Source organism: Ceratotherium simum, chromosome 21 (genome assembly GCF_057802395.1).
Source record: "Ceratotherium simum simum isolate JZ-2026a chromosome 21, ASM5780239v1, whole genome shotgun sequence".
Taxonomy (NCBI): Eukaryota; Metazoa; Chordata; class Mammalia; order Perissodactyla; family Rhinocerotidae; genus Ceratotherium; species Ceratotherium simum.
Genome location: NC_141920.1, coordinates 34,291,071 through 34,363,159, shown reverse-complemented (window position 1 = coordinate 34,363,159; position 72,089 = coordinate 34,291,071).

The following is a 72,089-nucleotide window of genomic DNA, read 5'->3' as shown; positions in this document are numbered from 1 at the left end:
ATTAGTGCCTCTTTTCAAAGCTCTTTTAGCCTTTTTCTCTACTATCATATTCCAAGTTTATAGGTAGATCATCCTTTTTCCTATCACAGCTTAATTTTCTCACCTCCCGCATCAATTCCTTCAGATCCTTGGACCTTCCCTATTAAGCTCTCGGCATTGGTGTTTTGTATAATCCTTCCATTCAACTTAGGAACAACATACTATCATTTCTTTACAAACATCTTTCCCTGACCCTGAATTTTCCCCCATAGTTGATTGTTGACATTTGTCTCAGTCAGAGATATTTTGATAGCAAGAAACAAATATGCCTCATACTATCTCAACAAAAGGAGATATTTAGAATCTCACAGAACCCAAATTCTAGAAGGTTATCAGGCAGTCTAGCTGGCTGACTGGGTGGCTCTCTCCTTTTTATTGTATGATCTCTCATCTCTACCCTCTGCTCATCTTTCCATTCTCTGCTATGCAAACCAGTTTGAGAGGTTTTTTGATTTTATTTCCTCCAGAACTTCAACTTGAACATACGTGGCTTTGGGTTGCTATAACCCAACAATTAACCTCAATCTACCTGACCTTACTGCTTCTGTCTCAATTTAGGTTTCCTCAGAAGTAGACTCTGAGAGAAGGATTCAAGTGCAAGTATTTTATTTGAGAGGTGTTCCCAGAATATATATTCATAAAGATGTGGGGAAGTTGGATAGGGAAGAGAAGATAACCAATAAAATGTATATTATCAAGCCAGTTACCACTGCAGGTAACCAGAACTTAATCTTGCTAGGAAACTCTAGGAATCAGTGTACAACATGCACCTCAAAACTGCCCCAGCCAAGGGGCAAAAAAAGCTGGGGTGTTTATACACCAGTTCCTGTAAGTCACTGGTCAAGAGTGCTTCCTGGGGGCATCAGTTTGATGCTTCCAACCTGCCGTGATCATGGTCCCATGGTTTTGGATAGCACATGACAGCATCTGATATTTACTGCTTTTAGTTTCTGTGTATCTTTGTTCAAATCTGAGCAAGAATATGATTGGCTCAGCTTAGATCATAGGTCCTTTTTGGTCCAATTAATGTTAGCCATTGAAGCAAGACCACCTGATATGAACATGTCCACACAGGCCTAGCCCTTCACCAGCGGCTTTGCGGCACCTCCAAAGAACACGACAAAGCCTGAGAAAACTTCCAAATGTGTCTAAGAATATAACACCCTCTGCCACCATAACTAGCCTGTGTTTTGCCACCACTTTATCTCTTTGGTTGCCAGGTTACCACAGTGAACATCCATTCCTGCCTTCAAAAACAAGGCAACAGTCTCATGAAATGATCTGTCTACACTCTGCACAGCCTGTGTAATTACCCACATGCATGGCTACATACTCTTTTGTAAAGCTCTCATAGTCTAAGTTCCCTTGGGCAGTATTTCTGTTCTCTACTATTTGCTGCAAAGATCATCTTAAAGAAAAACAGTACCTTCACATAAAGAACCCTATAAAAGAAAGAACAAAAACAGTTTGATGACTGGCTTTGAGCCAAACCCTGAGTCCATTCCTGTGCAATAGGCACATGGACCTTCCCCATACCCTTGGATATTTCATCATGTGTGTGCATAATTTCACTCTTTTCAGTAGTGATTTACACATTTGATGGAAAGAAAGATGGGAATTCTCACTAGTGCAGAAGATCAGATAAGCAAAGTGGTGATTGTTTCCATAGTTTACCTCTGTTATGGGTGCAAACACAAGCAAGTCTGGCTGACAACAGTGCCATGTTGTACAGCTCCTTGTTGGCAAATGAGGATGATGTTATGAGGGAAATACATGCCAAGATGCCTAAAGTTTGTACTGGAATAAAGGAATTCACCTGGGAGTGCTTGCAATTATTAAAAGTAGAATAACATCCTCCTTGATCCTGGGTTTCCATGATTCTCTTCCTGTTAAGAGCATCTTCTTAATATTATTGAGCTTTCCCTGGGCAATGATGTAAATCATTTAATTTCATTGATTCCATAAGGTTTTAAGCATCTCGAAATTTCTTCATATAGGTGGAAACAGATAGTATCTTATGTTGTAAGCCCCCAAACTGATAAGGATCTAACTCTAAAAGGAGCTCCACTTGTAAAGTACGTAAGTCCAAAGCTAACAACTCCACCACACCTTCCTAAGAGGGAAAAGTCATCTTTAAGATCTTCATCCAAAACTTGCTGTGGAGAAATAAGCTAGAGCTTTCTTTTGGAAATAATTTTGTGTTGCACCAAAAGTTCTAACGATCTTAGAATCCATAGGCTTCAAAGTGCCATTGTAGTTTTGGAAAAGTTAGCAATTCAATATCATCTGAACAAAATACTTTATTTCAAAATAATTTTCATTTTCTTGTCATACAGACAACTTAACACTTCTTCTTAAAATAAATTTTCTCCTACATCTATAGGTTACTCAATTAATTCTGAAATTATTTACAATCAACATTTTACCCAACTGAATTTCTCAGCTCTTCTATTTACCTGTTTTTATATTTCATTGTTCAAGAAATATATTGGAGGTAAAAATGCCAATACAAATGAAACAAACTAAGATTTAGTTTTCAATTCTCAGACCTTAAATACAAATCATATAAGACCCCGGCACCATCAAAGTTTTTCTGCCACACTACCTACAGTAGTAAACTTTAATAAAGCTCATTTTCAAAACAAACAACAAAAAGCACTGATGTTCGGGGGCCGGCCCGGCGGCGCAAGCGGTTGGGTGCACGCGCTCCGCTGCGGCGGCCCGGGGTTCGCTGGTTCGGATCCCGGGCGCGCACCGACGCACTGCTTGGCAAGCCATGCTGTGGTGGCGTCCCATATAAAGTGGAGGAAGATGGGCACAGATGTTAGCCCAGGGCCGTCTTCCTCAGCAAAAAAAGAGGAGGATTGGCGGATGTTAGCACAGGGCTAATCTCCTCACAAAAAAAAAAAAAAAAAAAAAAAAAAGCACTGATGTTCAATATAATACTAGAATTCTAGATTGTAAAGTCAAGACAAAATTTACATCTAACTTCTTTACCAATAAATATCAATAAGATTTTATTGAAAATCGTAAACTCCATATTCTTTCATAATTGTTATATTTTGGAGCCTAAGACTGAGAAAATTGAGATTGAGAAAGACTGTATAAATAACTTATGTTCCTTATACTTGTTTGCCTAATTTGGAGGCAGGGGGAGGGTAGTGACGCAAGCTTTCTCATGCATGCCTATCCAAATAGGTTTCCTTTCTCTGGAGGCTAGCCACATCATTTCATGTGGCACAAATACATTTTGTCCAATGTTTGTCCAACATTTCTTGAGTGTCTACTTTGTACCAGAGACTTGTCTAGTGAGTGGAGATATAGAACAAGACAGATAAGTTAGCTGTTCTCATGAAGTTTATATTTTCATGGAGAGAGAGAACAAATAAACGTACAAGCAGTATAATTTCAGATAAGTGCAACGAAAAAAGTAAATATAGATAGAAAGTAATTTGTAGTCAAGTGGGAGTGGCAACTTTAAGATCAGGAGTTAGAGAGGATCTGTATCAGTCAGGATAGGCTAACTTATACCGTGGAAACAAACAACCCCTAAAATTTCAATGGCTGAAATCAATAAACATTTATTTCTTACTTAAGCAGAGTCTCACAAGGGTCTGTGAGACTCTGCAGTGACTTGTCCGCTATGTGAGGACTCAGCATTGTTCCTCCATACCAGCACAGACTTCCAGTGTCCCAATGGCAGAAGAGAACATTGTACTGTTTCACACTGGAAAGTAAATGCTTCTGCCCGCAAGTCACATGTGTTAGTTCCACTTACACTACATTCTCCAAAGCAAGTCATCTAATGTTCTCTAACCTCAAAGGGCCAGCAAGTTGTGATCTCTCCCTTGTAATCAGAAGGAGGAAAACTGGAAATATTGACAAGTGGCTGCTGCATTTATTCTGACACCAGAGCGATGAGGAAGAGTTATTACTAAAGACGCTGAGGGAAAAGCCTTCTAGCCAGAGAAAGTAGCAAGGGTAAACACTCTAGACAGGTGAGAATGAGCATGGAGTGTTGAAGAATGGAGTTGAGAGGATAATGAGCATGGAGGAGAATAAGAGAAGGTGTCTGAGGAAGGCAGAGCACCACATCATAATGGCCTTGTAGCCATTCTAAAGGGTTTAGATTTTATTCTAGGAAATGCTAGGGAAGCACTCGGAGTACTTCAAGCAGAGGACTGACAGATTTGAATTGTACTTTTAAATCATACAGACCTGCCTATACAACTCCTTTTTATCTGTCAAGTCCCAGCTCAGAGGCCTCCTTCTCTTTGAAGCTTCCTCTCCCTCTCTTAGCTAGACTTGAGCAATCCACTCCCTATGTTCTCTCTCTTCTTGGCATAGACCTCCATTTACTCAATAGCCTTGTTGCAGCACAATGATGGATTTGCCTGTCTTTCTCTTCATTTGACTATAAAATCCTTGAGGGCAGGCATCATATCTTTTTGTTCCTTTATCCCTAGGGCCTAATGTGATACTCACAACGCTGGACTGTGTTTCTTCTGAGAATGAATAAACTCTGAACTCTGTTCTGGCACTCAGGACCTCCAAGGATGGCAGAGCCAGAAGTGGGTTTCAAGGCCATATAGTACACTAGCTTCCAAAAGAGGTTAAGTGCAGAAGCTGCTGTTCAGAGTCATACACCAAAACCCAAAATGGGAAAGAATTCTAAGTGAAGGGGGTTGTAGGGAGCAGACGCCTTCTCACTTGCCCTACTTGTCCGCCAAATCTGTAGGGGCCAGTAAGATCTTCTAAGGTTTCTAAGTACTGCAAGACCTCCAAGGCTCATAATTATAAAGCTACTGATTTGACCTATCATTTATATTTCTTCAAATGAAAAAACTGAGAGAAAGAAGGGTTAAAAGAGTTGCTCAAGTTGCAAAAATAATAGCATGACTGGGTCACGTCACTCTGCCTATGAAACTCAAAATAGTTGAGGTTCTGAACCACCCTTCTCTATTTTTGAGCAGATCTCTCAGGAGTAATACAAGGCTCTCCTTTTGGTCTTCAGAGTTAATCTTTAGAAGTGGGAGGCAGGATGTTCTCTGGGCAAGGCCATAACTTCAGAATTCCTCTCATTTCGTGTTCTGACAGATCACCTGCTTGCTGCCACTCAGGGCACTCGTCTATTCACTCAGGATTTTGCCACAGGGAGGTGCCTGACTCAGTTTTCTGGGCTTTTTATTGTTCCTGACCTGTGTGTTTGCTCAGTATCTTCACAAAGCAGTGAAGCAACCCTCCCATCCTAAAAATAGAAGAGAAGAAGGAGATTTACAAAAATATATCAAGATTTCCTTCCCCTTCATAGCCCAGGAAAAGTGGGCACGTAGTTTAAATCTAATTGTCTCCACCCTCAAATTAGAATCAAGACTCGTGCCTCCACGTGTCTGGAATCATCTCTCCCATGCAATTATTTTCAAATTGTACTTACCTGGTTTGAAAAGTGCCTTATAAACAGAATCATATTTGTGTATTAACTGTATTATAGATGTTTTCATGGCTGTCATCCACATTATCACTCATAAATTGTTATTTAGTAGAACAGAGACATGACAAATTCTGAGAAGTTATTTTCACTATTAATTTTTTTGAGTGGAAGTAGACTATACTACTGCCTCCAGCTACTTTACACTCATCCCTGGGTCCAATGTTACCTCAATTCAAAGTAAAAGTAAAAAAATCCTCTTTTCCATCCAAAGATTTTAACTATAAAACCCTGCATCCAGATATATGAATTCAAGCAGAATTTGAAACGTAATGTTTCTGCTTTCTCAGGAAGTTTTCCTGCTTAATTGTGATCATTTAGGCAGCCTGGATACCAACTGTTGGAACTCGCACAAAACCAAGGACAGTGCCGCCCTTTAAAAATCTATTTTTTCAAGTGGTTAGAAAAGTCTCGAAATCTAAACAACTCCAAAAGCTAAGGGTCAAAAGCGATTTCAAGAGATTACCAGATTCAGCCTCTGTTTTAGACAGGTCAGTTACAAAATTGCCAGGATAAGGAACTAGTCTGTTTTTGTTTTTTAACTGACCTTTAATTTAATTGAATACAACTATGCTCTCTCAGCCACAAGCTATCTAAGGATCTTTTCATACAGTAATGCACTAACACCTCACAATGAATCCATAGCTCAGGACAACTGTTTTCCCTTGTATATGACAGAAAAGTGACACCAGGTATCACAAGATCCTATACTCTTCACCATTGTACCAAGCTGCCCCCCTCAGTTGTCTTTTCTTACCAAATCTCTCTTCACCTAATCCAACCTCCTGCCTTAAAGCAGGACTGGAGCAATGATTTTATTTATCAGTGTAGCAGCATTTTCTAGAATTGAAGATATATAACCGCCATTAGTAAGCTGCCAACTCACCTTTATTGTCTAACCTAAACTTCCTATAATGTATTTTTTTTTAATAATTTTATTTATTCATTTTTTTTTCCCCCAAAGCCCCAGTAGATAGTTGTATGCCAGTTGCACATCCTTCTAGTTGCTGTATGTGGGACGCGGCCTCAGCATGGCCGGAGGAGCGGTGCGTCGGGGCGCGCCCCGGATCCGAACCCAGGCCGCCAGCAGTGGAGCGTGCGCACTTAACCGCTAAGCCACGGGGCCAGCCCAATGGCTTGAGTTTTGACACACGACCGACTCAGGTTGATGTCCTTTCTCTGGCTCTTACCAGAATTTGGGAATTTGGCCACATTACTTAATATCACTGAGCCTCATTTAGCATAGTACCTGAAACACAGGAGACACTTAAAAGAATGACAGCCATTATTATTTACGCATTCATCTTCTCCTTTAATTTTATACTGTGTGGTGTTTACAATATTTGCACACTGTGATACAAAAATTTCAAAATCAAATAAATTCTTATTGAATGCCTACATCCATTGATAGCTGTATGTAAATATCATATATGACTGAAATAATTCATTAGTCTGAAGGAGGGAGGTATATGATGTTCTACTTATTTCAAAACTAATTTCAACATTATTCATATTAGAAACAAGTCAGAGCTTGAATCTTTCAGGAATACACAGCTCTCAGTGCTAAAAAAACATCAGTTGTCATTCGTTACATTAACTTGCTTAAAATATTTTACATTGTTTATCACTACATTTATAGCCCTGTAGATTTAAAATTACATGATTTGATAATAAGTAGTCCTTATGTCCTTTGATTTAAATTCAGACTGTGGTAGATTAGATTGTTGTTCACCAAATATTCACGCCTTTCTCCCCTCCTCCATGAAAGTTGCCTTTCCCCATCCCTTTGATGTTGGATTTGACCAAATTACTTGTTTTGGCCAATGCAATGTTAGTGAACATGACATAAGCAAAGGCTTGAACTATGCTTGTGTGGTTGTTGTTTCCATCTGGCATTCCTGAGAGTCACCGTGAAAAGAGCAATACACCCCAAAGAGCCACTTGTCCAAAGAGGATATGAGATACATGGAATAGACTTGACCCAACTGGAAGCTTGGCACCAAGCCCAACAGAACCCAGCTTAGACTAACTCAATCCCAACTAATTCGCAAATACATAAGAAAGAAAGAAATGACTATTGTTGGATGCTTCTGAGTTTTTTAGTATTTTGTTATGCAGCATTATTGTGGCAATGGCTGACTGATACCAGGCTTTATAAAAGATGGTATATTATTCAGAGCACTTTCCCTTGCAAGTAACTAACTCAAATTGGCTTACATAAAAACAAATCAATTAACTACACATGTGGTTTTAGGTAAACCTGGACTTAGATCCCTGTTTAATAGGATTCAAATGGTGTTATCAGGAGTATACCTCTCACTGTCTCTCAACTCTGCTTTCCTCCATGTTGGCTTCATTCTCTGACAAGCTCCCTCCATGTGGTGACAAAGATGGTCTCCAGGAGTGCTAGGTTTGCATTCTACTAGTATATCTACCCTAGAAGAAGGACAGCATCCCTTTCCTATAATTTCTAGCAAAAGCCCTGGGATTAACTCTCTCTGATGGATGGTAGATCATGATTGACCTGATTAACAGTCTAATTGGTCAGGTATGGGCCATGTGACAATCACTGGAGCAAGTGGAGGTGGAGAGAAAGTGAATCAGTATCATCCAAACCTCAGGGACTGAAAGCGAGAAAGGAATGGGTCTCTAGGGAAAAATTAAAACACTGTTACCAAAATGATGCACAGAGGCAAAAATAACAGAAGAGCGTAAGAGACAGAGCTATATAGTATTTGAATTTTTTTCTGACTTAATGTAAACAGCCCTAGCTTTAGAGCCTCATATAAAAAGTGCCATCAGGCCTCTTAAGAAATCTCTCAGGCATGCCCTAGCATTGGTTTTATGCTCTATGCCTCAGCTTGGCTGTTCTAAATGGCACTCCTCATTTCACTTGCCCTGGTATTTTCCTAGTGTCTTGGCCTATTTGGGTTGTGGTTGTTTGGTCAGAACAGAAGGCTTTAGTTCTCTCCACACTAACCAGAGGGAAATGATCAAACCTAGACACTAAAAAAAGCTAGAAATCAACCTCTGCCAGTTTTGCATAAACTAACCTAAATGCATAGCCAAATCTTGAATTTAAAAGCAGCAAATCATAATTCAACACTCTTAGCTGTTCTGGCCAAGCACAAGAAACGAGGCTCCCTCAAAGCACAGTTTTCAAACCAAGCCTGGACACTGGCCACCAATTTGGTAAAGAGCTCTGCCTTTATGATTTCTCAAGTCATAAAGTCATAAACTTATTGCCAATAAGTTATCACTCTGAACTATTTTTAAAACAAGCACAACATCACTTTGAATCAGGAATCGTCAATGCAAACTAGCCTAGTACTATTAATAATAACCATCATGAAACTAGTACTGGGTAAATCATGCTGCAGGCATGGATACATCCGCCCTGCTGCCACTTCGGGCACCAGCACAGATACAGGTAAGTGAAAATCTCATGTTCCACAGCCAGTTGGCTTCTTCTCACTGGTTTCAGCAGGTACTGACAACCTTTTAGACAACGGTTGATCATTTTATTCCTAAAGGCAGAATCATATCTTAATTCTCTTTGTTTTCCTTCCAGGATCTTATTCAGTCAGTTTTGTACACAATAATATGGCAAAATGAATCTCCCTATGAGATTTCTACACCCACAATCAAACCAGATGAATGTCTTGGTCCAAGAGTAGACAACATATGCTTTTTATTGTTGAACTCTTTTAACAAATAAGAAGCAGCTTAATCTAAGCTGTAAATAATAATATGTAAAATATATTTATTGGTTTAAATAAGCACATTGGTAATTCGAGGCAAGACAGGCTTTATTTTCACATTAGTCCAGGTCAAAAGAGTACCACTGTAGGAGGCTGGAGACCATTATGGGGTTTTCAACCACTCTCTGAACTTTTTAAAAAGTCCTTACTAAGACATGAATAGATTTTAAAAAGGTGTTGTTTTATGAATGAGATTTAGATCACCAATTATTGGAAGAAGCAAGGGAGTATTTACAGGACTACCGAAAATTTCATCTGCCATAATCTCCATCAACCACTTTTTGTGTGTGTGTGTGTGTGAGGAAGATTAGCCCTGAGCTAACATCCACTGCCAATCCCCCTCCTTTTTGCTGAGGAAGACTGGCCCTGGGCTAACAACCATGCCTATCTTCCTCTACTTTATGTGGGACACCTGCCACAGCATGGCTTGATAAGTGGTGTGCAGGTCCGCACCTGGGATCTGAACCTGCGAACCCCCAGGGCCGCCGAAGTGGAGTGTGTGAACTTAATCACTATGCCACTGGGCCGGCCCCTCCATCAACCACTTTTTAACATCATTCTCCAATAATGGTTATTAAGAAGGCTGACCATGGGTCAAGTCCAGGGTATTCTCATCCCACAGAATAGCAAGATGAGATTCTAAATAATTCACAGACTTCCCTGGTTCCTTAGTGATCATCCAGGGCTAAAGCCTAGACATCTTATACCCTCTGGGAAACTTAACTTCTTCCTTGATAGTGGGCTAAAGGATTCCAGGCCGCAATTTCCCAATGACCAAATTATTTTTATTTTGAACAACAACAATAATAATAATAATAAAGCTTGGCTTTTAATAATGCTTGCTGTTTACAAGACTTTCATATGAATTATCTTATTTATCAGTTAAATGATTACCCCATTTAAAACATTAACTAGGCAGTCTACATAGAAAAAAAGCCCAGGTAGAGATATGTATCTATATATACATTTATCTTAGTGCTCACACCCTCATTACGAGAGTAGTGGAGTCACTAGCTTGACTTTGAGAAATACCATGACTTCACACACACACTAGTTAATCTAGCTTTTGAGATAGGTAGGTATTAACTATCATTAAGACCCTGATTTTTTAGTCAGAAAACTGAGACAAGCCAGTAATTCAATAAAGCAACCAAGATTATTAAGAGTAAAGGAAGGAAGCCAGGCTGCCGGCAGCCCAAGGTAGAGAGCACCCTCTTCCCAGTGGAACAGGATTGGCTGGTTGATCACAGAGACAAACCCAGCAGATGGGTCAAGATAGCAGCTGCTCATCTGCTTGTCTCTTCCTGCTGACATATTCACCTCCTCTCAGCACTACCCCTGCAGGAGCTATCCTCTATTAAGTTCTTATTACATGGTACCAGGCACTGTGCCAAACCTCTTTCACATCATATGTCATTGAATTCTCACAATAACTTTAAAAGTTGGTACTATTATTGTGTCTGTTTTATAGACGTAGGACTGAAGCTCAGAGAAGTTAAGCGACATGCCTAAGATCACACAGCCAGGCAAGCTGCAGAGCTGGGATTTGAACCTAGCTCTGTTTGACTGCAAAATCTGTTCCTGTCCCCCAGTCCCCATAAACTTCACTGCTCACATTTGCTGCCCACTTTCCTCCTTCCTTCCTTTCTCCTTCCTGCCACTTTGCAGAATCAGAATGTATCAAAGAACCAAAAAGAGCTTTTCCTGACAAGGCCTCTTCTTCTCTATCTTACTCTGATGAGAATATTTTAACAGAAACTCTGAGGGAACATTATGCCTCATTAGACTCATTTTATGTCAATTATTAACTCCCCAAGTTAATTTAGCACATACAATGGCTATCAACCTACATCCCTAGCCCCTGCTGATGTTGGTCTTGCAAATAAACCAACCTCCCCCCACAGATAATACTAACTCTAGTAGCAAGATGGCCTTCTGTTCCCACTGTAATATTATAAAGAGTCAGGCAGGACAGCTCATGTGTGTGCACAAGTTCAGGAAAAAGGTTCAGTCAACGGCATAGCAGCTTTGCCTACAAGTGCCTCTGCAAAGTGTCATCGAAGGGGTATCTTCTCGAATATAGAAATGCTTTAAAAAAGGGAGTTTGGGGATTGGCACCAGGAAAAATATGTACAAAAAGTGAGAAGAAATGATAAAGAAACTCTTTGTGCTATAGGACTTTCAGTGGGTTTTTTTTTTAAATAATTTTATTTATTCATTTATTTTTTCCCCCAAAGCCCCAGTAGATAGTCGTATGTCATAGCTGCACATCCTTCTAGTTGCTGTATGTGGGACGCGGCCTCAGCATGGCCAGAGAAGCGGTGCGTCAGTGCACGCCCGGGATCCGAACCCGGGCCGCCAGCAGCGGAGTGCGCGCACTTAACCGCTAAGCCACGGGGCCGGCCTCAGTGGGTTTTTTAAGTTTAGTTTTCCTTGTTTTTTTATTTCCCTAGATGCTACTGTCTAACATGGGCTTTTTTTTTTTCTGTCTACATTTTATGAGGGTTATTCGGATGTTTAGCTCTGGACACAGGACCAGCAGAAGCAAGCAGAAGCTCTGCTAAGCCCAAGACAAACTCCATGATCCCCTCTCTCCTCTTCTTCTACATCCTTCCCCTCCCCCCAAGTCAAGGACCACAAAATATCTAGTTGGAAGATTCAATTAATCTCCAAACCAAGATTCTTAACCTTTATTGTGCCATGGACTCATCTGACAATCCAGTGAGGCCCTCTGCTTCTCAGAATAACGATTTTAATTGCATTTAATAAAATGTATATGATTATTAAGGAAAACAATTACATTGGAATAGTTATAATATTTTTAATTGTCTTAAAGTAATATATGTGCTCTTTTATTAAAGCTTTAAATAGAAAGAGCTAGTGGTGGGTCTAATATTTACCACGATTTCAAAGTAGTGATGAGGATAAAGGACATTTTGAGATACCTACAACAACTGTAATGTGACATGTGAGAGAGTGCTGATATTACCATGGGTCTTTGTCCATATTTATAACTGATGGAAAAGCTACATTTCCACTAAAACATAAGAAACACAAAGAAGTAACTTTTTTCCTATCTAAGTTCATGTACACCCTTAGTACCTCCCAAGATAAGAATTCCTTTTGTAAAGATCTACACACTGGTTATAAATCTTCCTTACATTTTTTCACCCCATGAGCTCTGCACCCTCTCTGCCATGTGTCCTTGATCTGTACAGCAAGCTTCTGTAAGTGAGGAACTTATGTTTCACACCTTGATTTCTAGCACCTGTCAGTAAGATTGTTTAAGTCCTCTTGAATATGACTGAACCTCTAGGAAACCTGAAATGATAGAGATTTTTGTTAGTCTTCTCCAGCTATTAAATTTAGAGCTTTGGAAAAGAACTCAGCCTCCAAAGGGCTTGATGGTGAAAAAAGCCCATCCACAGGCAGCCAGAATAAACCAAACCAAGGCTTTGCCTACAAAAAGTAAGGTGTTAGTGCAATTTAAACTTTGAAAAGAAAGAAGATACAGAAAAAGTTTTTTTTAAGAAAAAGGAAAACGAAAAAGGCCAAGAAATGGTAAGGAAAAAGAGAGAGAAAGAAAAAGTAGAAATATAAAGACAGAGAGAGAAAACAAGATTTTAATAAGACTCTCAAAAGTGTGACAATCCAACAGAAATAACCAAATCTTCATGTCATTGTTACTTTAGCTTTAGTCAGTCAAACAGCTCTGAATATCAGCATTCAGTTTTCCAGAGTGACAGGGTTTGAGATCTGTCTCCTTAATACCAAGAGGACTGTGCAGAAAAGCAACCACCACTCAAGCGAAAATTACACTCCTTATCTCGGAGGAGTCCATGAAATTCCGGCAACTTCAAGTAAAGGGTCAGCTCTCAAACACAGTGTTTTTGAAAACAACTATGACTATCTTAAACATATATATAGCTATGCAAATTCCACGTTTCCTTTCATGTTATTTTCAGATTGTTTTTCAAATTAAACATTAGGCTCCGCAGCACACAGAGGATGTTAGATTAAAGGGCCAGTTGCGTTCCACAAGGTTTGGGTTTTCCGCATTTGCCTAGAAATAGCTTTGCTCTGGGTGGGCCAGGTGAAACTCAGCAAAGTTATTGTTACCTCACTTCCCTTGGCTTTTTGGGTGGAGAAGCTAGATGAAAGAGAAAAAGAGAAGAAAAATAAAGGAGGGGCCCAAGAGAAAGAACAAGGAGAAGGAGATGCTGTTTTGGACTCAATGAGGTCAGATGGATCTACCATCAGATTTTTGTTGTTTAAAGAACAAATAGAGAAGGGGTTAAAAAAGAAAAATCAGGCTTATAACAATGGTGAAAGCAGAAATGTTCACTTCTCACACTGGATGTCAGTGCTAGTTTGCTCAAGATGTGACAAGGCAAGTGCAAACAGACCCCACACATTCAGGTCACATTTGACTCTGTCCTGTCAACCAGATGGGGCTTTTGGCTGCATTTAATTCATTTACACAACAGCGATGAGCCTTGGCTGGGAGTTAAAAGAGAAATGTTCTGTTTGAGTGCTTGATATTATATGAAAAATGAATGCACCATCACACTCTTTAAAGGGCTCCTTCTACAGTTCCTTCATTAAATTATATAACCTGACACAACTAGTCACTTTTCTTTAATTTAGAGTGTACCAGCAGATTTTTTTCCCAGCCAGAGGAGTATGCTTCTAATTATGTCACCGGTTCAGTTACTGAAGTACACCATACTATTAGCAAGGTGATTGAAGAGCAGTTTTGACAAGCTCGTAGCCTGTCAGGGACATGAACTTAAGGCCTTAGGCCAACATCTGACTCTTTCCCACCTCTAGTATCTGAATAATTCACAGTTTTCATGTGGGGCGGGGGGGAGGGGGTGATGTTTACAATTTCATAGACCTTATTTTTAGCAAATTTAACAATTGCTGGAAAAGAAGCAAGGGCTTTGCACTTCTGCAGAAAAGCAGTGCTTCCAAAAAGCCTTTCCCTCTGTCTCCTGTTATAATTTATGTTATGACGAAGCTATAAATCAGTCATCATACCAGTTAATTTTTTTCAACAGCGATTATATCTGCTAGTTTTGCTTCAGGCCATGAAGTGTTATCAAGGAATGAATTCTGCAGAAGAACAGCTTTGCCATACTGTTTTCTCCAGGAAGATGGTGATGGAAAGTGATTCTCCATGCTCACACCATCTACTCGTCTCTTTCTCCTCCAGCAACAGCACTGAGCAAGTCAGCATTGGCCTCTTGAACGCTGAGCTCATGACTCTTTTTAACAGTCAGATGCAGATGCTCAAAATTAAATCTTTCAGGGACCTCAACCAAGGACATTTCCCTCCGCCTCTGGCAATCTCTCACTTCACTTGAGTTGTTGTTGCTTCTGAAGGATGTTTATCACCTCAGCCCCTCCCAGTGCCATAGCTTGCTTCTTTCCCTGTCGTAACCAGTGTGGATGGTCAATAAGGGGTTTGAAGTGCCTCTAAGTCAATGGGTTTCAAACTTGACTGTACTTTAGAATCACCTGGGAAGTAGTAAACAATACCGATGCCTGGTAACTCTGCCTGAGATTCTGATTTAATCTGAGCACTTCTCTCTGCTAAAAACTGGGCAGAATCGATCATTTCAAGACTTATTTTGGGAATAACTGTGCAAGATTCCTGTTAATGGGATTCCTGGGAAATCTGAATGGACACAAAGAGTGTGTGTGTACGTGGCTGGGAGGGAGAGGGAGGTCCCCTAACATCAACGTCCTCGCGATGCTTCAGTCACATTTCATCCTTTCAGGTCACATAACTGCACACCTTCTTTAGCTGTTCTCTGTACCTGAAAAGCTTTCTCTCCTCTCATATCCCCACCGGAGCCTTATATTTCACTTCCTCCAGAAAGCCTCTCTGGGTCCCCTGGTCAGGGCTGCACCCCTGTTATTCCACCTCATGGCACCCTGGGCTTCTGCTTTAGAATTCACGCCACATGTTACTTGATATCTATTTTCACCCCCAGATTATAAGCACCAGTAGTACAAGATCCACCTCTGTATTAGTAATGGTGTATCCCCACTGCCCAGCACTGTGCCTGGCACATAGTAAATGGTCGATAACTATTTGCTGAATGATTGAAAGTGGATCATTATTCACTCCTCCCAATATTTAGATTTAAAATGTCTCTGTTTCCAATGGCCATGTGACACCAGAGTCTATAGGATCCTGTATTCCAATGGTGGCAACATATTTGCTCTTTGTCTTCAAGGGCCCCACTTGCTGGCCTTTGCCTTCTCTGTGTAAAGCCCGTAGATGCATACGGAAATCATCTCTGAAAGTTTGGCCTCATTTTGGGCTGGAAAGAGTACTGACAAATCTAGAGACGGGGTTTGATTTATTCTATCTGGGGGGCTTGTGTGGAAGGTATTTGAGAAAGCCTATGAAAGTTCTACTTAAGCAGCAAAATGTTGAATAAGTCGTGTTAGTCATCATATTCAGCACAGTGGCCCTACTCTCAGGTCAGCACCTCAAGAACCTTCAGGCCCACTTACTGGGTGCCTCCTGGCCTGGGATATACAAGTACGTACCAAGTAAGGGTTGTCTGCACCCTGCAGGAACCACCAGTGTAGTCTCACTATTTATAGGCTTATAAAAGTTAGCTACCCCAAGAGTCCTGAAGTTATAAACATCCTGTCTCCCTCGGGATTATATCTCTTCAGGTACGTTTTACTTAGTGTCTACTCCATCTTACAACTGTGTCTTTTACTGACCAAGTCACCTCCTACCTTTGAAACACCTTCTTTCTGAATTAGATGCATCCATTGTTTACTCCTTTCTGTCTTAAGCCCATTCTTTAACTCCTTTTACTCCATCTGCCACCCGGGTCTGCACAGCCTGGGGTCAGGGTGGTAGTTGGCTTTGGAGGTAGTCATCAGAGTGCTGATCATTTTTATGTCCAAATTGAAAGAACTAATCTATAAGCAAAGTCAAAGAAGTTATGACATCCCTTGGGCTAGAATAAGGAGTCAAGCTACGCATGCAAATTTTGACCCCTGGGAATAACTGTAATTTTCCAGTTCTCCTCAAACTCCTCCCACCTCCGCAAAGGCTCTCACTGGAAACAGAACCCTTGGCTTCCAGTGCCCCCATCCTGTGTGTGAACCTGGCAGGAGCTCAGTTAGGAGCCCTGGGCTCCCTACTCAGAAAACACCATCAGTCCCAGCTCCTCCAATACCCTCCTGAGCAGCGTCTGGGAGGGCACTTCATTTCTGTGAGCTTCTGTTTCCTCATCTGCAAATCAGGAAGATGAACTCCCTCATCCACAAGGCCCCCTCCATTACTAACTCTAGTAACATATAATGACACCTTTACACCTATGGAGTAGATTGAATAGACATGGTTTTTCCTTTTCTTTTTTTTTTGACAATATATGAAATGATAAAAAGACTTTATTCTCTGCTCTAAAAGGGTGAGACAAACTTCTAATGTGTCTACTTAAAGGAAAAATGTTAGCTCCTAGGAGAATGTGTTATATACATATATACCTATACACACACACACACACACACACACACACACACTCCTTTAATCCATGCAAAAATATTCAATTATTCACTGAGTTCCTAGTAGGTGCCAGATACATGCTAAATATTACACAAGTGCAATTGCTGGATTACTTATATACATTCTTAATCAGCCTTATCACCCAATTCTTTTCTACCTTACCACCCAATCAGAGGAAGCAAATCATCCCTGATGGGTACTAGTGGTAGGATCTGGTGTAAACATAACTGAGCTGGGATTTAGGAGACCTGAGCACAGAGTAAAGTGCTTCTCTCTCTCTCTCTCTCTCTCTCTCTCTCTCTCTCTCACTCTCACTCACTGGGACTTGACTGCCATCCAAACAAATTAATTTGGGGTTCAACCATTGAAATGGGCCCCTCGAATCCTTTATAGCTCTTAAATTATACCATCTGCAAAAGAGTATTGCAAAAGATATTCAACTTTATTAGCCATTGAGGAAATGCAAATTAAAACCACAATGAGCTATCACTACACACCTATCACAATAGCTAAAATAAAAAATAGTGACAACACCAAATGCTGGAGAGAATGCAGATAAACTGGATCCTTTATACATTGTTGGTAGAATATAACATGGTACAGTCACTCTGGAAAACAGTTTGGCAGTTTCTTCTAAAACTAAACATGCATCTACAATACAACCCCACAATTGCACTGTTGAACATTTACTGCAGAGAAATGAAAACAGGTTCATATAAAAACCTACACGTGCCTATTCATAGCAGATTTATTCATATTAGCATAAAGTTGGACACAATCCAGATGTCCTTCAATGGGTGAATGGTTAAACAAATCATGATACATCCACACCATGGAATATTACTCAGCAATAAAAAGGAACAAACTATTGATACATACCACATTTTGGATGAACCTCCAGGGCATTACAACGAATGGAAAAAAACAATGACAAAAGGTTGTATACTGTATGATTCCATTTATATAACATTCTTAAAATAACAAAATTATAGAAATGGAAAACAGATTAGTGGTTGCCCGGGGTCAGGGATGGGGAAGGAGTGAAATGGGAAGGGGATGTGGTATAAAATGTCAACAAGAGAAATCCTTGTGGTGATGTAATTGTTCTGTATCTTGACTGTATCAATGTCAATATTTTGGATATTTAGTTTTTCAAGATGTTACCATTGGGGGAAACTGGGTAAAGTTTACAGGTTATGCAGTACACAGGGTTTCTTTATATTATTTCTTACGACTGCACGTGAGTTTATAATCACTTCAAATAAAAATTGTAATTAAAAAAAAAAGACTACTGCATATTCTGGTTGTGTTATGTTTCCAGGTTTCCACTTGAGGTCTAATGGAAATCTGGGGGAAGGCTGAAGAAAAATAGGCAAGGAGTTGACAAGATGACAGCAAGGCCCTTGCCTTTGAGCTCCCTTTGTGATGCCAAATGCAAGGAATGTGTGTCTGCCTTCAGCAGCTGTGTGGAAGCTCCAGGACTCAGCAGAGAGACCCTCTCAAGTTACAAGATGCAGGTGGCCTCTCGGGGGAGAAAGTGTCCCCTGGAGATAATGCAAAATAGCCCCAAGCTGAATAGAACTTTTACGGTCCTAACCACTTGAAAAGCTATTTGCAGGGCTGCGCTAATGAAGTTAAAGTGGTTTGCCTCTATTGTCAGAAGCAGCAAACCTGGTTCTAAGGGTTTTTCTTCTGAGAAATCCAGGTGCTCTGCATGCAGGACCCTCACACTAACAAATGCAGATTTATTGAAGCTAACACTACACTCCTTTCTGATGATAATATTGCAATAAGAGATGTGAAGGCTTCAAGGCCTGACCAAGAAAGCCACTCAAAGTCCGTGGAGGGAATAATAGAACTAACAAAAGTTAGCATTTATTGAACATTCACGGTGCACTTTTATGTATTATCTCATTTAATCCACAGAGGAATCTGAAGAATTAGGTGTAATTATCCTTATGGTTTACAGAGGTGGAAGCTAAATTTCAGAGAGGTTAAGTGACATGCCCAAGGTAATAAGGGACAAGGCCAGGATTTCACCTGAGGCACAGAGCTGACTTCTCTATCCCTATACTGAAGAGCAGACCTTCCTGACAGGTGTGCAGTAGAACACATGTATGGCAGAATGGGACAGGGTGTCCCGAGAGACACTGATCAGGTAGAGAAAAAAAGTAGAACCTATTTTTTACAGCCATTCAATAATTTACAACAGCTGTAGTTATAATGGCATAGAACTTGAATGGCTTCCTCTATCAATTTCCTGAATTTAGTAATTATTCTTTTGGGGTATACAGTTTTAATACATAATACCCACCTCCAAAGAGGGTCCTGGAGTGGCTGCACTGTGTAGTGCCCCACCTGCTCCAACCTTCACACTGGAATATTCCAGTTAGTTTGATTATGACTTTAGTTTCCATTTGGGTTAGCATCTGGGAAGTTCTTTATTTCACATGCACATGTAAAACCTATATCTTTGCTTTAGATGTAATTTGGTCTTATTTTCACATTTTTTCTTCTGTTAACAGAAGGTATATATGACTGTTATCCTTATTATTGCTATTATTATCATCTGTGAATAGTTGTTCTTCAATTCAAAAAAAATCATTTTATTAAATTTCTCAATTGTTGCTTAATGGTGATAAAGTTGACCATTGATATAATTATAATAAATGACAATTTGCTTTAGGAAATGAAATTAAAAGGTGTGTTTCTAAAAACAAGTTACACATTATTTAGTTAAATTAATTAGTTAATTAATGAGAACTATTGGTTTCTATGGCCTTAGAAAATGATTATTCAAAATAGTTATTGATCATAGAGGAATGTAAATATTTCATGACATTGTTTTCAATTTTAATTATTAAATACAATAAAATTAATATACCTTTTAGTAATTTCTTTGATGTTTACTACATGGTTAACTTTTCAAACTTTGATGTGACTTGTCTCAAATATTCTGAAGAAAGTGGACATTTAAATTTTTTAAATCGATTTTCTGAATCTCTTAAATCCTACAGTTCCTTTAAGTAATTTATATTTAAACAGTTTTAATTTGTACAAATATATATTGTGAACTTGTAAAATCAGGAGTTTTGCAGGATATACACAGCAATCTCTTTCTGCCAAAAAAAAAAAAAAAAATTTAACTCTCTAGCCAGGCAATCCAATGAAGAATATCTCAAATTTAGATCAGTGTAGCCTGGTAATCTTTCTCACCCTCAACCTAAATATCCTACTTGATAGGAAAGTTATCAGATTAAGCCATGTTGGCCAAGCAAACTACATCAGCAGCTACCACAAAGCATCCAGTTTACCCGGCGGGGGGAAATTGGAACATTTTAAAACATCTGTAAGCGTGAAATAAGAAAGCATCAGATCAAAGAGAGGAAGCTAGTTACAAGGTCAGTTGAGCAATTAATAGGCAAAGACAAGAAGTCTCATATAAGTCCAGAAGCGTTCATTTTCCCTTCCTGCATGGAAATTGTGAAATCCATGTTTGGGAACAAAAACAAAGGGAATAGAAAAGGTGCCACTTTTGAATACTACAGTTAGCAGACTGGTGTCATGCCAGCTAAATAAAGACAACTGATTCCAAAAATTATTCCTGAAGGATGGATGACTCTTTGGCAATCAGTAACCATGGTCAGTTAATGGCACTGGTGAGAGTCTCTGACAAGAAGTCTTGGAAGAACATTGTTCTACAAAATAATAATAATTAGAGTAATATTAGTAAGTTAATTGAAATTTTTTTAAAAAAACAAAAATGTATTCAGGTAGAACTACTCAAAGTAGTAAATGAATAATTCAAAACACATTTAAAATATTACAGAACAGCTGGAAAGTTTGCAGCTGCAATAACAAAAGTGTAAAGGTTTACATCAAGAGTTTGTTTTGAAAACTCCAAGATTCCAGTAATTTATTGTTTTATTCACAGAGCAACTCACTGTTTTGAGAATTGAGATCACATGCAAACGACAAGTTACCAAACTCATTTCCCCACCGATTTCCTGATCCAGATATTGAGTGATGGTTCAGCTCACTAACCCCAGGCAACAAGAGTGTACATTTAACTACCAATTAAGTAACTAAGGAATAAATGTATATTGATTGAGCACCTACTGCGTGCATATATAAGTCAAGCACCAAGAATGGAGTGATGAATAAGACTAACAGGTTCCTGCCCTCATGGAAGTTACTTTTTTTAGCAGCAAAGACACGTTAAGGACAATTCATTACAATTGTGATAAATGCTCGGCAGAGGAAGTACAGGGTGATATGAAAATGCATAATGGGGTCCAGATATGGCCTAGGATATCAGGAAAAGTATCCTTAAGGAAGTGACATTTGAGCTCAGGTCTGAATAAAACCTCAAGGAGATCACCAGGTATTGAGCAGGACAGGGTGGCTGGGAGGTGTAGTTGAGGAACATTCCAGACAGCATTAATTCTGGAGACATTGTAATGGCTCCATGATTGTAGGGAGCATGACACATTCATAAAACTTAAAAGAAGGTCTGTGTGACTATGGCCATGTAGAAACCTCTAGCAGAATGTCCAGGCAAAAGTTGACAGTAACTTGGAGCATGGTGGCAACAGTGGAGATGAGGGAGGTGAATGAATTTGAAAGCCATTTTCCAAGTTGAATCAATTAGACTTGGAGATGGCTTAGATGTAGGAAATAATGCAAGGAGATGAAGGTGTCAAGGATGGTTTTTGGATTTCTGGCTTGCCCGACTAGATTGGTGTAATTCAATGATGCAAAAAACACCTGGATTGTGAAAGGAGTCACACATTCAGTTTTGAACATGCTATATTTAAGAAAGTCTCAAAGAGAAGTGCACATTGGAGATATAAAGTTGGGAGTCACTGATATAGAGATTACTGAAGCTATAGGCATGGATAAGATAACCTAGAAACAGAACCTGGAGCTAAAAAAAGAGAATCTTTGACTCACTCCTGAAGACTTCCAACATTAAAAGACTTAGCTATATTTACCTAAGGCGAGATGAGAGACGTGGAAGGAAAAGCAAGAGTTTAACAGCATCACCAAAGTCAAGGGGAAACTTTGAATTAAGCCAAAGTCCCAGTGTACCTCACAATTTCAGTAAATTTCTCTTTATGGCTTTCTAGACATGGTTTAAACAGCAACTGTGACTATAAATAGCATTTTTGTTTATTTTTGTTTTTGTTTTCTCAAAAACTATAATTTGGATAAAATCTTCACAGAAAAAGATAGTCTAAATTCATAGTCCAATATGGTAGTCACTAACCAACGATAGTTATTTAAATTAAGTAAATTAAAATAAAATTAGATAAAAAATTCAATTTTTCAGTTGCACTAACCATATTTCACATGCTCAGTAGCACATGTGCCTAGTGACTACCATTTTGGACACTGTAAATGTAGAACATTTCCATCATTATAGAATAGTTCTATATTGGACACTAGTCTAAGAGAATCCTGTGTCGATGAGAAGCCATGATTAAGTGAACCAAAAGTGAAGCAATGTCCCAAGTATCAAAATACTGCCCACATTCCAAGTGAGGAAGTCAGGAGGGGGGAGACAGGATGAAAATGGTCAGAACGAAGACAGAATGTGGCATTTGCCTCCGTTATGGATGAGAGGACTGGGGCAAGTGATGAACGTGTTTCAGAATGTGTTCAAAGAAGAAAGAGCAGAAGTTGGATTGAGGAACTTTCCACTAGCAACCAAAGAATGCAAGGTCTTTCAGTCCAAGCTCTGACATGCGAGGAGAGGGTTTCTTCAAGCAGGCAGATAACTCCCACTAAGGTGTCCTTTTGGAAATCTTGCCTAAGAACAGCTAAGCTTCATATTTCTGGATAAGTTAGAAATTCTGCCAATACTACCTGTTGAAGGACACATTTGAATTTTAACCCTTATGCCACGAAATTCAGAAAAGAACATTAATAATGGTGGTGAAAGGAGTTTTTCTCACTCTCAGAAGACTCATGGAAGATCTGTTTGGATGAGGTTTTCTGATTTAAATTCCAGGCATTTTTATCTACCCACCTTGCTATAGTCAATGTGCTCTCATATTAAGGGGAAGAGATAACTGAATATCCCAGAAGCATAGCTTCAAATATTAAAATTCATGTTTCAGGAAAAAAATAGTTTTTAAATCTGATATCATTGCTCTTCGAATGCCATTCATGAGTGTACCAAATGTGAATACTTGAGTTAATTCAGTGAAACCATTTTACCAAACTTGGGTTAACATGTTTTTAAGTTACTCAGTAATGGAGTCCCTATTTTTTGCCCAAATAGTAATAAGTGCAATGGCCTCATCTCTGTCCTAGAAGAGATAATGAAAACAACAATAATAATTAACATGAAATGAGCCCTTATTATGGGTCAGGTTCTTTGTATTTATTAGCTCATTTAATCCTCATAATAATTTTATGAGGTAGGCACTATAATTATCCCTATTTTACAGAAGAAAATACCAAATTTGGGACATTTTAATAGGATCAGTATAATAGAGCAGTAGAGATAAATTTCTATGCCTAAACTGACCAACAGAATAGGAAAGTATTTCATCAAATATTTAATTGAGTGATTAAAACTAGAGATGACATAGGACATCACTGGAGGAAAAATTCTATGTGGGCCAGAGTGGTTGGGAAATGGAACTTTTAGGAGTATTTTAATAGAGAAATGTGCTCATTCATGTATTTAAAAATCATTTAGTGACTGTCTTTGTGTGTACTGGGCACCAGACTATAGGCTGGAAATAAAAAGCTGAATCAGATAAAATGTATACCCTACATGCATACAAAAGAAACAGACAGAAAAGGGAAAAAAAAGATTCCAGGTAAAGGTGGGTCACAAATGACTCTCAAAAGAGATACATGACTTATTGTCATTCTGTCTCTTTCATTCCCTCCCCTCCTCTTTTTTCCTCTCCTTCTCTCTGTTCCTCTCTGTCCGTGTCTCTTGCTTTGTCTCTCATTACTACATTCACATACTTCTAGAAAGATCTGAGATGGTCTCCATCTTTAATCAGATAATTAGTGCAGACATACATCTTCATATGCCTAAGACAGTCCCGGTTTATGCCTACTGCCCAGGTATAATTATAAATAGTGCCTCCTCCTATTCTCAAAAGTGGCTTGATTTGGTTGATAAATAATATGATCACCCTACAAATAATACTTGCCTTCACAGAAACTAAAACAAGGAACAGGAAGGCACACATTCTTGTCAACACATCTGGAGTTGATCATCTCCCAGAAAACCAAAAAATTTTAACTTTCTCTTACTGGAAGAAATTTAGGCAGGAAACTGCTTTCTACTAAGTGAGAGCAAGCAGTGCTTAGGGGTAGATGACAGAATCAGAATTAGGGGAGGAAGAAGGCCAACTTGGAAGACAGCAGCTTCCACAAATGTCCTGTTCAAAAGATCTAGGTTCACATTCCTTAAATTTTCTCTGGAAAACCTTATCCAAATCCTTGATAACTCCATGTAAGGTCCACCACCCCAATTCTCTCTCTCTTCTTTTTTTTTTTCTTTTGTGAGGAGATCAGCCCTGTGCTAACATCTGCCAATCCTCCTTTTTTTTTGGCTGAGGAAGACTGGCCCTGGGCTAACACCCGTGCCCATCTTCCTCTACTTTATATGGGACACCGCCACAGCGTGGCTTGCCAAGCAGCACATCGGTGCACGCCCGGGTTCCGAACCGGCGAACCCTGGGCCACCGCAGCTGAGCATGCACACTTAACCACTTGCGCCACCGGGCTGGCCCCCCAATTCTCTCTTTATGAATCCTATCTCTGCATTTCCAACTGCCTATGAGACATCTCTGTCCAGTGTCCCATGGGTATTTCAAAGTCATCATGTCCAAACTGAATTCACTATGTTTTTCCCCCAATTTGTTCTTCCTCCTGTCATCCCCATCTCAGAGCACTGCAGATCTTTCTATTAGCCACACAAGGCAGAAGGGAAAACTAACGTCATCTTTGAGACCTCCTGTTCTTTCATTTTCATGTTTGATGAATATCTAAGTTCTGTAGCCCTACCTCTTTCATAGTTTTTTTTCTTCTATGTTCTCACCTCTCCAGACCCAGTGAAACTCCCAGTCTTAGTTTGGGTTTCTCTCAAAGCAAACCTTGAGACCAGATTTAGGTGCAAGTGGTTTGAGAGGTGATCCCATGAAGATCCCATGGAGAAGAAGGACAGCAAGTTACCACTGTGGGCAGCTGGAGCTCACTCCCATTGGTGCCTCCGACAGGCTGTGCTGAACATACCTCAGAAGAGTCTGCCTGGGGCTGAGGGAGCTGGAGTATCTATCTACCAACTCCCATCCCTCATTACTGAGGGTTGCTCCTGTGACATTATCTTAGTGCCTTCAGAATCCCTACAGAGGCCAAGCATCCTCTTTCTGCCAGAGAACTCTTTTAGAAGAGGGTTATAGGAAGCCTTTGGTGTGTTCTGCAAGTTTATTCAGTGACTTACAAGTGGGCCAACCATGCTGGTCTGCTGCACCCTTACCTCAGGCCTTCATGACATCAGGCCTAGATTCTGGCAAGAGAGTCCTAATGTGTCTCCTTATCTCCCATCCTTGCACTTCCTCTCAACCCTCCACATAGCAGCCCAGGTGATGATTCTGAATAGATATGATATGTGGATGTGATCATGTCTTGCCCAGCATGGAGTCCTTTAACGGCTCTCCAGGGGACTTATGGAAATACTTCAAACTCACTCACCTGGCCCCTGCTCTCTCTGTACCTCTTGCCACCCCTCTATCCCGCGTGCTGCCTTTTCATTTCCCGGCACCTTACTTTCTCTGCTGAGAACCCTTCCCTCCTTTTCTTTGCTCTGCTCCTCCCTCCCTGGCCCTCTCTTGCCCCTACCCCACCCCTTCGCCCACCTGGTGGACACAAGCTTGTCTTCTAAAACTCAGTTTAGATAGCACCTCCTGTATGAAGTCTTTCCCCACCCCTCAGGTAGGTTAATCTGCCAAGCTTTGTGTCCCCAATGTGCCATGTGCATAATTCTGACTGTCTCCCCACATTAAAGAAAGCCTCTTGAAGGTAGATACAGTGTCTCCATTACCTTGCATAGGGGTTCTTAATGTTTTTTGGGCCATGAACCGATTTGGCAGTCTGGTGAAGCCTCATACTCCTTCTCTAAATAATGTTTTGAATACATAAAATAAAATGCATGGGATTACAAAGGAAACAAATTATGTTGAAATATAATTATTAAAATATTTCCCAAAAAGTGTAACATAGCAATATATATGCTTCTTCAAGCATCTATTGACCAAACTACCATTATTCAAGTAGTGATGAATATAAACAATATTAACAAATAATCATAATGTAATATAAGAATATATCCTAATATTACTCCTAATGTGTTTTGTTGTCTACTTTTATAATTGAAGGAAATGATGCTAAGTCTCTGGTAGAGGTTAGTGAAAATAAATGTGCAATTTTTCCTTCTCAGTCCATGGCACCATGAATTATATCCACAGAGCCCCTGAAGTTCAGTAGACACCAGGTAAAGAAGCACTGGCCACATGTGCTTGTCTTACAGAAGGTGTTCAAACATATTTCCTGAATGAGCTGCTTCTCCTGTGTGCTGAATGAATGAACTTCTGGCCTGGACTTCAGATTCTTCTTTCTCTAAATTTCCATGATTTTATGTTTAAATTATTCCCCACATTTCATAGCATGTGGGTACAAAAGTGTTACATTAATTGTAACATCCCATTTTACTGGCTAATTCCCATGCCCCAATGCAACCCAGTATATTGAAGACTCCATCTCAAGTTTTTCTCAGTCATTTCTGAGAGTCTCCAAATTTGTTTCATGTGAACTCAGAAATAGTCCTAACCTTTTCTTCCTTCCTGGCCCCTTATTGATAAACGTGGCTTGAGAAATCACTTGTGGGTCATGACTTGCTGTTTCTGCTGAAGCTGATGTTCATGCCAAGGGCAAAGCTTGTCAGTGTTCCCTACCTTGCCAACCCTCAGGGGCTGTGGCAAGGCTGCTGCTCTTTCATCCACTTTCAGGCCACATTCTTATTTGAAGTGGAGAGGATGCCCCCTCCCCAACTTTGGGTCATATTTTGGCATCTGACCATCAAATAAGCATTGCTTGGTGTCCTTGCCTCAGTGTCTCTAGAAACCAGCTCCCTCATTTCAGTGCTGTGCCAGAACCTTCTGCCTGCCCCACCAGACTCCTTCTCCACAGCCCACCCTGCTTTGTCCCCAAAGAGGCAGCATGTATGGACTGCATAAACTGACTCTCATGCCCTCTGGCTTGAATCAGGGCTCTGATTTCACTCATGGCTGCAGATTTATCAGCATATTAGACACAACAGGACACATGAGTCCCAGTGGAGATTCACTGGTACCCATCCCTGACATTCCTACAGAGAGATGGTTTCACTGAGTACATCTGACCACCCTCCTTTCTGTCTGCTTTGACATCTCATTCATTTATTCATTCATTCAACAAATGATCCACAATGGGATATGGAAGGGCAGGAGAAGAGATAAGTTGGAGTGTTTCTTCCCCTGCATCTCTTTCTGTCAGTCTGTGGTTTCAACACAGTCCTCTGCTAAAGGCTCCTGTCAGGAGAGGGCTCTCTCCTAACATGTCAGCTACCCATCATGGCAGCTGTTCCCCTACCTTGCCTCTTCCAGTCTTGCAGGTGCCAATGGCTCCCTGCTATTGTTGGACCTAAGGATTTTCACCATTCCTTGCTGGTCTCTTTTAAATCTGGCCACATTTTTGTAAACAGTCCCTTCTCTAGATGTTCCTCAAATATCCCCCATGTGAGTGTGCCTCCCACCCTCACTCTGATGGATACAAGTGTGTAGCTCCCTCCTAGGGCTCTGATTTCACTCATGGCTGCAGATTTATCAGCATATTAGACACAACAGGACACATGAGTCCCAGTGGAGATTCACTGGTACCCATCCCTGACATTCCTACAGAGAGATGGTTTCACTGAGTACATCTGACCACCCTCCTTTCTGTCTGCTTTGACATCTCATTCATTTATTCATTCATTCAACAAATGATCCACATTTTTTGTATACTTTAAACTGCCTGTGCTCTTTTTAACTATGAGGCAGCACACAGATTATGGAATTTGAAGAAAGGTAGACATTTTTTCCACTTACCAAGAGAGGAATCTTGGGCAATTGACTTAGCCTGTCTAACCTCAGTCTCCCCCACTGCTAAGAATGGTGGTTGTGGAAATTAAATCAGCTAAGGTGTGAAAAGTGCCAAGAGCCATGACCAGCACATAGCAGATGTCATAGGTCAGATTTCTGAGAAAATGTACTCTAAGATAGAGACCTGTGTAAAGAAGTTATTGCAGAGTGTTCTCAGTATTAACACACATGGGGGAGTAAGAGAAAGAAGACTGAGCAGAGGGATAAGTTGCAACAAAAGCCTCAGCCAACCCCAAGGGCAGCTCTGAAGCTGAAACAGCCCTTCTGAGTTGTTCCACTTGGAGGCAAAGGGGCTGTCCGTTACACACCGATATGCACCGATATCCAGTCATGGATGTGGGCTGCTCCAGGAAGGGGACATAACCTTGAGTGTGAGGACTCTCTCCAGCTGAGGCCAAAAGACCAGAGAGATACGCAGCTGAGAGATGGTGGCTGCAAACAGGCCCAGCACTTGGGGGAATGAATGCCTCAGTCCTGGAGAGGAATCTAGGCAGCACACAACATTATCCACTACACTAAGTATTTATTAAATAACTGTGGGCTGCCACTACCATCTCCTTTAATTTGTACCTCTTAGGGAGTGTGAGGGCACAACAACTTTGGAATGCACCAATATCAACAGAGATAACTGGATAAAATTATTTTTTGCATAGTGATTTCTCAAACTTGATTTGCCAGGCTAAAGTTAAAAGCCAAAAGGTAGTTGAAGAGAAGTTTTCAAACTATGCTTCTTAGGGTAGGGTAGGATGAGATAAGAAGAGAGACATGAAGGCAGTGTCAAAGCTCGAAAAGTTCCAAGCTCTAGCTCCATACTTGACTTTATTCTATGTATAATTTTTCTAAAGCTTTGTCTTCAAAAGAACACCCTTAGAGTGCACATATGTTACCTAGGAGGAGAGGAAAGCCCCTCATCTTTCTTCAGGCTGTAGCTATTGAGGGGGATGCTAAGAGACCTGGACAACCTGGGCTGTGTTATCAGCAGGCTCTCTGCCCCATTAGTTCATCAGCACACTACAGTGCAGTCAAGGCAGCAGGATGGTGGGGCTGGAAGAACTGGGCATGGCATATGAGCAAAGCTTGAACAGAAGAGATTACAATATTAATTGCTCACAGGGTGTTCTGCCTCAAATTCCCACTGCTCACAGAGAAAAAGTGAATTCACAGAGACTCAGGGCCCTCCCTGAAGCCTTGCACATAAGCAACAGCCATACTCAAAGGCTACAATGCAGGACTGAGCCCTCAAGGAGTATTTCACAATTTCTGGCATCCTGGATTCCTGTGGACAAGCCTTCCAGTCAGGATGGAAACAGACTCGTGGGAAGCAGCACCTGCCCAGGGAAGAGAAATGCTCGAGGAAGTTCCAAGCAGAGAACATAGGTTTACAGCTGGCTTTTTATACATACATGCTCTGTTCTTTTTCCAAACAAACAGCAGGATTGGGAACGACAATTCACCTCAAGGATTTTAAAAGAAAAGTGATGGAAATGAAGGGTAGTTAATTCACCTAAAACTCTAAGCACAATCAACATTATAAGTCCACATTGCTTTTAGGCTTTTTGCTTTTGTTCTTCCCCATCCAGGAACACCCTCCCTCCTCCTTTTTTTGCAAATTCTGCCCAACTTCTATGGTCTAGCTAAAAACTTCACCATTAAGTCCTTTCCAACTACCCTTGCCCACGCCTGCCTTTCTCGTCTAAAATCTTTCATTAGATTTGGGTCATAGAGTGATTGGAGTCATCATTACAAACATAGCTCACATTTATTAAGTGCTAATTATATGCCTGGACTGTGCTAAATGCCTTACATGGATTATTTCTTTTAATCCTCAAAACAAGTCTATGAAGGAGATCATTTTATTAACCCCATATTACATATAAGGAAACTGAATTATTGGCCCTAGATCTTTTCCCTCTCTGTATCCACACCCTTGGCCATATGAGTTCTTCCCATTAGCATGTGTTTCCCTGCCCATTGTCTTTAGGCTCAGCCATGTGACTTGCTTTGGCCAATGGGATGTTCATAGCTATAAGTGAGCAAAGTCTTGAAATGGATTTGCACAGGGAGCTTTTTCTGTTATGCTTCCACCGTTGCCATGAAAATAATATGCTCCAACCAGACTGCTAATCCAAGGGGGAGAACAGAAATGGAAAGCAGACCTGAGCCCACCTGCCAGCAAGTAACCCAGGCCAGTTAGATTTTCAACTTGAAGCACAGCTTCCCAGCCTATATCAACTGACTTTCATGTAGTCACATGAGCAAAAATAAATGATAGCTATTTTAAGTCACTGAGTTTTTTATTGGTTTGTTACTCAGTGATAGCTGACTGATACAGGCACTAAGAGGTTAAGTTACTTGCCCAAGTTCTCACAGGTAGTGTGGTGGTGAGAAGATTCAAGCACAGACTGGTTTCGATTCAAGTCCCACCTTTTGAACAACTATGGTTTGCATCACCACTACCACCAGTATCATCTTCCTTTTCTTCATCATCCACACCCAATTATATTTATTGAATGCTTACTACATGCCAGGCACTCTGAAAAGTACCATTCATGTATTACCTTATTGAACCCATCAACAACTCTCTGATATAAGTACTATTACTGACCACATTTTACAGGAGGCTCAGTGAAGTAAGCTGCTTGCCCAAGATCACACAGCTAATATGAGACAGAACCTGCATTCATCTCAGATCTGCCTCATCTCAGAGTGTTCCAAACTGCCATGCCGTATGTCAGTGAGCTGCTACCTTTTGAGGGAAATATAACTATCGTTAGAGAAAAATGTTAATGATTGGTTATTCCAAGAACCTCTTCTTGCCCAAAATTTTCCAAGAGGCTACCTTAAACCCTACAACAACAGCTTTTGAAAAGTTTTGTCTTGTTTTGAATAGTTTTATGAATATTAAACTTAGTTTTTAAGTATCTCGGAAATCTACTTTAAACTATTATTTTAGAAATGAATAATCTGGAACTTACAGAAATAAAGTGATTCAATTACATGAAGCAAATTAGCAGGATATTGAAGGCCATAATCCTGAATGTTCAACTTCAGCCTTCTGCTAGGGAAGGAGACGGACAGCAGCCCAACCATAGAGAAATGGAAATCTTGTATCTAGCTTCTCTATAAATAGATGTTTAGCCAAAATTTCTATTTTTAGCCTACTTTCACTCTCACATCCATAGGTACCTGAAGGCAGGGCCAGTTTCATGGGTGTGCAACCTGTGCAGACACATAAGGCCCCACAGTTAGGTCTCCATGCTTGGTTTAATTCTCTACTGTCACCGTCTTTAAACCCTTAATAATTTTTTAACAAGATTCCCTGCTCTTGCATTTTGCACTGAGCCCTGCAAACTATATAGCCAGTCTTATGGAGGTATCTAGTGTGTCCAAATCTTTAGCTTTTGGGGGCTTCTTCAATATGCAATGAGTCACTTCTCAGCTTTCCACTCTGCTGGCTATCACCTACAAGAGTCCACAAGCCCAAGAAGCAGAATATTAAGACAAGAATTGAAGCATGGTCACGCATCAAACAGATCCAATGGTATCTCCATGCAAATTCAGCCCCACTATCTCTGGGTTGAGGCTGAGGTTAAAAGCAGAGGAATTGGTAGAACTTCTAAGAAGCAATGAGCCTCCCTAGAGATCTCATTTCCCCCTCTCTTGAACTATGTCATGGCCTTAAAGAATAGAAGGGAGTGAACCTCAAAATGTTTGCAGTTGGGTTTCAGCCAACTGCTGAAAGTGACCCTTCTTAATTTGGATACACCCTTCCCCTATGCTCACATCATGCTCCACACAAGTCTTTCTTGCCATGAAGTCATTCCAAATTCTCACCATACGTGAATCATCTTACCTACATAAGATGTCATTTTGAATGAATAACACTATTTTGACCCAGAGGATAACACAAAATAACCATGCAGTTATTTTAATAAGAACAAATCATGATTAGCTTCTCCCTCCACTTTCTCTAACTTCATAAATAATAAAAGTTAATACAGGACCTTATAATAAAAAGTATCATATCTCACAGGGCAAGGTAAGATTTATAAAAAATATCAATCATAATATCACAGAGGTTTAAGCAAGCTTATTTCTCCCCCTGCTCCAACCTTGTTCTTATATGTAAAACACTAATAAATGGAGAAATTAAGTCAACAGAAATACATGTTGGTTATGAAAAGAAAAAAGTGACTTTTTTACCCCATGAGATAGGAAAGACTAAAACCTCTATAAAGGTGAACTAATAGGAAACTATAAATGAATTGTGTTGCCACATAGAGTCATCTGAAAAAGTTTTATTAAAAATGCCTCCAAAGTATATTACATTTTATATTATACCAGGTGGGGCTAGGATGAAGGAGGGAATTTATAGAGGAACTGTTGAACACAACTTTATTAGAATGGTTGTTCCCTTGATTATAATAAGGAGAGAAATAGGACTTATTGGTTTGGTTATTTGAAACACGTATACACACACTTTCTCACACAACTCCAGTCTGAGCAGGGTAAAAGTTTCTTTCTTCAGCTGAGACTGAGCCTTGAAAATGTTTTATTACTATTACAAAAAACCTGATTTAAGTATCGTCTTTTATGAAATGCTCCCATTGTTAAGAAGTATTCTTGGTTCCATTTTCTGTTATTATGATGGTAAATACTGATTAAACATAAGGGATTGTACATAACACAGAGAAAACGAATGTGCAACCCTCAAGTGATTTAAAATCAGAGGTAGATAAGACACTTTAGAATGTCAAGGTAATTTGCCAAATACAACATGGAGAGAGGGAGAAGAAAAAAGGCATATTCTTTTACGTTTCATTCCTTAAGGGGAACATCTAAAACACATATCAATTTAACATGGCTTGGAAATTAAAGTTATAATATCAATAACATATACCTAACCACATGTTAGGATGAAGAAAGATTGTATCTTGGAATACAGGAGTCTTCCTTGTGCAAATCCCATTAGGACCAATAGGGAGTTATTCATGCATCCAAATCCCTCCCGTCCTTTCCCTCTCCACCCCCAGACACAGACACCCTTGTTCTGAATGATCCATGTATTTATCTATTTCACATAAATCAAGAATTTAATAAAAAAAAATCCACCAACATGGCCATTTGAGACATGAATCATGAGTGCTGTATGTATAAATCATATAAACCTTAAAAGCATTTATGATATAGCCCCTTTCATGCAAACCGCCCAAATGTTTTAGAGAGCTAAATCATAAAGAAAAAAGAAAACGTAGTAAATAAAATGGAAAACCAATGGTTAACCAAACTAATGAATGAAATATCTAGATGCTTCTCATCTCTGAATAGATTCCTTAGAAATTTTAACTGGAACAGTATTTTTAAGGGGCCATTACATTCAGTAAGGCAATTGAATATATTTGTAGTCAATGATTTCTTTGAGAAATGCTTCTGAAAAAAGATTTAGAACTTCTAATAAGGAAAAAAAGACAATGGATTCAGAAGAATATATCGGAAATAAAAAGAGTCAGTGAAGAAGGGCAAAAATAGTCACCTGATGTTACTGATGTTATGCAGAAATCTCATTGTTTATAATCCCACTAACTTCAAATTTTCCTTCTTAAAAAAATGTTATTTTCTCTGAGTAATTATTTTTAATTCATTCCCTTTGCCGAGGAGGCAGCCAACTGCACTATAAAAATGTTTTCAGGGGCTGGCCCGCTGGCGTAGCGGTTAAGAGCACGCGTTCCACTTCGGTGGCCTGGGGTTCGCAGGTTCAGATCCCAGGCGCATACCAACGCACGGCTCGTCAAGCCATGCTGTGGCAGCGTCCCATATAAAGTAAAGGAAGATGGGCACGGATGTTAGCCCAGGGCCAATCTTCCTCAGCAAAAAAAAAAAAAGAGGAGGATTGGCATTGGATGTTAGCTCAGGGCTGATCTTCCTCACCAAAAAAAAAAAAGTTTTCAATTACTTACCATAAGTTTTAAGGAAGTTTATTAACTTTGTAACCTCCTACATTGCAGGTGATCTGCATATCTTGTTGGATTATCATGAAGAACTTTTATCTCACTGGATGAGAGCGAGAGTGTTTTCTCTTCAACTACGTATGTGCATATGTTTATTTTTTGGTTATTTCCTCTCTATCTGATTCTTTTATTTCCTGAAGCATTTAGCTATTTCTGAGATGATTTTTTTCTATTTTGTCTATTTATTTTGTGTTTCCCTCACCAGACTGAGAGCTTCCTAAGCACAGGGACTTAATTTTTCATCATTATAGCACCTAATATCATTTCCAACATCATTAGTGATATAGGTGCAATAGATAGGTAAGTAGATAGGTAGGTAGATAGATAGATACATAGATAGATAGATAGATAGATAGATAGACAGACAGACAGACAGATAGATACATAGATAGATAGATACATAGAATAATTGAGTAGAATGAATCAATAGTTAGGCAGCAGATACAACTGATCAAGGTTCATCTTTTTGGATGCATCTAGTTTAGCAAGCAGAAGATGAGGTTCTTAATGCATACTGTGCACAGCCTTCAGCCATCAGCCTCTTCAGGGGCTGGCTCAGAGGAAGCCCTTCCCAGCAGCCACGTCCAGTGACTGATCAGTGTGGAAGTACAAAGGCCCAGCCATCGTAACCAATTTGGGACAACTCCACAGGGCCATTTTAGCTCCAGAGTCCCCCTTAAGCTTGGCCAAAGCTGCTGACAGGTCTACATCACAGCTCAACTCTTCCACGTGCCCACTCCTACTCTGTAAACAACATCCTGCACACTAAACCAAATAGGTCAATCTGTAAAAAGCAGAAAAGCTAAAAAGCAGAAACTCAGGTACAAAAATGACTCAGGTTACTTATTTTGGCCATGAAGTCAAGCACCCTCACCTTCTGACTCTCATGACCACCAGCCAGCTACAAGGACAAAGCAAGCATCAGAAGGGGTATGACAGAGCTGTAGATTTCAGGAACGCGATAGTGGGTCTGGATTAGGAGTAGACAGGGTGTGCTATAAACCCAAGGCTGCCAGGTCTGAGGTCAGAGAATGTGGTCACTGAAGTAAATATTCCTCCTGCCCCATCCTGCCTGGTTTAGAGAACTTGCTGGAAGACCTCTGCTTGGAAAAAAACGCCTATATCTGGCCTCATCAGAGAAAGAGGGGCCTCCTATGAGGGTCTTTTCAAATGCTGCACCTGCCCTAGTATGTCCTCAGGCTCTCCCTCCAGTTGCTGGGGCCTCAGTTTACCCACCTGTACATATTTCCTACATTACTTCAAAGAGGTGCTGGGAGACTTAATTAATGTTTGTCAAGCACATCTTATATGAAAAGAATCATGTGCAGTAAGTTCAAAGTAGTCTTGGCCTTGTTATTTCTTTCATGTGTGCTTAGAAGATTTTTCAGCCTTGATAAGAAGTCGGAAAAAAATGCCACTTGCTCAAGTGCTTGGATTTGGATCCTCACATTGTGATGCTGCCACGATTTTCTTTGGATACCACAGAAAAATGAGTAAAAATCAGTAAAACAATTGCTTCCATGAGTCACACCACCATTCTCTAGGTAGTCAAGTTTTAAAAGCATGAGAATCATTCTAATGTCCCCCTACTTTGTCACTGCTACCCCTGCCACATACACACACACTCGTGTATCACCAAGGCTTATCAATTATTTCTACTGCTTCATTTTTTCCCTCTTTCCTCTCTATTAGGATTCCCTGGGGGTGACTTCTTCAGGTACTTATCACTTCCTCCATGGTCTTGAAACCTCCAGTCTGGCAAATTTCAGGTCAGGCAAACCCCCACAATGTTGAGAGACCATTTTTTCAAACATATATTTCTGTTTATGTCCATCTCATGCTCAAGTCCCTTACGAGATTCCTATTGTTTCAGTCCAAAATTTTAGGAAGACATTCAAGGTAATTCATAACGTGCTCTCTGTCCACATCTTCAATATCATCTCCACCACCACCCCGTCCAACACATACAGCTCTGCTTTTAGTTCTCCAACGTTCTCAGGGCATCACCTTCATGGCTCTAGACACAATGCTTTAGTGCTCCTTCATCATCTAAATCTTGGTTTTTGCTTTCTCATCAAGACTTATCATCTCCCTGGCCCAACGTATACCCCAACTTCCCTAACCTATGCACATCTCTACCATACCTGGATTGTAGAATAATCATTTTCTTATCCAACTTACCCACTGGTCTGTAAATTCCATAAGGAAGGAAAAGGATGGTATCTTTCTTCTCTGTATTTCCAGTGTTCCTAGCAAACTGGAGATGTTCAATACATATTTATTGAATAAATATAAATGAGTAAGTAGGGAGAGGGAGATGAGTTTGGCATTTATAAAACGCATGGATTTCAGAAGCATTCTCATTTCTAACCAATAATGAACAAGCAAACAAAGCAAGGGACTCTCTGTTTGTGAATGGACAATTCCAGCACAGTTGAGATAGAACAGGATAGAGAATCTTCCGATTATTTTAATTTAAAAGTGTCTAAGGCAAATTCTTGCAAAATATCACCAAGTTTCACTGGCAATATACAAGCATGGCAGGCAAGGGAATGAGCTAGTTTGCTCGAGGAAGGAATAACAACTGATTAATATCAATCTGCAACTAAATTCAGTATGGGGCCAATCATAGCAGGAGTGAGAGTATAGCTGTTCTCTAGGCCTTGGGTCCCCAAACCTGGCTGACCTTGAGAAGCAGTTGAAAAATACAGATCCCCGGACTCCATTTGTGACCTAATGAATCAGAATCTTCAGGGGAATAGCCTGGGGATTTGTATTATAAAAAGGGCTCCCAATTGATTCTGAAGATGAGCCAGACTTAGGAAACACTGAAGTATGATTCATTCATTCATTTATTCACTCGAAAATTTACTCATTCACTGTTTATCCATTTACTCATTTATTCAATGAAGACTGATAATGAAGAGAACGGAAAGAAAGAGTGTAGAAAGAGAGAAGAACAGCCCCCTCAACGTCCTTCCTGATGGACACTTTCATCTAGGTCTGTTCCTCAAACTGCTCCTGGTTTTTGTTAGGTTTTTTTTTAAACCCTTTCTCTATTTCTTAAGGCAGAGATGCTTCAAAACCACAAATCCTTTCTTTTTCCAAGATTATCTTTCCTAAAGAATGGTCTGAAGGTCAATGCACCTTTTCCAAGTGTCAAAATCCACCACAAAAAAATATTAACAAATCTATGAGCAATTATATTCCCCTGGATGCTTTCCTTCCCTTCCTTCCCTTGCCCCAGACTGGCATTGAGGTTCTGCAGGCAGAGTGGTCTGAGGGAGGAGGAGGGTTATTATTCCTGGCAGAGGAAGCTTTAAATTATGGTGAATAAATGAACACTTAGCAGGCTGGTCCTGAGAGGGTGCCAACCCTTGCTTTAATCATTTAGATAGAAAATGACTGGATGAGTTGTAAAATTCATGGGAGGTTCAATCTAAAAGGAAGGAAGCCGGAGCGAGGAGGAAAGGACTTTTCAAATAATTAAGGGAACCTAATAGGCTAGTGTTAACAAAATTTGTACCAGGTATGGTTTCCACTTGTGACTCTTCATGAAGGTTTCCTTCTTCCCACCAAGAAGCTAGGACTCCATCCATATGATATTCCAACACATGTTTATTATGTAGTTGAGTACCTAAACTCTTGTTCTCTAGTTTAAAATCTGTCAAAGAGAGTCGAGGGAAGCACCAGAAGTAGGAATTATGAAATCATGGACTTGTACTATGGAAGACACCCTAGTGAACAACCAGCCCACCTCCCACTCTGCTGTTGAGTTTCTGGCTTCCTCTTAAATGAGAGATATAGAACATAGTGATTATTTTTAAATGGGTAATAGTAATAATCTTTCTACATGAATGAGAATAATTTAACCTAATCTTAGGATTTCCCAAAGGAGGAAGTTTAGCATCTAATAAATGGAATCTACGCCATTTCCAGAGGGATAAGAGGTCCACAGAGGTTCAACAATTTGCCCAAATTCAAATGGTCAGTTGGAAACGGTCCTCAAACAAGCTTAAATATCAAGATGCCTAATTCAGTGGAGGGTGGTCCCTGCTGGCCTGCTATATGAGCCACTTGGGTAGCTGAAACTTGTTTCTAATTGGGTTTGGAGATTTCACTTGGCCTTAGGGTGTTAAGTGTTGGCTTGGCAACATGCGCCTTCTAAGTATGCAGTATCTAAGTCATTGAGCAGGCCTATAGAACTCATGTACAAGGGTTCTCAAGATTCTGTGGGCATCAAACGGCACACACAAAACAATGTTTTGCAAGGAAAGGAATCAGAACTATGTGGATTCAGTTTTCTTGGTATAGTACCTCCTCTCTGTCCCTACCACCCCCAATCCTGGGAGAGACTATTGGCAGAGAGAAAGATTGAAAAGGAGTTTCTGGGCATGGTGGACTTGGATCTTCTTTGAGCCCTAGATGTTTGTGAAAAAAATAAAAATATTAGATAATATCAAAACATGTTCAGGATGACTCTGCTTTAGACAAAAACATACATTTCTAAATTTAGCCACGTGTTTCCCCAAAGTACCTCTTTGTGATCACTAACCCAGTCGACTAACCCCAATGAAGTTAGCAACCAAATGATGAATTTACGCTTATGGTCTTAGCATCTAGATGTTTAGTGTTCAGCTTTGTAACTTAATAGATGTACGTGTGAACCTTAGAAATAAATGGAAATAAATGAATCCAAGAAAGAACTTGATCTATTTACTGCCTGTTGACTCAGCAATAGGGGCTTTCCCAAGAAATAAGATTCAATCTTGTAACCACCCCTTAAGTAACCTGGCTCAGTGGTCACACTATGGGCTTTGGAATTATTCTCTCCAGATTTGCTCCGAGATCTTCCACCCACAGCTGGATGACCTAATTTAACCTCTCTGTGCCTCAGTTTCCTGATCTGTAAAATGTGGATAATAATAAGACCTACTTCTTGGGATATAATGAGGAGTAAATATGTTAGTACAAGTGAAAATGCTCAGGATAATTGTTTGGCACAAAGTAAGGAGTTAATACTTATAAGTTAAGATCTTTATAGTCTTCTTATAGTTATGGAAACTGAAGCTCAGAGTTGGAAACTTAAGACTTTAGTAATTGGTAAATACCTTTGTAGGGCCAGGAATTGTTAGGGGGGGGGTGTCTCTCTTTTTCAATTCACAGATTCACTTATATTTCGATCTGTAAGAAATGATATAGCTACTCATATTATAGATAACACGAAAATACATGAGAAGTTATCCTATTGTAACCTTTGCTATTATTTGCATTGTTTGCTTTTCTTCTTTTCCCCATACATCATTTTGATGTAAACTCAGTAGGCAAATAATCTCATATTTAACATTTTATCTAACATTGTATCATGATCATTTTTACATTATATCCATAACCACCATTTCTCAAGGCGGCACATCATTCTGTCTGGGGACTATACCATGACAGGCATAATCATTTGGGGGGTTAGTACACTATTACCCCACCCCCACCCCCAGCACTCTCAATTTAAGAACAAGTTAACGGAAAGGAAAGTGAGATTTGCTTTGAATGACACGAACTATTGGGAGAAGTAGGATTGAAACCTTGATTCCTGACTCTTTTTGTAGTTCTCTTAGCTCGACTCTTAAAATGTGCAGTAGGATACGTCCTGCCCATCTCACCAGGTTGATGTAAATGCCTCATGAGATAATGCATGTGCTAAAACTTGAAAAGTGTCATTGGTGTCTACTTATTTTTTTGTTTTTTTCCTATGCTGGTGCCCTCAAGAGGCAAATAAAGATTTAAATAGTGGTTAGTGCTGCTTTGCTAAGAGGCAGACAATGCGGAAAGTGGCACTGCCCATTCAGAGTCCAGAACATCCCCTCATCGGCTACTTGGGTTGCCTTAGAACATTAGCTGAAGCTCTGTTCCCACATGGACCCTCAAAAAAAAAAAACTTCCAATAGCTGTCCTTCTTGGTGAATGTCAGTTCAAATGTCTATAAATGTCTTAGGCCTGCACGTGAACAAGTTTTTAGTAGAGTTTCAGAGAAGCCTTCTAAAGCCATCGGGGAGTGGCGGGCTCAACTCAAGGCAGCTGGATTTTACCAACAAACAGTTCTACATCTCTGTTAACCACTTAGCTCCATGCTTACTCCATGTCCCTCATTTTCGCACGAAAGCTACTCTTCTGATTGGAGCTATAGCCAGATTGTGCATCTCTGGGCCAGCCCTGGCTGTGGACTTCCCTGTGAGGATCAAGAAGGGCTTTGCACCTCCTTTGCCCCGTCATGAAACAGCACCCTGACTATACACTCAGCCAGGTCTGGCACGAGCACCTACTTCCAGTCTAGACTGCAGCCTAAGAGAGGGGCTAATGCTAGGTTTCACCAGACTGAGCCTCGCATTTGTCATGGCTCTGCCCACGGTGATTCCTTTGATCTTGATCCTAGCAAACCACAGTCATCGACAAAGGTAGAATGGATTTCTACCTCTGAAAAGCTTTGATGGAAATTCCCTTGACTTCCAATTCCCTCCCTAGCTCCTTTCTGCTCCTTTATATTTACCTCCAACATTTAGCCCTAAATCCAGCTGTAAATCCAGCATTAAAGAGGCTATCAAGTCAGTGTGAATCATATGCCGCCCTGTTGTGGATATCCGGGGCCATAGCTGACCCATTTGGGAAAGTACATGATCATCTTTACTTAGCCAGGCATCCTAATCATAGATTCCAGGCTCAGCATTCTTCGTTTAATTTTCCCTGAGAACTGGCTGGGCTGTGATCTGATCCTCAGAGAGGGGCAATCATTTCTAAAGGGCAGATTGTTAGAAAAGTTTGCAATTAAAAACAACAACAACAAATATATGCAGGCTCTTTGTGGTTATGGTGAAGGAATGTGCCCGGCGTGCATGCTGCTGTCATCTCAAGGCTCTCTTCTAAAAACAAGACCTATTCTCTGGACTCTTTGCAACACTGTGTTCTTTTTGTTTCCTGTGTGAAGAAAGAAACTAACTTGACCTAGGTCTACTTGGTTCATAGGCTTCAGCTTAGGGCCACTGGCTCCACAAAGTTTAAGTATGGCCAAATTCATGAAAATCATACCATTTTGGAGGTGATGTCTAACCCTTTCATTTTACAAATGATGGCACTGAAAGCCAGCAAAGGAAAAAGCTTGCTGGAGGCCTAAGTGAGTTAGCAACAGAGTCAATCTTGAACTTAGTTCTTTTGATTCCCAAGCCAGTGCCTATGTCCCAAGCTGGATTCCCAATGAATTGGGCAGTATTTCCTGAGGCAGGGCTGGACAGACCTGCTGATAAGTCCCTCCCTCTCAGACTTTTGAAACGCCCATTTCAATTCATGCCCAGAGTTTTGGGGTCCAGTTTTCAATGCCCTGTCACTGGGGTCAGCCTGGACCCAGAAATGGAAGATTCTACATAGTATTTACTAACATTTTAACTCAGGACTCAGGAAAGAAGAGGGCTAGTCCTTCTGGATGCAGATTTCAAATCCCTTCCCTCAGCACACCTCACACACACAATAAGACAGATATCATGTGTCTTCCCTCCTTTCGAAAGCAAAAAAATAGGCATGTTGTGTTTAATAGCCTCATTTAAGAAGAAAATAAAGACATCATCATTTTCCCTTTTGGGCATCTTTTTTCTACAAAAAAAAAAAAAGAGAGAGAAATAAACTTGCTTAGGGGTCAAAATATTTGCTGGAGAAGGAATTCAGGGGGATGCTAACAGCTGGCTTTCTGTGGAGGGAGAAGGTGGTGGTGTGAACTGCCATTCTCAGAGCAGGCATGCTGGGGAGTAGAGCACAAGGAAGTGAGCAATGCAGCATTTGACAGGTGTCTGGCTCTTGCTTCCACCAGCCAGGACAATCATCAGCTCTGCCCTGCTTGGCTCCCTTGGACAACAAGTTGGGAGCCAGCTGCTTTCTGCACTTGGCTCTGAAATCAGCAAGTCTCTCTGCTCTGTTCAGCTGAGGCAGGCAGCAAGTTGAGGTCCTAGCTAAAGCCTCCATGCCTCATACTAAGAGCTTCTTGAGGAAGCAATAATGCAGCTTCAACTGAGAAGGCCCCTTGAGTAGAAGAGAAAGAAAAGATGATCTTATCACTTAATGCTTAAAAAAAAAAATGATCTCTATGCCTGGCAAAGAGCAGCTTCTTAACGTTAGTGGTGCATGCACAGGGATCCCTTCTCTTCTACTGCCAGCATGCAGTTACTAAATCAACATGGGAAGTCTTGTCCACCAGACTCTAGTGTCAACATTGCCTCCATCAGACCACGAATTTTGCACTGATCAGTATCCATGATACTCTATCAGGCTATTTGCATTTGTTAGTTGTTTCTGTTTTCCGGGATGTTCTTCCTTTTCAATGTTTACACTCTTGAACTACTGATTACAGTTGCATTTCCCCAGTTCCTCCACTGTAATCAGATTCCTCTGGAGGTCAATGTTACTGCAGGGTAGGTGGAAGGGCAGTGGATCTGGTTCTTGACTTTCTCGCTCACACACTGAACACCCTTGGTCAACAGACTGTGACCCAAACTGGAGTGTCAGTGAGAGGGCTGGTCCCTCTCCTTTGGAGAGCCCAGCTCAGAGATTTCTAGTTCCAAAGTTACCTGCCAATCAGAATGGCCACATAGCAAATTTCATTTGTATTTTATACAGGATAGCCACTTCAGAACTTCACCCACTCAAGCGCTTGGAATTTTATCTTAAGAGTCACAGTAAATGAACTCATGAAAGTGCCACTAGTTTTCTTGACTTCTTGCAAGCTCAGTGAATAGTAAGCTTCTTTTTAGCCTCAGAAAACTTTCTTTAAACAAAAACTTACTCTCAAGAGATAAACCAGGGTTTGCTCTGGTTGAGGATGTAGTAAGGTACTCCATGCTTTTTACCTTATGTCCCACAACACATGGTTTAGGAAACTACTTTGTCCTAGTGTCTCCCTCTTTGGGGCACTTCTTCCTGTCATGCCTTTCTTTAGATTGTTTTGTTTATTTCAGAAAACTTTATGTTATTATGACTTTAAAAACTACATCAAACAATTTTACTTCCTCTCCAAGCTTTTTTAAAATAATCTGCCTGTTAATCAATACAAAATAAACTCTCCTCATCAAGTTCCTTATGCTTTCATTCAGTTTTCTCATTATTTACCAGCCTTTCCTGGATACCGTACTTTCTCTTCCCCACTTGACACTCTTCTCATCCAGCTGGGTCTCACTTCTAAATCACCCCTATTTGGCACTCTCATCCTACAGAAATGTTTAATTTAATATTTTGTGGTTGAAATGATCTACAGAGGGTCAGAGAAGTGAAATTACTTGCCCAAGGTCATACCACTAATTAGTGGCAGAGTAAAGACAGAACTCAAGCCTTTGGAAATCTGCTTGGCTCACTCCTTCTTCCCTCTTACTTCTCCACTGGCTCTCTAGACTTCACTCTGGTCCACATCTGTATAGGTTCAGTCACATAGCTCCTCTGGATATCCTGACTTCCTCTATAAAATAAGTGGGTCAGTCTACTAATTTCTAATGTCACCTTCCAGCTCCATCTTTCTCTAAGGGATGGTAGTAGTTAAGATCATTGACCCTGGCCAAACCATTCAGGTTTTATTCCATTAGAGGTAAACCTCTTTTGACAACTATCAAGAATCCAGGTAACCTTCTATTAAACTGTTTCACCTCACACATACTTCTGTCTCCAGCCCTGGCCAAACCCAGGCATGCTGAAGTGGCAAACCGCTTGGAGAAGGGCCTTCCAAAGATCCTGGAAGTTTCAAGAAAGACTTTTGTGGTATTTCTGGCCCAGCCAGAATCAGGAAGTACTGGATCACTCACAAGGAAACTCATTTTTGCACAATTTCCAACAACAACCCCCCAACTCCACCCCCAAGCCTTCCTCGTGCCACACATTCCCTCCCCTTCCTCAAACATGGTTTCTGCAGAGTCAAAACTTTTGATAGTTAGATAAGGTTCAAATGAGCTGCTGAACCCTTGAGGGCTGGAAGCGAACCTAACATTTTGTTCTTTGCTCATCCCCAGTAATGAGTATACCAGGCTGTCGCTGTCAAGGTGGTTTGGGTCACACAGTGAAAATCGACATAATTGAAAGCATTAATCAACAAACAATTACATGTAATGGTACAGAATGACTACTTATGAGACCTTACATGATTCTGACCAAGTCTGTCTGTGGTAATAACAGGACGCACACAATTCTATCACAGTTTTTTGAGAAATAAATGGTGTCTTATTTTTTTTTTTTTGATTTGTTAAAAAAAAAAAAAGGAGACTTTTGAAGGTGAGGATGAGGAGATCAAGATTAACGTTTAGGAAGCCAATGGACTTCAAATTATCCCCCAAATGAAAAGTGGATTCTAGTCATTTTTCTAGGTGGGCGATGCTTCTTAGATTATATTTTTAAATGGTTCCTTTAGAAGACAAGACTTCACTATCCTTTAGCTGCTTCCAACCATCAGAACTTTAAGGTTGATTTCAAAACACTTTTCTCATGAACTTGGGGAAATAGGGGAAGCAATTAGATCTTGTGATTTTTAAGGCTGCACTGAGGATAAGGTAAGAAAATATCATAAATTTTATTTCATGCTTTCCTGCCAATTGACAGAAATGTGCAGTCCATATGAATTCATATAACGAGGGTGGAATGTTGGAAAAACCAATAAAGATTTTGTGGTCTGACCTATAATAAATGTAGTTTGATTTAGAGTCTGTTTTTCACAACATGGCAAAATGAATCATAAAATAATGGGCCCTGAAACTCCTGCATTTTTTAACAATAGCCTGGGGACAGTTTACCGTGTAATGAATTGTAATTAACCCACCTTCAAAATCTTTTATGAGTATTTTGCCAATTAGCTCCGCATGCTTGCTAATGACTCATGGCTGGTGCATGTCTTTACAGAACTGGATTTTACAGTGCACATCACCCTGTTAACTCAGCACAAGTGTGCAGCATGGTAAGGATGACACAGGTAGATTGGAACATCCCCAACAGCATCCCCACTTTGCCAACCCAGTGGACTCAGCCATCACTCCTCCAAGCCATAATGGCTTGTGGTGTCAGAGGGCTTTGGTTTCTGATGGATTGCAAGGAATGCTTCACTCCCTGTAGACACATCTGTTGTTACTTAGCACTAACATATATAATGCTACTAATTGTGGAGCCATCTTTGTTTTCTTTACTTAGCACTCTGGTTAGCATTATTTTATCTTTGTGGTTCATGGCTTTCTGCCATTGACAACATTAAGTCCACTCTAGAGAAAATAAAACAACTACCAAGCTGTCTCCTTGCATTGCTTTGCTTTGAAATTAGAGGGACCACGTGCAGCTAAACTTACTTCCTAGGATCCTAGCTCTGACCCTGCTATGTCAAGAGTTGGCTTTTCCTTGCAAAAACTAGCGCTTCCACTGGTCCATGAGCTATCTGAGGGGACTGCAACAAGGTGCAGGAGTCTGGCTTTAAACTCCACGCACTGAGAAAGTTAACTGTAGGCGAGGTTAAACTTTCCCAACTCTTCATTCTTCAGAGGCCAAGCTAACAAATTCTAAAGCCAACCTAAGAAAGCTAACCAAAGGTGACAAAAGAGTTATTCCATAATTTCCTCAACTAAGTATAAAGAATGTTAAGAACCTATAATGTTACCAGTATTTTTCTGCCAGCAAGGTCATATAACAGAATGAAGACATAGAGGCTAATTTTCAGAACTGTAACACGATAATGTTGTAGGTGGAGGAATCTAAACAACATAGGAATGATTTCGTCATGATGCCAGCAAAAGTGAACAGTAGGTTTTAAGCTCACATTTTTGAGGCAAGTGGTTCTAGAACAGCAGAGAACTCTTGGAAATTGGAAAAGGCTTCTCTGAAGAAGGACAAGGACAAAGGAAGAAGTGTGAGCCCCTCTGAGAGATCCTTTTGAGGGAGCATTCCCTGAGCATGAAGGTGAATAGACCACCTCCCCCCCCAAAAAGGGGGCAAGGATAGAGTAAGAGGGCAAGAGATCACATTGTAATACTTGAATCCTTTGGAATCCCCAGGTCTGGACCCAGCAAGAAATTCCTTCTCTGACTGAGAGGTTTAAGAGCTATTCTTTCCACTTTCCAATCACCTTCCAGGCCCAGCTCCCTCACCCAAATGTAAAGAACAAAATAATGAGAACATGATTTCTCTCTTGCCAACACATAAAAGTGACTGTACTTGCAGGCAGTATAACATTTAATAAGCCCCCATCATACACAGAGAAGTGAACTGGAGCTTAGGTAGCTCCTTGCTCGGCTCTGGTCCTTAGACAGTTGATGAGAGCAACCCTCAAGTTGCAGAGAACTGAGGCATCAGGAGCTGACCGAAGTCTGCGAATGCTTTGTACAGGCCAATGGCCTGAGGATAAGGGGATGGCAGGTCTCTATCCTTAGCCTCGTCTATGGCTGTTCTTGTCTAGTCTATGTGTCTCTTGCCCTCTTTCATTTATGGATTGAGATTATACATCTTAACAAGACAAGTCACTGTCCATCCAGCAACTTACGAGTGATGAGCTGAATCAACTGGGGTTATGCCTCTTAAGAATTTTAATTAAGAAACACACAGACTGTTGTTAGCTAATGCAGGACCATGTGGAAATTTGAAAGCAGAGAAAATCAGCTGAAGGAAGTAAGAAAGAAAAAAGAGCTGGAGAGAGATACCTGATATGATGAAAGAGATTTTGGCTCCTAATGGCTTTCCAGCTCTCTATTTTAGTTCCCAATGAACCCCAGCTGGCATTCTGCCCTTGTGTGAGGTAGCGTACATTCCATTCCTTGAAAATAAAGCAACTTTTACTGGAAAACCAGTATGTAAGGAAAAGGCTCTGGAATCAGACGGCCTGGGTCTGAATCCCGTCTCTGCCATGTAACAGTTCTGCAGCCTTGGACAATCTATGACCCAGTTCCTGCCTCCACAAAATGCGATATCTACTGTTCCTCAGCCACAGGGCTGTGAGGATTAATGCACGTAAAGCACAGTGTTTGGAGCAACTAAATGTCAGATAAATGTTGTGCATTGTTAATACCCTGCGGCTGGTAACAGACTTCTTTTCCTCCCTCAAAACTATGCTTATTTTTCTCCCACTACAACTCATTAAATTGAGAAAGCAACCTCTCCAATTGAAAAGGAGCATTCTTTAGCCAATGGTACGTATTCTGTGTTCCCCACATGCACAGCCCCACTACCACCCCAGGGTATCAGCTGATACATAAAGATATTACTTAAACTATTAAATCTATATGAACCCTAGTGATCCATATCATAGACTTTAAGTTTCAAGAAAAAAAAACAGGAGTGGTGGATTTGCACACTCCACTGTTTCAAATTAACATTTGCAAAGACCAAGACTGGGAATTCATTTTGTGGTGTGAGAATAAGGTGAAATTAACTGCCACATTGTACATGGCTTATGCCCTAGACTTTGTCTAATTAATATCATTTCAGAGAGTATAAGGAATTAAGTTGAGCTTGATATTTTTTTCGTTTAGTGACAGAAGAACAGAGCTGCAAGAAACAGCATTTCCGCGATTACTTACTCCATTCCTTGACGCTAAGCATCAACTTTCCATGTTCAGAGTATTAACACTGTCCTTGCAACTGGACAGCTTGTCAGTTTCATTTGCATGTGAGCTATCTGTTCTACTAGGGAATCAATCCAGTTTAGCTCTCAGTGCAGTTTTTATAGAAATTAGTTGACTTGTTAAAAACCTACACTGATATAATCTGAAGTAAAAAATACGTCATCAAACATTCCCCATCCAACATCCAACAGAGTTGACAATTATCCAGCTTCTATTTAAATACTTTCCTCTGGTTTGGGTTTACACCTAACTGGTAGCACTGCAGAATTTAAAAGAATTCAACTCAAATTCAGAATGCTAACATCTCCTTTGGACTGCTTAAACCATTGTAGTTTCTCATTCATCTCAATATTCTGACAAATATAAGAAGTTTTTACTTAGTTGTAGTTTAACTCCTTTACATAATTTAATTTCATTTTGTTTCAATGCATTTTGCACTTAAGGGAATGGAAGAGAAGACAGCACACTTCATATTATAGCCTGCCTTTCTAAAATACACCGGAATAATTTAGGAGAGGTCCTTTGGGCAAAGGGAGAAGATTGTTGACTATTGCAAATCAACAATGTTGTTGCTATGTGAGTAAAAGTAAGAAGATTAAATCAATCTCAAAAAAATGCTATTTATTATTCTGAAGTATTTAAAAACTTTACTAAAAATACATAGATCTTTCCAATTTGAAATGGAAGACTAGTTTCAGGAATGAGATTTAAGAGTCAGCTAACTTTTTATAAGCAGGCAAAAATATTCATGTCTGAATATAATTTTTTTTTTGTTTTCAATAATAATGGTATAGATGTGTATATTACAGTATATAAAAAGAGTAAGAATTCATTTTTCCTTTCAAAATATTGAAGTGCATTTAAAGTCCCCTATTTTAGTACCCTCTGTATTTCTGTTCTTTTACATAAGGTTCAAATAAATGCAGGGTTTTTTTAAGGTGCATTCCTTGATATTATGTACTTCCACTTTATGTGACTTTGTTCAGAGCCACAGTATATAATCACACCATATAAATAATAAATAACCATATAATCATAAACCAATTTTTATGAAGAGAATTGGGCTTAATATCATGCTAGGTATATTATAACTCAAAGGATATAGACTTTGACACAGTCCTCCAAGAGTTTACAAAGAAAAAAACATTCAATGCATTAGATTTGCAAACAGGAGAGAAACTTAAAACCAGTTCAGCAAAGGTCAGCGATGTACTCCCATCATTTACAGGTCAAGAGGGGGTGTAATTAAAGGGAAGAGATAAGGCTGAGTATGTAATTTGGATGGAGATGAGAGAGTAGATAGGAGACTCTTATGTAGGTAGTGATTGTGTTGGAGCAAATTTTTCCATTCCAGTGGAATATTTTTATTTCTTTTATTTAATAGGTTTTTATTTAGTATACGTTGTATGCATGACACAAAAGGTGCTGAGGGATGAGGGCAAGGATCTATCACACTCACTTCCTATGTACTATGCACTTTTAATTTAACAGGAAAGATGAGGATAACATACCAAATAGTCATGTAAAGTTTTAGTGTTGAGAGCATTGTGAGAGATCATGTCTTGTCTATTTATTAACAGTACAAAGAAACATATAGTAAATATCCTACATTCAAAAATAACAAATACAGAAAATAAGAGCAATATGAGTTATTTCCTTATATGATTCGGTGAGATAAAGAAAGGGCCATTGAAGAGGTGGGACTTTCCAGATAAGGATGAATTGAATGCTAAAAGTCAAAGGAGGAGGAGTTTTCCAAATCAAAGAACAATACAGTCTCACCCCAGCAACATTTTAATAAAAGTTTTCAAGTGCAAACTACCTACTGGATATTTGTTTCAGAAAGGGGAGGCATGGCCTTGGTCATGGTGGTGTTTCCTACTTTTGAGAGAATGTGGATGAATCTGTAACCATGAACTTGTCTTCCTGTGAACCCAGTTCTCTCCCCCTGCCTTCTGTAGGTAGCAGCCAAGAGGTTTGGGAAGGACTGACTGCCATTACAGTCCCAGGGTAAATCTGGGTGATCCATCCCAGAAACGAAGAGTAATTCAGGAGTGGTAGAAGTGGAACACAGCTTAGGACATTTTTTCAAGGGTTTGACAGAACAACTCTTTCTTTCTGCATGACCTGTTCAGAGTTTAATACACAAATTTGCCAACATTCGAGAAGCAAGTCTGAGAACAAGGCTAAATATGGGTGAGGGAAAAGTGATGAGCACCCTGGTGCTAGAATGTAGAAGGAATTGTCACTAACTAGAATGTTGATGGCGTTGGCTAGATGAAAGGAATAAGTGATCTGCTTATCTGATAAAAAGGTAGGAATAAATTCTACCCTGCTTTACTATCTGTCTCTTATTTAGAGACACAGGAGCTTTACTAAAAAGAAAGTTGGACCACTCGGTGGATAAGGTGATAGTCTATCTAAGGCATATACCACAATGCCTAACAAATAGCAAGTGCTTAATGAATGTTGCTGCTGTTATTATTGTTGTTGTTGTTACATTGTCGCTGGTGCTTGAGGAGGCTAGACTAAGTTTAGCACAACCCTTATATTTCTGCATTTATTTCTGGTTTCCAAAAAACAAAACAGAAGTTGGTATAAAGGGGTGGACAGAAGGAAAAGGCAAAGAAGGAAGGCAGAAAGGTAGTTCACAAAAATAAGTTATTAGAAGTCCTGGAAGGACTCCATGCTGGGGTTACAATTTCTTCTTGGGTCATGGAAGAGACAGAGCAGTATAACAGAACCTAGACCATGGGAAGAGGAAGTAGAATAGCTTGGCCCAGACCATGTCATGTAAACCTGTTCTCTTTCTTTGGATCCGAGAATGGATAGCATCCAATAGGCAGCGGGTAAAGTCAAGGGAAACCCACATTCCTTGCCTTTGGTGAGAGCAAACATTAATTGCCTCTATCACAGATGAATAAAAGGAATAAACAGGGTCCAAGAAACTGACTACATAATATGTGTGCTGAATCTTATGGAAATTTGGATATTTGACCACTTTTGGTCTTAAAAATGATACGTTTGCATGATTCACATTGATAGAAAAGGAACATCAGGCTGGAATTTCAAAAGATATCATCCATGAAAATTATTTACTATAGAAACTAAAATAGAATTTAAATAAAACTGGTGGCATCTCAACTAATGGAAGAAAAGACTTAAAAGGTAAGCAGAAGGCAAAAAGAATTCGACAGACTGAAGTCAAAGACTATAGGATATGATGGAAAGGGGGGGCATTGAGGTAAGGAACAACAGGAGGAAAATATTTTTTAAAAAATAAGATAATTAAAACCCATATTGGAAGGCTGGAATGAGTAAAGCACTGATACGATGCTGTGAAAGACTAAGTGCTACGCAGTCAGGGTAACCAAAACGTCTTGGTTTGCCCAGGACTTTCCCAGTTTTAGCCCTGAAAGTTCCATATCTTGGGAAATGTGTCAATCCAGGTCAAACCAGGACAGTTGGTCACCCAAATGGAAGACAAATTTGTATATTTTTCCTGAGTATGGAGGGCAAGAAAAAAAGAAATGAAAAATGAAGGAATGATGACCGAACCAAGGACTTAAGTGTATCCTCAACAGGAAAATTGGTAAAACTAAAACATAAGTAATCACAAAAGCACTAAAAAAAGGGCAGGTTTAGGGGGAAAAAATAAGCAAGCAAGTTGAAACAGTTCACCAAGTTTAGTAAAGAGACACTAACTGATACATAGACATGTCCTGGCAAATTTTTGAATTGCAATATAAACAAAAAAGTCAAACAAATGCCTAGGCAGGAGGAAAAACTTGATGCATAAATTTTAGTCAGCTAGAAAGTAGAAAAAATTGTAGAACTGATTTCTTTTTAACTCTAAGAACTCTTAATAAATGTTAAATCTTGGAGAAATGAAAACAGATATAACTGAGGAGGAATATTTTTTTAAATTTAAAAGAGAATGCACACAACCATGTGTAAAATTTGAAAATATCCGTATGATAAATTATTTTTGAAGAGGTAAAAAATGTTGGCAAATGAAGGACTAATAATAAGAGTAAAATTGAGGAGTTATTAAAGTCTTGCTTCTAAAATGGGGTTCTCATGAGATATTTCACTGTTGAATTCTGTTAAACAATTATAGTAAAAGATAATTCCTACACTATATCATCTAGTCCAAAAATATGCAAAGCTAGCCAATTAATGTCATATTGCTAACATAATATGGATATCCAAATCTGACAAATATAGCCCAGAATAGGCCAATCTCACTTAAGAATACAGATTCAAAAACTCTGAAGAAGGTATTACCTGATACCTAGCAGAGCCAGGCAAAATGTGGCATGTGTGCCAAGCCCTTGAGCCACCTTTTTCTCAGAAATGGAATCCACAGGGGTTAAGTGCCAGTCTGCCACATTTGTACAAGCTGATCCTTCTCTTTGACCATAGTCAATTGGACCAGGGTGAAGACTTGAAACAAATTAGATTCTCTCGCTTGAAAATCAGACTGATGAGGCACAGTGACTTATAATTGAAGGCTGAAAGTTATTAGTAGCAGAGTTCTTTAAAGAAGATCCCTCGCTCTAAGGTCTTTGAACTTTGTTCAACTATTCCTTAGTGTGCTGGTCCTTGGCTTGTTTTCAGATTCATTCCTTGCTCTTTCTCTGCTCTGCTCTGAATTATGGTGGGTCTGACCTCTCTGAACTCTATTTCGTAGGCTTCCATATCAGCACTTTTCCTTCTGGGTTCAGCCAATGTGAGGCACTGGTGGAAGAATTGGGGGGAGGGAGGAATGTGATGGAGAAAGCAGGGTCTCTCTCCTGGACCATGTCCACTCCTCCTGTGTTAGGTGACATCTATGGCAATGCCTATATCTCCTTCACGACTCCAGCTCCTATCAGGCAAGCCCACCATGGTTCTAACTTCTACTGAGTGAACCTGGTCTCCGGGTTCTAGTAATATCACCTCCAATCGTTGCTCTTCCAGCCCTTGGGGTGGTAATGGCTTCCTGTTGTTGCTACTATCTAGGTTATCTCAACGTCCAATGTTCAGCTTCCTGGCTCTTCCATCACCTGTGCAACTAATTTTTTCAGTGATATGTTAACTGGATTCTGAAAACAATAGGCAATGACGGATGCAGGATTTTGTAAACTTCTAGAATAGTGATGTCTTCCAAATGCCATAGGTTTTGTGATATATGGACTCCTGAAGAATTAACTTATACATAATTCATCAGCCTGTCTTTCTTCTGCTTAAGCCTCAAATGGTTTTGATTTGGCATTCTTTGTCAATGTACATGTCAGTCAGCAAAGAGCTCCAAATGCAGGTAAGCATTCAGAACTAGCAGATAACACCCAGCTCACCTTAATGATATTAATAACATGTGTGCAATGTAATGCTTTGAATGAGATATTTATAAAATCCAAGAGTTGGAGTCGATATAACGAGAGGCAGAAAAAAGAAGAGATGAGTGAGAAAGAGAGAGATTCCTAATTTTCTGAGACATTTATATAAAATATTTGGCCCCAATGTTATTAAACATTTTTTACATTTCCAAGTATTTTTTCAAATCTCCTACTATCTTGTACTTTATTTATAAATTTCTCTTCTTGAATTTATGTTGTAAACCCTATGCATTAACTAGGTTATTATGTTGAAAATAATAGATTCCAACTTAAATTAACTTGAAGAAATATATTTGACACATCTGAGGCTTGCTCATGAAATAAAGTGATTCATCAGTATCAATTAGGAAAACAGAAACAACTTTAGTTATTTACAAGGGCAAAATTTAATCTCTAGAATGCCATTCTTTTTTGGCTGATGTATTTTCATAATTTCTTTATATTCCTTATGACTAAGCTAAAATATTAGCTGCTTTCAGTAAGTGCCTTTGACCCTCCTTTTGCTTGGGAAAATTAATTATTCCTACCACAATTACCAAAATACTTGAATACTACCTCTGCACTAGAATGACCACTACTACTACTTCTACTGCTACTACTACTACTGAGTTCTCGTTGAGAGCCTATTCTGACTAGGCAATAAGCCTCAACCCCTCTATGGTAAACATTACTATTATATTACAAATTAGGAAATTTATTCACAAGAAGATCTAAGGCTGTCTAACTCAAATCTATGATCTTTTCACTGTACCTTGCTCCTTCTCACACATATATCCATTCAGATATTTATCCTGTGCATTTATTTATTCATTTATTCATTCATTTATCACTTTATATTTATCACTGGCTGCTTCTCCTGCCTCGTTTCCTATCACTGTCTCCTTGTTCTGCTCTAGCCACAGGAGCTTATAAGCTTATCTTCAAATGTGTCAAGCATGTTTCCATTTCAGAGCCTTTGCACACAATCTTCTGGAATGCTCTCCCCCCAGATATCTGCACGGCTTGCTCCTATGCTTCATCAAGATCAAATGTTCCTCCTCAGAGATATTCCAGTATTCATACCTCCTTATATACACTGTCACCATTCACTGCTTTATTTTTCATCATGGCCACTTTACTGTTAGAGACAGTCATTCCCCTAGGAAACACTGAGCACATTCTATACCAGGAACTGTGCTAGATATCAGCAATGGAGGAAACACAGTAAAGTCCCTGCCCTCACTGAGCTTACATTCTTCATGGAAGACAATGCAGTGTGAGAAGTGTTTAGAGTAAGGCCACAGGCCATGTGGGAAGACAGGAGAGAGGCTCATTCCATAAATGTCAAGAAATGTCAGTAAAAGATTCAAGTGCAAATAGTTTATTTAGGAGATGATCCTAGGAAACATTAATATGGAAGTGGAGAAGTGAGATAGGGAAGAGAAGAAAGCCAATGAAGTATTATTATTGAGCAATTTATCACTGTGAGCAAATAGAGATTTATCCCCTGAAAAACACCAGGAGGTGGTAAATACATCTCAGAGTTATCCCAATAGTGAGAAGAGAGAACTGGAGTTGTTAAACACACTTTTGGTTAGTGATTTGTTGAGGGCAGCTTCCAGGGGTGGGTGGGGAGAAGGTTAACTCCTGGGTATTTCCAGACTGCTCCCCTTTTGAGCTAAGTGGGCTCTGGCAGTAAAAGAAAGCCTTCAGGCAAAGAGTTGCAGGTGTTTGCAGTTCAAAGCCCTTGGTCTGGTCATGCATGAAAATGGTGAGTGCCAGAGTATATGGGTGGGGCACCCACAACGTCTGCTACAGAGTCTAACAGTTGAAGACATATATTACTGGTGTGACTGTAAAATGGCACAACTGCTTTGGAAAACAGTTGGGCATTATCTAGTAGAGTTGAAGGCATGCATACATGTGATCCCACAGTTCTACTCCCTTTTATATAACCAAGATAAGCTAGTTTATGTGAACCAGAATAAACATTAGAACAACAGCCATAATAGCGTTATTGTAACAGCCTCAAACTAGAAGAAACTCAAAGGTCCATCAATAGTAGAGTGGAGAAACAAATTGTGTAATATTTATAGAACAGACTGAGAATAAATAAATCAAACCTAGAAGGAAAAGGATAACCAAGAAAGTAAAATAATTACCACTTTATAAAACATAGTGCAATAAAGGGAGAAAATCTTAAAGCTCTTGAACTTACAACCTAATTGTATCTCTAAGAGCAATATATCCATAAGACAAGAACCAGTAGTCATGAAAAGGTATCACTCTCAAGACAGTAGAAGGTTCTTCAGGATGAGAAATCGAACTGTCTAAACAAATGACTGGAAACAGTGAAGAGCAGGTTGGATACTGCAGAAAATCAATTAACTGAATTAGAAGATAATCATGAGATATTCTCTCACAACATAAAGGGAAGGATAAAGAAACGGAAATCCTAAAAAGAAAAATTGAAGGGAAAAAAATAAGTCATTCTGAATAGCATAGATAATGAACAATAACTACTTCTAAGTTATTTAGATGGTTTCTTTTCTGAAGTCAATAGGTTCTCTATTGGAACAAGATTTCTATAAAATATTAACACATCTTCAATCTAAAGAAAAGCAAGCAATGCAAAAGTAGAACTATGAAGTCATTCCAAAACATTTGAGTGACGACTATTTAAATTTTTAATGCCCACTCTTGCCTTTGTTAGGTTATTAAGTTTATCAATCCACTCAGAAGTTCACATATCTTTTTTTTGTGTGTGTGTGAGGAAGATCAGCCCTGAGCTAACATCCATGCCAATCCTCCTCTTTTTTGCTGAGGAAGACTGGCCCTGGGCTAACATCCATGCCCAACTTCCTCCACTTTATACGGGACGCCACCACAGCATGGCCTGACAAGCAGTGAGTCAATCCACACCTGGGATCAGAACCCGGGCCGCCAGCAGCGGAGCACACGCACTTAACCGCTACACCACGGGACCAGCCCCCTGAAGTTCACATATCTTTTTAATCCCAACTGTAAACTCAAATGATGTTCTGTGAAAGAAGACTTTCCTGAATGGGACATAAAAAGGTGTTTTTTGTTTTTTTCACAAATCCCCAAAAGAAATAATGGTAGACTAAAAAGATTTAAAATTGGTTTGTAATTACTACAGATTCTATGAAGTCACTACGCACATGTTTCTGCATTCGGTCACTAGCCAAACTGTGGTGGTAGGACACTTCATTTCCTAAAATCAAGAGAAATATTTTAAATGTCCATGAGAAACATCTGTCCTCCAGTAACAATACTTCATGTCTTTTGGTAGCTTTGCATACCGTGTTCATAGCAAATCCCTTAGCAGTTTACAAGATTTGCAGTCAAAAAGAGATATTGTGTTTTCCTTCCCTGTCCTATATTCTGCTCAAATTCCACTATAAAAATGATATTAGATAAGATTAAATATAGATTATATATCAGGTAACTTAATGAACTTTATTTCACATATCCCTCAAATGCTCTAGAAACATTTTTACAAATTTATTGAGGTATTATTGACAATGATAAACTACATAGATAATGTGTACAATCTGATGAATTGTGACATATCTATACATCTGTGAAGCCATCGCCACAATCAATCAAGATACCAAATGTTTCCACGATTTTCCAAAATTTCTTCAATTCCAGTTCAATCCATCTCTCTCTCCACCCTCATTACCAGGTAACCACTATCAGTTAGTTTGCACTTTATAGAATTTTATATGAATGGAACCATACAATATGTACCCTATTTTGTCTGGCTTCTTTCACTTAGCATAATGATGTTGAGATTCAACCAGGTTGTTGCATATATCACTGGTTTGTTCTTTTTACTGCTGAATAGTATACCATTCTATATAAATATCACAACAATACTGACTTAAAAAAAAATCATCTCATGAAACATGGGCTAATGAAAGCCTGTCCCTGAAAATTTAAATCTTCTGACCTTTAATGAAGAGTTATATATCCAGATATCCAAATAAAACTAAAATTTAAACATCACAGAAAGTGCCTGGTATGTAATAGGTACTCAATAAATATTTGTTAAATGAATAAAAACATTTTCTATCTAGACAACTTGCATACTGGAGTCACTAACATGGCATCCCTTTAGACCTTTCAGAAGCCTGAACAGCCCCTAGAATTTTATGTCCAAACCATTTATCACTTTTATTAGCAAGACCTAGCTTTAGTAGACAAAACCAATTTAACCAGTGTCCAGCTAACTTAATCACAATGAAATAAGGGCAATACCTTCCTCTACTGAAGTTAGTTTCTCTCAGTTTCACGAATAAATGGCAGGAATAGACAAATCCTTTGCCATTGTCTATTGAGTATGTCAGCTCAATTAAATTCCATTCAACCTTTGAAAGAAATGTAAGCAACTGGACTCTACTGAGGACCACTATGTCAGATACTTTACGTGCTTCATTTCATTTAATTCTTACAAAATCCTGTAAGGTAAATATTATCTCTCTATAAAGCAGCTACAACCCAGAATGGTCATGTGACTTTCTCAGAGGTACACAGTTAATAAGTACTGTAGATGGAATTCATTCCCAGCTTTGAATTCAATGCACCTTTCCCCAAAACTGTTGGAGTGAACTTTCTTGTACTGGTGGTCAGTGATGTGGGCACAATTTGAGAGTGAATAAATAATTGGCTTAGTTTATAAAATGCTGGTTTCTGAGAAATAACTCAGGAATATATGCCTTTGAAAGTGTATTATTATTATTAGCCAGTGTATTAGTTATCTATTGCTTTCTAAACATATTATCACAAACTCAGCAGCTTAAAACAACACATATTTATTATCTTAGTTTCTGTTGGTCAGAAATCCATGGCTCAACTGGGTCCTCCGCAAAGCTGCAATCAAGGCAGCAGCTAGGGCTGCATTCTCATCTGAGGTTCAACTGGGGAAGGATCTGCTTCTAAACTCACATGTTTTTGACAGAATTCAGTTCCTTGTGGACTATCAGACTGAGGACTTCAGTTTCTTGCTGGCTATTGGACAGTGGCTATCCTCAGTTTCTTGTATGTGGCCTTCTCCAATATGGCAGCTTACTTCATCAAGCCAGCAAGGAAAAGCATAAATGGAAAGAGTCTGCTAACAAGATGGAAGTTACAATCCAATGTAACGTAATCACATAAGGGACAAACTGTATCCTCTTTGCCCTATTCTATTGGTTAGGAGCAAATCACAGTTCCTATCTACCTTCAAGGGAAGGGAATTACATATGGGCATGAAGACCAGGAGGTGGAGATAACTGGGGGCCATTTTAGAATCTTATTGCCACACCCGGTTTATGATGGATAGTCACCAACCACCATATTTACCCTTCTAAAGATAGTATCTCACAGAACATAAAAAGAAGAAATGTGTTCAACACGGCCTGCCTTTATAAACCTTTCCAAAGTCAAAGTGTGCCACTGAAGGACCACCTTGAAAAAGATCAGGTCTTCACAGACAGTTCAACTGGATGGCAAAATTCATTCAGGGCTATAAGACTGACAACAACATCTCTCCTATTTCATGTTTTATATCTTGAAGTGCTTTGAGATACAGCGACATTTCATTGATTCCCACAATAACCATCATGCACAGTAAACAAGGTAGTTATTATTAATCCACAAAAAAGCAGAGAACCAGAGAGGATAAAGTAATTTGCTCATACAGCTTCCTGAGTCTCTGTCTAGCAATTGCTCTAGGCTGAAGAAAGCCTCCAGCCGAAGGTCTCAACCCCACCTCAGGGCAGCCTGCATCCAATGTCTGGTCCATGCAAGGGGTATGAAGCTCTACGTCTGTAAAATACATTATTAGAAGTGCAATTACTAAATAATAAAGCATAAGAACTCTTTTCAGCTAGTCAAACATATGACTGGCAAAGTATTTATATTTTCCCATTTGGAGAAATTATCCACAGCAATGATCCTGAGCTTTCTTACTTGCTGAGACTTGCTATCATCTTTATGATGTTGTAAAAGTAAAATGGGTGCAGGAAGTATAAATCAGCTAAGAATATTTTCAAATTGGCGTATTTCTGAAAACCCAGATGATAATACACACAAAATTCTCCTCATCTCATGAGTGAGTTGTGCTGGGCTGTTTTTATTATTTTATTCATTCATTCATTCAGTCAGTCAGTTCCTTTCATAATTTCTAACCGCTCTCAAGTCAGCACTACCCCCAACATATAATATGTTGTGGCCTTGGGCAAATGACTATACTTCCTAGAGCCTCGCTTTTCTCATCCATAAAATAAAAATAATGATACTTATCTAACAGAGTTACTATAATGAGTTAACAGATACTAAGTACACAGCAGTTTCTAAACATTATAGCAAGAAAAAAATTCTACTTTGATTTTCCCTTTTTCTTTTCAAAAATCAATCACTGAATAAGTTTTTATTTACTGCCCAGTTACTCCTTAATAATTCAGCCCAATTTGTGTGAGATAATCCCAGTTTATGCTGTCCTGAATAATTATTAGTAGCTCTTCCTTTCACTCTAAAAAATGCCCTGGTTTTAACGATAAATTATAGAGTCACTCCACTAATGGCCCACCCAGTGATAGGCACAAAGCCAGAGGACTTTCTGCAAATGTGTTCCACACATAGATTATTTTGGATCTTCAGGATGGAGCAGCTTTCAGGAAATCAAGACTCAAGCAATGGAAAGGCATACTATCTGTTAAGTCAGCAGCCACTGGGAATTTCTCTTTAGCTTCTGGGAAAGAATGATCCATAGTGCAGAGTCAGATGGGAAAAATAAAGAAACTGTGAAAAGGACATCTGTTGAGGAAAGAAATATAAACTCTTTTAAAATATTTTCTTCTTACACAAATAATGTATCTCTTCTTCTGCACGTAAATGGTCTCTTCTTGAACTATCATTATTAATGACTGGTTATCTCAGACCTACTGATGTTTTGACACCATCTTGATGAGAAGTTTCTAGCTTTATGCTGTAGAAGGGAAAGCAAATAAGGATTAATAGACTCTTATTCTGAACTCCTTTGGCATATACTTCAAGTATTCTTGGAGCTAACATCCAATAAATTTGACGAAATATCCAGAGGCTATTGACATAAGATAGAAACAATTATACACACCTGGATTTACAGACAACAAACTTCAAACTAGAGTCAAGAAACGGAGCCATGATCCATACAAGAAGCAAAACCACATTTTAGGTCAAAATTTAAAAGTTCACACCTCCAAAAAAGGACTAGGAGACCATTCATTTGCTTTTGCACTAAGTGAAACAATACAAGTCCCATGACATAGAAACCTGAGAATTTATTCGGCCTGTTGCCCGATAGAGAGGCACCTTAATCAAAACTCGTATGTCTTAGAGAAAGACTGGAGAATAGGGCCTGAGTAAATAGATGGGTTTCCTTAAAATCTGAGGGCTTAGTTTTTCTGTTCTCTTTTCTTTTTTCTTTCCTTTCCTTTCCTTTCTATCTTATATAAGCTTCAAGTTAAGGAATGGCTCAGTCTCCATCAGGACCATAAAGAGGAGCAGGGAAAGCAGTACACTTATTGATTTATGTCACAACCTGAAACAAATCCCTAAACCAGGAAAACCTCATCACCCTGAGCACCATAAGCTTTCAAATGAGCTTCCAAGAGGTTCTTTAAAAACTTTTCCCAATAAGAAGGACTCTAGAAAAATAGCACTTTACTATTTAAGGTATTGTATGAAGGATGAGCAGAGGCCAGAGAGGGAAGTCAGCTAAAGCCAGTTGATTTCCATTCACTCCCTAACTAAAACTATTCCATCAAATACATCAGCCTTTCTTCTTCTCTGTGATAAGAATAATAAAATTTTTATAAGCCTGAGAAAAAGCAGGAAAACAAACTATTTTAAAATCTCCAAAGTTGTACTCAGAGGCTTCACGATGTGTGTTTTACAAGCAGAAGGGCTCTGACCTACAAGCAAAATATCCTTGATTTCAAGGGAAGGGTGGCATGTGGATTCCAAATGACCTCAAGTTGGAGCACTTTAATTAGGTACATCTTGCATAACTGAAACATAATCTACTTCACGACCACTTAAATTCACAAATATGAGATTTCTAAGACACTTAGGGTATTACAAGAGAAACGTGTATATTGCATATGTTACGTGTAATAGCACACAGGCACTATTTTAAAAACTATGTGTAGATTGATTTGTTTCACCTACATCCCTTGAGATAGGTGGAATTATTATCCCACTTTGTAGATGAGCCAACTGGGCCTCAAACAGTTTAAATAACTTGCCCTAGGTCATATAGCTAATAAGTGGCAAAGCAGGAATTTGAGCTCGGCAGTCTAGTTTCGAAGTACATACCTTTCACCACAACTTTATATACTACGTGTACATCTACTCCAGACAATTTGTTGTTATGCAAATAGAGGGGAAAATGGCTACTTAAGGAAATGGTTCCTTTTTCTCTTCCTGCTCAATTGTATAACATGGATTCTGGAAGGCTGACACTTTGAAATTTAATGTCTAGGGTGCTTGGTAGATGAATGAATGAAGTGTGTCTGTGTGTGTGAGGTAAGGAAGGCAATTGAGTTTGAAACTTTAAATACTGTTTTGCAAGGGGGGGATGATAAACTTACATTTAATTTTGATTTCAATGGAAGATCATAGAATGCTCACTATACACATATAGTACAAAGAGAAAGTAAACTTAAGAAAGTTTGAGTATAGGCAATTCCTATTTTGAAACGACTTGAAATATGCAATAACTACCATATCCAATTTTTTTTTAAATCCATTCAGTTATATTTTGAACATACCAGTGGATCGAATTGAAAAGATGATACCAATTTCAGGCATTTAATTTTAACTAGATGAGAATAAATGTCACCAGAGCGTCTATTCATTTTATTGACTGCTTAACTATGCCTATTTAATTTGTTTTCCAACTGTTCCTTTACTTAAGTTTTGATCTAAATCTCAAAATGGAACAGATGTTTAATCATCTTAGAACTAAAATTCACCCCAAGCTGGAGACTTTTAAAACATCCATTTTTCATGGTTTCCATCCACAACGTAACACAATTAGTGCGCTTGAAAAGGCTCACACACTTGCAAGTTTTAATCAGGTTGGGCTGAGTTTCAAGGTCTTGGTGAAGCTTGAAGCCAGGCTCCTCTTGCCCAGTCCCAGGTCAGGTTACAAAAGTTTCACAACACTCTATACCCCTCCCGCATGCAAATAACTGGGAAAAAGTGTCAGCTCTTGAGAGGTGGGACTGGCATTCCCTCCCAGATGCACATGCCAGGGATGACTCTCCTAAACTATCCTTGATTTACAAGGGTAATAGGGGAGGAATTCTGTGACACAAGGGTGGATTTGCACAGCCGCCTTTAGGTCACTGTATTGACAGTATCATTGTGGTCAGATAGAGAATGCAGCAGTTCCTCCAATCCACAACTAGTACTAAACCAAATCTTTATTTTATGAAGACAATAGCAAATTCAATTAGAAACTCTAAGCACTCCATGGATCAATCAGGTCATATACAATTAGCTCTAATTGGTACCTCTCCAGAGAGGTACATTCTTTACCTGCAGTCAAGGGATACTCAGAGAGGTGTAAAATTCTTTCTTGACTTTGAAAAACATCAAAGCAATTCCTTCCAGTCTAAGCCTTATAGCCGGCCCTGAGCAGTGGCTAAAGCTCCAACACCAATAAACAAGAATTGAGGATTTAAAAGAAAAAAATTCCATCCAAATTTTCTAAAAGAGTAAATGGTGATGTTGAACAAGAAATGCACAGACACTTAACCTGTAAAGTATAATTCCCAACTGCCACATGTCCCCCAAGAAACACTAAATTTGCACCCCAGATAGAAGACGATTTTGTAGGCATTTCATAGAGAAGACCATGAGGAATAACCATATATAACATTTTAATCATTGTCTTTCAGGGAGTTACTTTGTAAAGATAACTAACTAAAAGCAAATTAATGATAACATCTTGTGCCTTACAGCTGGAATGAAAATGTGGCTTTATGGTCCCTTTGGATAATCAGACACATAATTTAGACTCTTTAAGAAATAATACGACCTATAATAATAATAACATAATAATAATAACTAGACTTATTGTGGTGACCATTTTGAAAAAAAAAAAATAACAGGAGCTAAAGAGACAATTTTTAAAAGATACTATATATAATCAAGAAAGGCTAAAGTGATAAATTGAAGTCCTTTCAGTAGCAAAATGTCATAAAGCAGCTGGTGTATGACCTGGGAATCAGATCTAGGTTCTAGTCCCAGGTAGGTAGCTGGGCAGGACGTGAACAATCATTAATTACACCAAGACTTGGTGTTTGCATCTATAAATGAAGATGCTGGAATAGAGTGATCTCCAGTGGCCCCTCCAGTTCAGAGACTGATGTTAGTTAGGGTATTAGAAAGCACTATAGGAAGCTTGCACAGGGCCAAGTTTTTTACAGTACCTCTACCTTGCGATGCCAGAAACAAAATTTGAAATTGAATGTTTCTATTTTTATGCTAAAATGGAAACAGAGGTGGGAAGGATAAAAGGAATCCATCATGCAAAAGAAACAGTTTTTGTTTTAAATTTCAAACCCAATAGAAATTCTAGCCCTCCAAGGATATTATGAGGCTGTAATCTTAGCCCTCTACTTACCTGACCTTTAGCAGCAGGGAGTAGGCAGCAGCAAATAGGGCTTGGAAGTCTACTTCCTAAACCAGTCTCATTCCCTCCAACTCCTGCCCTTTTTGTGAATTATTACACCACCTGGCACCAGGAATATTATTGACTCTGGAGCAGGGAGCTTAATTTTGCAATAAATTTTACAGATTGCTAACTGAAAAACAAGAACAAAAATGAACTACTAGGTAGTTGAAACCGCTGACTCTCACTGCTCCTTCCTGCCCCTGGGTAATTTATGGCAGCAGAATTGGGCTCCCACATTGTGGCTGCCACTTTGGCTTGGCTGCTTTGCTCACCGTGCATGGGGGCAGTAGGCCAAGGAAGGAAGCCATGCTCCCTTGTCTGTGGATTTCAAACCACACTGTGCATGCTGGAATTCCCACAGCCACCCCTACAGTCTTAGCTCCTGAGATCTCAGAGGTAATAGTAAGTGAGAAAGTTGGGGCATAGTCATGATGTTTGGTAGAAAGAGACAAGAGGAAAAATGCTTTGCAACAGATTGAAATTTTCATTCCATTTCTTCTATGCTTTTCAGTTCAATGTATATTTATGGACCACTCACTATATGGTAAGTGCTCAGTTAATGTGCTAGAATAAAAAAGACGTGTAAGACATGATTTGTAATCATGTCAGGTATTGCCGTGTAACAAATCACACCAAAACTTAGCACTTGTGATATCAGCTACTGGGTCAGCTTGGGGCTGGATGGTATAAGACGGCTTTGATTAGGATGACTTATTTCTGCTCCCAGTAATCTCTCTTCCTCCAGCAGGTTTGCCTGGACTTGTGACCCTGTGGGAGCAGCAATCTAAGAGAGAAAGCGAAAGAAAATACACAAGCGCTTTTCAAGCTTCTGCTTACATCAAGTTTGCTGCTATTCCATTGGCCCAAATAAGACACATTAAGACACATAGTCAAGTCCAAGTGTGCGAGGGCACTACCAAAGGGAACACATACAGAGAAACACGAAAAAGTGGGGTCCTTAATGCAAATCAATCTACCACAATGACCTTGAAGAGCTTGCAGTATAGAGAAGGAAGTAAGCATGTAGGTACTGTCTGTGCAATAACATAGGTCGGCAATAGAGCAATAGGGTCAAATGGAGAAGCACTTCCTGTAGCTTATACAGGTGGGGCATCGAGTCAGGAAAGTTTGCCTGCCTCTAGGAGGGCAATGCCTCTAAGTTTTGAAGGATGCATAGGAGAATATATAAGGGTATAGCATGGAGAAGAGTCAAAGAGAGGGAGAAACAGTCAACAGAGGGTCTAGATGCTCATCACGTGTAACATAATGTCTACAGGACAGTTTCAGTCTCCATTATCCTCTATGTTTACCATGATGACCTTCTGGAAACTACCTCCTGTCCATGATGCTATACTCTTGTTCATCCTCCTTCTCTCCCCTGCCCTCCCCATTCTTTCTCTGTATCCTTCAGGGGGTCCTTTTGTTTTGACTTCTTTTTCAAGTTGATGTTCCTAGTCCATCACTGACCATATGCAGATGACTTGCCAAAATTATTCTCAAATCTCTCTTTCCTGCCCAGACATTTCCCAAGAAAGAAGTAAGAGCGTGTCCATATGACAATGTATGTTAATAATAAAATCAGTGCCCAGAAAGTCAAATTAAATTTACTGCCTGTACCTTTGCTCACAGATATTTGATATCTCTTAACCTCTATCCCAAGACTTGGTATCACCTTTTATCATATTATGTCCCTTAGGGTGAGATATCATTATGGGGGAAAATCATGGCACAGATCATGGTGACTGCTAGTCTACATATTTAAAAATCACTCATTTGGGAATAGAAAGTTTACTTTGGGTGATACACTGTTTGGGATGATATCAGTCATCTTGGATCACACAGAAACAAAAGCTTTGCTCTCCCCAGAGCTATGAAGCAATGCCAGTTACAGAATATTTTTCTGAGAGTAATTTCATGTACTGCCCCCACCCCTACCATGATTTAAAGGGAGACAAGTACAAAGCACCAAAACGTAAAGAAAAATGCTTCCTCTCTAAATCTTTTCACATAAGATTCCTATTGAGATAGGTTAGGATAAATACAAGAGGCTTCAAATTTACATTAACCTGATGTAAGTTCACATCAGAATAACAATGTGTTTCAGAGAGGAAGAAAATCTGCAAGATCTAAGAGATTTATTTATCAAATTGTGCATTTTTGTTTGAACATTTTAGAAAGTAGTGTTGGAGCTTCTTGTTTATATATAATCAATGACTTTTCCCTAAAGCCATTAGGGAGAACTGGGGTCCTATGAAATCTTGCCTAAGTTAAATTCTAGAAAATGTAAACATTTACTTGAATTTTTTCACCTGTGCTGTTATTTAGGAAGTGCTGGTTAGTGATGTTTTCCCCAAGTTAATCCTCACTGCAAAAATTATTTAAGCTCTAGTCTAGGGCTGCACTATCCAAAGCAGCAGCCACTAGCCATATCTGCCTATCTAAATATTAGTCACACTAGCCACATTTCAAGTGCTCAATAGCCACATGTGGCCACTGACTATCATATTAGATATGATAATATCCATATTGAATACTATTATATACATATTATATTATATATTCTATATTATTCTATATTATATACATACTATATCATATTTCCATCATTGCAGAAAGTTCTATTGGACAGCTCTGCCCTAGGACAAGTGTCCAAAAAAATGGAGAGGGAAATGAAGGTAATGGATTATCTTCTTTGCCTCTACTCCAAGTTTACAAGTACATGTTGCCTTTACTAAATATGATTCTGCACAGCAAAGATCATAAATCTTTTTGGAGCTATAAGGTGTGGGAGAAGGTAGGTTGTTAGCAAGAGGTTATGACCCTATTACAGGAAATGGGAGTTGCTGCCTGCCACATCCTGAAAACAAATTGGTCTTTGGTACCTCATTTTGATTCAATGTAAAAATCCCTTTCATTGCTCTGCATTTTCTAAATACCTTATTATGGAAATAATGTCCAATAATGTTACATCACTGCCTTCCTCTATGACATCCTTGCATCTGTAATTACTATTATCAGCACCACTAAATATTTTGGTAGAATCTAATTTACCCTGAATACTTACAGAGTAAGCAAACGGGTTTCAGAAATAAAATATTCAAGTCTGCCCAGTGACCAGTAGAACCTGCAAGTTACCCTTGGATTTTCAAGACTTAAAAATGTTAAAATTTCATTGATTCATAACATTGATTAGTTTCTAAGTGTTCAATATTTTAACACCACTGGTAGTACATCTTTGATCACAGTTAGGCATGAGAGAGATCAGGTTTGGTCAAAATCAGAAACAAAGCACCAAATTGTAGCCATTATTTCACCAGATTGCAAGCAACAGAAGGAAAAGAGAAAAATGTAAATAATAATAATGTGTGCTGAAATTTGTTTCAAATATGTCTCTTGTAAAATGTATATATAGAACTGGGAAAACTGTCCATATACTTCGATCTCCAAGAGTCCATTTCAGTTCAAATCATCTCTCTCCTCAAACTTCCTAGTTATTAACTTTTGTTCCACTGGGTATCTCGCTCTCTCGTCTTGCTTTAAATTCCTATTCAAAAGTTAAATATGTTTGAGTTTCCTTGCCCATCAGCCATGATGACATCCTTAAAATATTAACTGGAAAGGCAACAGCGCCCTAGATGTGCATCTCAAGAGGTTCCTCTGGGATATTTGTGACAAGCCTTGACAATGTGTATAGCACTCTGGTGAGGCTTTTGAATCCCTCCCCAAGGCAAGCATGCTGCAAGTCCTCATAGGACTCAGAAATCTGCCATCAGAGAGGAGAGAACAAACCAGAGAACTTCCAGTCGTCACCAAAGACTCGATGACAGTTCACTGCCTGGCACCTCTTGCGAAGGTACCTAGCAAAGCTCTCAGACTCCCAAGTTTGTGCCGTCTCCATCAGCGACAGGAACCGCTCCAGGAGCAGAAGCCAGCTTGCATCCATACTTAACTCAGACTTCCTAACAGTATCACATCATAAAACCATCGTGCATCTGGCACACATTTAAGACCAAGTTGGCAGTATTTGATACGAAAAAGAAACCAGAGACTGAATTAGCATCCCACATGGTTGTTTTTGCAAGTCACAGACGTAGTGCAGAGGCATATGGAGTGAAGCCCACAGACGCCCACAAACCTTTCCTTAAATGAAAGCTGAACTGCCTAGGTCCAGTGAACTCCTGGAAAAGACAAGTCAGCAAACAAACAAAACACACAAAAACAACAACATCGCCCCCCGACTTTGTTGCCTTTTACTTGCCCCAGGGAAGATCTTGTTACCTGGATACTTTTTTTTGGCTTATATATGGGACAAGTATCTGAGCCATATTTCAGATGGGAACCCAAATTAGGAACAGGCTCTTACCCCTTTCTTGACCTGTAATTCCAAGTCACTCTCACCTCCAGCTTCCAGAGTGAGCTAGGTCTCGTCTCTGCAAGTCTGGAATGCCAAGGGGAAATCTGGCTTTCAGAAAACATTGCTTTGCATCAGAATACAAATTCATCATTTACAGGTAGGATTCTAGCTACATTCCTACTCCAGAGCATTACCTTCCAGAAAACCGAAACAATGACTGGAAAGTTGTTTTGGGAGCATGACTCAGGAAGGAGCTGGAGGAACAAGCACAAACAGTTTTGAGAGATGCTTAATCAATGCAGAGCATGATATAGCTATGTTGTAGTAACTAGAGTTACTGGAAATAGTTATGCTTTTTTCTAAATTTAATTCTGGTGGCATAGTCTGATACTAAGATGGAACATTTATAATCAGAACTTGCCTGGAAAAGCAGGGACAGATGTGCTTTTTTGAAAGCAAACAAGGAAATCCTAGAAATTTTAGAAGAAATATGGATGATTTTTTAATAATTTTGGAGCAAGAAAGCATTCTAAGCTTCTCACTCTCATTCAATACTTACAAAACATATGACAAATGGTTAATTTCTTGAATTTACACAGTGCACCACAAATCAATGGAAATAGATCAAAAGATAATCTTTAAAAGATACAAAAAAGGTAACTTTGTAGAAAAAGAAATACAAAAGCAAAATAAGCTATAAGATGATGCTCAAAACTATTTATATTACAAAAGTCTGCTGGCCTAGTGGTTAAGTTCAGCGTACGCAGCTTCAGTGGCCTGGGTTTGGTTCCCAGGCGCGGACCTACACCACTCATCTGTCAGTGGCCATGCTGTGGCAGCGGAAAAAGAGGAAGATTGGCAACAGATGTTAGCTCAGGGCGAATCTTCCTCAGCAAAAAAAAAAGTCAATCAAAACAATGAAATAAAAATAAAATTTTTACCAATAGGATTGGCAAAAATTAAAATTCCTGAGTTGCCACTGTGTTTAGGCAGTGTCCTGCACTGCTGGGGTCCCTGTGAATGGTACTACATTGTCGAAGGGAAATTTGACAAAATTGAGATTACAAATTTACACTCTCTTCAACCTAGAAATTCTCCTACTAAGAATTTATCAAACAGATAAAGTCACGAAAGTATCCCAAGATACATTCATTTTAGCATTGTATATAATGGCAAATAAATGTAGGCAAATTGAATGTCCAGTAACTGGGACTGACTAGATACATTTCTATGTATCTGTTGTACATGACACCACTACAACACTGGTCCAAAGAATAAGCTACATCTATACCCTGATCTTTACATCAAACCACCAAAACAGCAATTTAATATAGTTCAGCCTAATAGAAAAGATGTCCCAGATATATTATTATAGGGGGGAAAAAAGTAAGATATATTATTATACAGAAAAAAATGTAAAGTACTGTATAGAGTAAGGAATTATTTGTATTTGTATATTTTTAAAGAGCATGCATTTGGGTATGTGTGTATATCCTCTTCCCCCAGAAATATACAAGAAATAGTTAATAATGACTGGGTTTAAAGGTGCAGGGAGTGGATATAATTGCTACTTTTCATATTGTTCCTTTCTGTACAGTTTGATTTTTTTAACATTTTCGTGTAATACTTTTACTGAAAAATAACAAAAATAAAATACCCCCGGCAACCTTGCTGAAATGCTATTCAGTGAGAAAGAATTAAACCAGACTTCAGCTTGAAAGAGCTGTCTTCTGGTGAATGGCAGGGCCACAAAAGAAGCTCATTACCATCTCCTTCAAATCCAATGAAAGGGGTAAATTTGGTCCTTGAGCATAAACAGTAATTATCCATGCATTTCCCTTGCAACTTCTTTATAAAGATTTCAAGGAAATGAGTTACAGTGGATTGAGTTTCATGTAGCAGTGTTTGCCCAATGCAGGTGAAATTCTCAGCCATCTTTGATCCAGGTGGCATAGATACACAAAAACTGCAACAGCCAGGGCACATATCTCATGAGATCCTAACCCTGCCAAAATAAGGAATTTACTAAGGGAGGTAAAATTTCCAGGTGGCAAAATTCCCTTTCTTTTCCATGTGTGGCTCAGGAGACTAATGCCTTGTCTTAAAAAAGAGATGTCATGAAACAAAATGCGTATGCAGGTCTCTGATTTTTAAATGTATTCTCATGATGGAGCTTTTTTTTTTATGTTTTCGGATATTTTTTAACTTTTATTTAAAAATAAGTTTAAGCTTGTAGAAAAATTCCAAGAAGAGTAAAAAAAAAAAAAACCATATAATCTTTATCCAGTTTATATATTGAGTATTTTGTTTCATTTGCTCTTTCATATACATTTTTTTCCTAAAACACATCAGCGTAAGTTGCATACGTCACCGCTCTTTACTCCTAAACACTTCAATGTGTATTTCCTAAGAATAAAAATATTCTCTTACATAACCACAGTCAGTTACCAACTTCAGTAAATTTAACGTTCATACAATACTCCTCTTTTACCATCTATATTTCAGTTTTGTCAATTGACCCAGTAATGTCCTTTAAAGCATATTTTCCCCTGCAATCCAGGATCCAGTCTAGGTCATATATTGTGCTTAGTTGTCAAGTCTCCAGTGGTGTGCTGGTAAATGTTTAACAATCAGTGCTCCAGTGGATAAATATGTCCATTTGTAGTATTTCTCATTTCTTTGATGTAAACACTCTCACCATAACCAATTTCAAGCTATCAAAATGATATCACTGAACGTGCAGTTGGAAAGAGATATGCAAAATTGGCTCTTGCAAACTAGTACAAGCTGACTGCAAGTCTCTTTAGTCTGCTTTAATCTGGAACAGTTCCTCAGTCTGTCTTTATCTTTTAGGACTGCCACTTGTTTTTTGTGTGTGTGTGTGAGGAAGATCAGCCCTGAGCTAACATCCGATGCCAAACCTCCTCTTTTTTGCTGAGGAAGACTGGCCCTGGGCTAACATCCATGCCCATCTTCCTCTACTTTATATGGGATGCCACCACAGCATGGCTTGACAGAGGATCCGACCCTGCAAACCCTGGGCCGCTGAAGCGGAGCGCGCACACTTAACCACTGCGCCACCAGGCCGGCCCTGGGACATCGACATTTTTTAAGAATATGGTTCCTTTTTAAAAAAATTAATGTTCCTCATTTGGCGTTTGTCTGATATTCCTTCATGTTTAGATACAGTTTATGCATTCCCAGTTGGAATATTGCAGATGATGTGTGTCTTTCTCAGGGTACCACACATGGAGGACATACAATGTCCATCTGCCCACATTTACAGTGTTATTTTTGATCACTGCATTAAGATGTTAACTGATTTCTCCACTATGTACTTAATATTCTTATCCTTATCTAAGCACACTTTAAGACCATGTTACTATCCTCCTCCTGCTCATTAACTTTCCCCGATAGCTTTTGTGATTAAATATTTAAACAGAAAGATCTTAGAATCCAAAAAATATTTTTATCAAAATTATATTATGTAAAGAATAAAAACTGATAAACTTCTATTCTGAAGGGAAATTTATGGACGTAGATTAATATTCTAACGGGGTTCAGAGTTGAAAAATAAAACCCAAAGCAATAGATTTTCAGAATGTTTGTTTTCCTTTAAATACTAAGCTACAATATTATTTTTAAAAGTGGCATCAATAATACCTACCTTGCAGAGTTATTATGAATATTGGAGATATATCATGTTCCCAGTAGAGTACCTGCCACATTACAAGTCTCAGTAAATGGGAGCTAAGGAAAATATGTACTGAAGATGGTTTACTTTCTGTTAGAATTAAAACAGCTCATTATAAAATTATAAGGGAAGATAATGGTTTGGGAAAAATGGATCAAAATCAACTTAATGAAATAAGAATGAATGATTCTGTATAGAGGGAAACCTTGGCCCATAAATGTGGGTGTGATATTTAGGATCCCTGGTTAACCAACGATCTGATACATTTTAATTATTCTTGGGAAATACTGGGA